Genomic DNA, 72,089 nt, shown 5'->3' with positions numbered 1-72,089 from the left:
TGAGACATATTTGTGCGCTGCATTTGTTAGAATAATGTCAATCAAAGTGTCACCATCCGGTCTGGCAGGGTTTAATCTAGTGGGGCTATATATGATCTGTGTTAAATTTAGGGAATCACATTGCTGTTTAAAACTGGCAGATTTATCAGTCAACCAATCCCAATTCAGATCAGCAAGAAGGACAATCTCGGAGCTAGCACATTTAGAAATTAAGTCTACTATGTTTCCCATAGCTTCACTAGTTGCCGAGGGAGGCCTATAACAGCAGATAATGGTCAAAGGGGAATTTGCCACCATTATCTGGACGGCTAAAAATTCAAACTGTCTAGCTATGGTTACAGAATGAAGAACGGACCCTTGAAATTTATCAGAAATGTACAGAGCAACTCCCCCACATCTGCCTTTACGATCAGTTCTATAGAGGTTATAACCAGGCACACAGACAATGTTGTCAGTAGAGATGTTTAACCAGGTTTCTGAAACAGCTACCACATCAGGTTTAGCTATCTCAAACCAGCAGCGAAAAGTGGGCAATTTAGGCACCAGGCTTCTGGCATTGAAATGGAGGAAGCCTAGGCCATGCCTACAGCTAAAATCATGGGGGGTGGACAGAATTGGTAGGGCCTCAAAAAGGGGGACCGGTCCAGGGTTAATGTGTACATTACCTGAGATATACAGCATAAGCAAAATCAGCAGCCTTGTTGTTGTTCTCTTGAACACTGAAATAATACCAGGGGCTCTGGAGGAAGACATGCAAGAGTAAACATTACAACAGGGATCGCGCCAAAAACCAATATTCGCAATGTCCATAGCAAGTGGAAAAACACGGTTCAAAGAGTCTAGTTTACGTGGTCCTTGAGGCCAAAGTACATTTTCCAAAAATCCAGACGTAACGCGTGTTTTACCAGCAGTGTATATGTTCGAATGTGGCAACGACGTGGTGTTACTCTGATAGAGTGAGTCAAGTGACATGAGACCCATGCCTAGCGAGACAACCAGCACAGCCAACATGTTGCCAGGCAACATGGTAAACATTTCACTGCGGGGCATAGGCCTACACAATGCGATGAAAACACAACAGCCAGAGAATGCTATGCACAACAGACAATGAAGCATGTAACATACACAGTGCAATGAAAACAAAACAAGCACAGAATGTTATGAGTAGTGTTTTGTGCGACAAACCGTACGCCGTACTGGAGAGGAGGAAACTGTAATCCAACAGCAGCAGCCAAGTTGACAGACATGCGTATGAAAACAGCCAGGTAACCTCCAGGGCTGGTTGTGAAGAATCGACGAGCCTTTGGGGATCCAGGCGCCGATACGAGGGCAACTGAACTGCTAGCTAGCAGCCCCAGCTGTTTATCAACAGCCAGGTACAACAAACCGAGCGGAAGCAACTGTATGAGCTAAAAGCAGCCCCGGCTGTACGTATACAACCAGGTAGCCTCCAGGCTAGCCCCGTCGGATGGAAAGATTGAGCAACAGGAACAGAAACAACAAACCGAGCCAAAACAACTGTACTGATAGCTATGAGCTAACAGCAGCCCCAGCTGTATGTGTACAGCCAGGTAGCCTCCAGGCTAGCTCCGTCGGTTGTGATGATACGAACAGCCTCAGGGGATGGCGGTCCCGGCCAAAAACGGGCCAACCGCACCGGGACAGAAGAACCAATCTATCCGGGGGACATCCCAATAGTGTGCTGATGAGGCGTAGAACGGTCAATGTACTATACGCGGACTGATCACCACCAATAGCTGCAACTGTGTACAGGACGTTGATGGTAGCCTCCGGAGCTAACTACATCCAATGGACCGAGAGCCGGTCGCAAATAAAACAATTGTCCTCTGATGTCAGGTCAGAAACAAACTGTGAGATCCAATATCATAAAACTAACCAGCTATAGTTTGAATGGTACAAGCTACGGATTACATTAAAACGATTAAAACGTTAAAACAAACATAACATGCAGAGCGTGAAAACATGCGTGCCGCCATCTTGGATCCTGACGTCATGAGTGCATGTGGTTTTAAGTTGGTGAGAACATACAAATCAATTTCTTTGCGTTATATGAGGCGCAGTTTACGGAGCTAGTTCAGGCCAGGCTACTCAAGGGATTGGGCTAACCGATCAGGTGACTAAGTCACATGCACTCTTCTCCTGGTCGGTGAGTTATAAGTAATGCTCTGCCTACCTGTTCAGTCTGGTTGCGCTCTTCTGCTGCTCTGACGTGCGACGCTGCTGCTGCTGCTGCTGCTGCTCTGCTGCCGAGATCCTGCCGGATCTGCTGCCCTTGCTTGCTACGTATGCTGCTGACCATGAATAGTCTCATATTGTTCCTTGGATGATGGCTACTGGCGTGCTGCCATTGTCCATGCTGCGCTAATCATAGCTACTCAGCTGTGTGCTACTGGTTCTAAACGTGGTATTACTTTCTTTACTTAAGAAAAAATCGCTTGCTAAACGCTCAGCTCAAAAGCAGTAGCGTTCGTCATTGATCGATCTCAGTATGGTCAACTAGAGTGTAGAAATAGAGTAACGACACGCTTGATCCCGCCGCAAACGGGCTCCTTGGGTATAGTTCCAAACATTGGGACTGCCTGCCTCATTGAGATAGACGGAGCACTTCCGCATTCCATTCTTACAATGGGAGTCGACGCTAGTGTCAGAACTCTCTTTATGGCACTGGGTTAACGGTAGTTCACCAACAGTGTTGCTTAAGTTTCTGTTTCCTTATCGTAGCAACGATGGGCTTGGGGTTTCGTTATGGTCCCCAGTTTAGCGTGTATTTGTTCCAAAGTAGTTCACTTTATCTCAAGATTGGGTTTCTAGACCTAGTTGCTTGCTTCTCTCTCAAAAGATGACATCACCGATCTATCGTTCACAGAGGAACGGATGCGCGCGATATGGCTGGTAAGTGCTACTGCCATGGTAGATAGAGAGAGAGGGCATGGCGTCACTTTGTGAGTCGCTTTGCTCGTTCTGGCTCTAATGTTCAGATTAATATCTTTATGTAGGCTACTGGTTAAAACACGGATATGCTCAGTTGGCTGCATCTTGCTTAATTTATAGTTATTGTATTCATGGATAGTTCAGTGGCTTTAGACGGTACTCTTATTCTGAAGAGCTCGTCCACCGGATGTTGTTGAGGCTTATAGTTGATGACCGAACACTTCTCTACCCATGCGAAGGAGAGAGGGGAAGCTAACTTGTGAGTAGTGTTCAAGAAGTAGTTGCACTGCAGTTTAAATGTTAATGCTGCTAGAATTCATTGAAATTAGTTATCTCTCGTGTAGCTGTCTGGCATCTATTTGCAGAGTAGGAAAACTCACTGTTCATGTTGATGCTAAAGTTGCAGCACTAAATTGCTGCCATCATCTCAATGTTCATGTTAGTGCTGAAGTTGCTGTACTAAATTGTACTAGATTGCTGCCATCAACACGATGGTCTCCATTATGCTAAAGCTCCTCACTGCATGCTTCTACTGTTCAGATTATGCTAGTTGTTCTTCAACTGCTACTAACTGACTGCTGATCATGATTAGGCTAAAACTGCTGACATTGTTTCTGCAGTCAATGCATGCTACTCATACTAGTGCCATCATGATGATCATGCTAATTATGTTGACTGCATTCCTAGGCTACTGCATTAATGCTACTCATTCTGCAATTGCTGGCAAAATGTCTGCTAATCATGATTATGCTAATGATGTGGACTACATTGCTACCACTGCTATAATCGACTAATGCTGCTAGTACTAAAATTGCTGCAAACGTGCCGATCATGAACATGCTAAGTTACTACTAGTGCTATGGCCACTACCTCATTAATACTGCATTCATCTACCTCACACTTAGCAATTGAAGCAATATCACGCAAAGTCATTTATCAGCATTCATTGATATTCTGCTTTGTGCTTCTTTTTCCATGTCCGGCTTAATGCATGGTGATGGGATGCCTAATGCCGATGGGGCTGAGTGCTGTTCACCTTGGATACCGGGGAAGTCAGGTTTGCAGGCCTCGTGTCTTCAACAGTGACAGTGTCAGTGTCAAATCATGTAGCAGTTCAATTGCTCTAATATGTGGTGGAGGTAAAGTAGGCCGTTTCATATTACGATGAAATAATCAAATGAACTTGCAGTGCAGATTAGACGTTATTGGTTGCATTCTACCGTTGTTTATGCTTGTATTGCTAAATTACACTTGCTAAGGATCAGGATGAGCTAAAGGGATTCTCATTTTGCTGCATACACTTGGATAAGAGATGGTAGAGACGTTGTAGCTCAGGCTAACACAGTACGTTTGCTTCTTGTAGAAGCTTTAGATTGTCGTAGCACAGCTGTTTGCTTATGTGGAAGCTTTAGATTGTTTGTAGCACAGGCTAGCTCAGCATATTTGCTTCTATGTGGAAGATTAGATTGTTGTAGAACAGGCTAGCACAGCATGTTTTGCCTATGTGGAGGCGAATTGTTTAGCACAAGCTATCACAGCATGTGTTGCTTCTTAAGTGGATAGCTCTGGATTGTTTGTAGCATAGGCTAGCACAGCATGTTTTGCTTCCCACGTGGGAGCTCGGATTGTTCGTAGCACAAGCTAATTCAGTTGTTTTGCTTCTTATGTGGAAGCTTGGATGGTCGGTAGCACAAGCTAAACACAGCATGTTTTGTATGGTACAAGCTACGGATTACATTAAAACGATTAAAACGTTAAAACAAACATAACATGCAGAGCGTGAAAACATGCGTGCCGCCATCTTGGATCCTGACGTCATGAGTGCATGTGGTTTTAAGTTGGTGAGAACATACAAATCAATTTCTTTGCGTTATATGAGGCGCAGTTTACGGAGCTAGTTCAGGCCAGGCTACTCAAGGGATTGGGCTAACCGATCAGGTGACTAAGTCACATGCACTCTTCTCCTGGTCGGTGAGTTATAAGTAATGCTCTGCCTACCTGTTCAGTCTGGTTGCGCTCTTCTGCTGCTCTGACGTGCGACGCTGCTGCTGCTGCTGCTCTGCTGCCGAGATCCTGCCGGATCTGCTGCCCTTGCTTGCTACGTATGCTGCTGACCATGAATAGTCTCATATTGTTCCTTGGATGATGGCTACTGGCGTGCTGCCATTGTCCATGCTGCGCTAATCATAGCTACTCAGCTGTGTGCTACTGGTTCTAAACGTGGTATTACTTTCTTTACTTAAGTAAAAAAAAAAAAAAAAAAAATCGCTTGCTAAACGCTCAGCTCAAAAGCAGTAGCGTTCGTCATTGATCGATCTCAGTATGGTCAACTAGAGTGTAGAAATAGAGTAACGACACGCTTGATCCCGCCGCAAACGGGCTCCTTGGGTATAGTTCCAAACATTGGGACTGCCTGCCTCATTGAGATAGACGGAGCACTTCCGCATTCCATTCTTACAATGGGAGTCGACGCTAGTGTCAGAACTCTCTTTATGGCACTGGGTTAACGGTAGTTCACCAACAGTGTTGCTTAAGTTTCTGTTTCCTTATCGTAGCAACGATGGGCTTGGGGTTTCGTTATGGTCCCCAGTTTAGCGTGTATTTGTTCCAAAGTAGTTCACTTTATCTCAAGATTGGGTTTCTAGACCTAGTTGCTTGCTTCTCTCTCAAAAGATGACATCACCGATCTATCGTTCACAGAGGAACGGATGCGCGCGATATGGCTGGTAAGTGCTACTGCCATGGTAGATAGAGAGAGAGGGCATGGCGTCACTTTGTGAGTCGCTTTGCTCGTTCTGGCTCTAATGTTCAGATTAATATCTTTATGTAGGCTACTGGTTAAAACACGGATATGCTCAGTTGGCTGCATCTTGCTTAATTTATAGTTATTGTATTCATGGATAGTTCAGTGGCTTTAGACGGTACTCTTATTCTGAAGAGCTCGTCCACCGGATGTTGTTGAGGCTTATAGTTGATGACCGAACACTTCTCTACCCATGCGAAGGAGAGAGGGGAAGCTAACTTGTGAGTAGTGTTCAAGAAGTAGTTGCACTGCAGTTTAAATGTTAATGCTGCTAGAATTCATTGAAATTAGTTATCTCTCGTGTAGCTGTCTGGCATCTATTTGCAGAGTAGGAAAACTCACTGTTCATGTTGATGCTAAAGTTGCAGCACTAAATTGCTGCCATCATCTCAATGTTCATGTTAGTGCTGAAGTTGCTGTACTAAATTGTACTAGATTGCTGCCATCAACACGATGGTCTCCATTATGCTAAAGCTCCTCACTGCATGCTTCTACTGTTCAGATTATGCTAGTTGTTCTTCAACTGCTACTAACTGACTGCTGATCATGATTAGGCTAAAACTGCTGACATTGTTTCTGCAGTCAATGCATGCTACTCATACTAGTGCCATCATGATGATCATGCTAATTATGTTGACTGCATTCCTAGGCTACTGCATTAATGCTACTCATTCTGCAATTGCTGGCAAAATGTCTGCTAATCATGATTATGCTAATGATGTGGACTACATTGCTACCACTGCTATAATCGACTAATGCTGCTAGTACTAAAATTGCTGCAAACGTGCCGATCATGAACATGCTAAGTTACTACTAGTGCTATGGCCACTACCTCATTAATACTGCATTCATCTACCTCACACTTAGCAATTGAAGCAATATCACGCAAAGTCATTTATCAGCATTCATTGATATTCTGCTTTGTGCTTCTTTTTCCATGTCCGGCTTAATGCATGGTGATGGGATGCCTAATGCCGATGGGGCTGAGTGCTGTTCACCTTGGATACCGGGGAAGTCAGGTTTGCAGGCCTCGTGTCTTCAACAGTGACAGTGTCAGTGTCAAATCATGTAGCAGTTCAATTGCTCTAATATGTGGTGGAGGTAAAGTAGGCCGTTTCATATTACGATGAAATAATCAAATGAACTTGCAGTGCAGATTAGACGTTATTGGTTGCATTCTACCGTTGTTTATGCTTGTATTGCTAAATTACACTTGCTAAGGATCAGGATGAGCTAAAGGGATTCTCATTTTGCTGCATACACTTGGATAAGAGATGGTAGAGACGTTGTAGCTCAGGCTAACACAGTACGTTTGCTTCTTGTAGAAGCTTTAGATTGTCGTAGCACAGCTGTTTGCTTATGTGGAAGCTTTAGATTGTTTGTAGCACAGGCTAGCTCAGCATATTTGCTTCTATGTGGAAGATTAGATTGTTGTAGAACAGGCTAGCACAGCATGTTTTGCCTATGTGGAGGCGAATTGTTTAGCACAAGCTATCACAGCATGTGTTGCTTCTTAAGTGGATAGCTCTGGATTGTTTGTAGCATAGGCTAGCACAGCATGTTTTGCTTCCCACGTGGGAGCTCGGATTGTTCGTAGCACAAGCTAATTCAGTTGTTTTGCTTCTTATGTGGAAGCTTGGATGGTCGGTAGCACAAGCTAAACACAGCATGTTTTACTTCCCATGCGTAAAGCTATCAAATTGATTGTAGCACAAGCTAACTCAGCATGGCTTGCTTATGGGGATAGCTCTGGATTGTGGTAGCACAAGCTATCATGGCATGCTTGCTTCCATGTGGAAGGTATATGGTACAGTATATAGAAAAGTTGGTTGCCAAGTGATGTTGTCATGTTATGAGCAACAAGCTTACAGAAGTAAAGTTATTGCAACAGGATAGATGGTGGGGCTTTAGTAGAGTCAAGATATCAGTCATTTGTCAATGTTGGCTGGTGCGCACAATCCGCGAAATATCTCGCAGGACGGATAAAGAGGGACTCCGATCCTGGCTGCTCCTGTTATCAATAGTTACACTATGTTGATGGGCTCTTTGCTTTTCTCATGCTTATCAAAAGCTGGGTGACTGGAAGTCTTTGTCCCCGTATAAAAGGCGCTGCTTTATCTGCCAGATTGGGATGCTCACGGCATATTTGGCATCACGGTGTGTTCATCACTGGTGACGAGTGTTGCAGCGCAACCAGCAGCTTGCGGTGTGCAACTGACTGTGTCAGGATTGAGGCCACACTCGCGCATTGGCGTGCAGCATGCGTCCCCACACATCCACAGTGAAGCATGCACTTTTCACTGTGGATGTGTGAGTGGCTTCAGGAAGTAAATTCCTGTCCCAGCGGTCTATAACGGCGTCATCTCGTCCAGGGTGGCTTACCATGGTAATTGCAAGAATAATTCTGCTTCTGGTTCTAGATTCCAGGTTGAACTACCTACGCTCTTGGCGGCTCTGTGAGCTCTCAAGGCAGCGGAGAGAGCTGCTCGAGATGTGGGCTTCTCAGTGTTCTCAGCACTATGCTGCATCATCTACTGTGCGGGCCAGCACAAGGCTCTCAAGGCAGCGTGAGAGAGCTGCTTGAGATGTGGGCTTCTCAATGTTTTCTCGGCACCTATGCTGCATCATCTACTGAGCTGCCTAGCCTCGCTGCTAAAACTCTGCTAAATCAATTCTGCCAACCCTCTGGCGTCTGGCTATGTTGGGCCGATTCAGACTTGCAACAGATGGCATTTCGTGCTAAATCTATTAGGCTATGGATGGAGAGGGATATCGGCGTTAGTTAATATTATTCACATGTCTAATAATCTGCGTCAAGCTCTGCAAGCTATAATTTAAGCTTGTATACCATATTCTTTCAGCATCAACTGCTATGATGCTAATGGCTAACATGCTGCCACATGGCGCTTAACCCATTTAGACCAAGGCCGATTTATAAAATCGCCTTCTAAATCCTGACTAAGTTCTGGAAACTTCAAATGGTTATTAAAAAATATAAAATGCATGTTGCTATACGGTAAATGGCAACATGAACCCAAAATGGGTTAAATTGGTCATAGGATGGCCGGGCTAATCCAGAATTGCAATAACATTGTGTTTGTCTCTCCATCTGTAGGCCTAAACTTGAACTGGTTCACTGCAAAGCTGCGAGAGATCTACTCAAGCTGCGGGCTTTCTCCATCCTCCGTATTGGTGTAGCTACACCTGCAGCGCTGCTTGTCTTCTGCTTCTCTAAATCTATAGGGCGATGGTCCTCAGGAGCTTACGTAGATATTGGTTAATAAGGATGACATTCTGCAGGCAAAAAGCTCATGAGTCTGAGTGCTCTCGCTGTTCTATCGCTAATTCAACAAATGCTGCTTGAGCATTATTGACGCTTTAATTACAACTCGGGTGGATTGCTGGGGATTTAGTTTAGTGGTGATGTCATGGTGCTAAAAAAATTTGGTTTATTCTATAGCGCTAAAAAATGTTGGGCTTTCCTTGGTAGCGCTAAAAAATGTTGGGCTTTCTATGGCAGCGTTAAAAAATGTTGGGTTTCTATGGCAGCGTTAAAAAATGTTGGGTTTCTATGGCAGCGTTAAAAAATGTTGGGTTTCTATGGCAGCGTTAAAAAAATGTTGGGTTTCTATGGCAGCGTTAAAAAAGATTTTGGTTTTCTATGGCAGCGTTAAAAAATTTTGGGTTTTCTATGGCAGCGTTAAAAAATGTTGGGTTTTCTATGGCAGTGTTAAAAAATGTTGGGTTTTTCTATGGCTATGCAGTCAGGCTAATCATATCAAGCTCAGTCTATTAGTAATTGCTGCTCCAGTTATCGTTGGGTACTGATTCAGATTTTTAGTAAAGATAGCACGTCTTTACACACATAGTCAGTACACTTTATTTATTATGGATGATAAACAATAGTTATCATTCATCATAGGATGACTCATTTATATATATATGTATATATATATAGCAGATTTCTTTAAAAAAGAAATAAATATAGAATGTCCTCTTCAAATCCGATTTGGTGCGGCACAGCTGTGGACACCATATTAGGATATCGTCTAGGACTCCTGAATTCAGGGATCAGCAGGTACCTGGATTCATCAGGCTTGTTGAACACATGGTGCATGCTGCATTGCAAGTTAAACTTAAAAAATGAAATGTGAGGAACACTATCATGTTAGTAAGAAACAAGTCATGGAGCTCCACCATTCTCACAGATGGTTGGTCCGGCGTCAGGCCCTGTGCTCTCAAGCCGTTTTGGGGGTTCTTGCTGTTTTGGGGGTTTAATTCATTCCCTGTAAATGCTAATTGGCATGTAACATTCATTAAAATGTTATCCTTACAGGGAATGAATGGATTCAGAGGCCTGACGCCAAACTATGCTTCCTCTTGTTTCTATACCATGCTCAAGCTTGCTAAATATATATTGCTAATAAATATATATTCTAATCCAATCTAAGAGTTGTCTGACTGAAATGAGGCGCAGTTTACGGAGCTAGTTCAGGCCAGGCTACTCAAGGGATTGGGCTAACCGATCAGGTGACTAAGTCACATGCACTCTTCTCCTGGTCGGTGAGTTATAAGTAATGCTCTGCCTACCTGTTCAGTCTGGTTGCGCTCTTCTGCTGCTCTGACGTGCGACGCTGCTGCTGCTGCTGCTGCTGCTGCTCTGCTGCCGAGATCCTGCCGGATCTGCTGCCCTTGCTTGCTACGTATGCTGCTGACCATGAATAGTCTCATCCCACCGCCTCCCCGGCATCCACCTGTAGGCTCTGTTTCTAGATCCCCTTGGGGGTTTAATTCATTCCCTGTAAATGCTAATTGGCATGTAACATTCATTAAAATGTTATCCTTACAGGGAATGAATGGATTCAGAGGCCTGACGCCAAACTATGCTTCCTCTTGTTTCTATACCATGCTCAAGCTTGCTAAATATATATTGCTAATAAATATATATTCTAATCCAATCTAAGAGTTGTCTGACTGAACTATCATTTTATCTGTATCCCCCTGGTGATGCTCTCTGATAATTATTTGGGGGGGTTGAGGGTCTTCATCGAGATATCGGAACAGGAAACCGTTCCGATCCTTAAAGTTGTACAGTGCAGATTCACAAATAACGATTTTTAGCAACCTCTGCTGGTCACTACCGTCACTGCATACAATTTCCGTAGTCCTCGATTACCCAGAATTCCATTTGTTTTCACCGGAAGCCGGAAGCGTTTCAAAAAGCGTTCTTTTAATTGTTTTATACTATCTGCGGATCGTTTCTCTTAGCCAGTGGAGCATTAGTTACCATGAGCTGTGCTTTCTTTTTCTGTTCTTTTTCGATCTTCCAATCCTACATTCTCTTAAAATCAGCGTGAGGTTCCTTTTTGTTATTAGCGCAGTAGTTCCTGGCCAAACAGGAAACCGTTGCGGTAGTTCCTGGCCAAACAGGAAACCAGTGCATTTCCGCCTCCGTTTTCCGGCCACATGACGTCATTTTCCCGGGAAAGTCCCCCCCGACACCGTTCAATAGAAAATATATAAATAAAAGGCTTCCGGGGGTGAAATTCATGGAGTGGGTGTTGTGAAACTTTTGCCACTCACAAAAGATATACAATTTAACTTTAGTTTTGTTGAAAAGGTTACCTAGTATTACTTTAAGAACAGTGCCTTGCGAAATGAGAAATGCAGTAATGCGAGGACAGCACTTGGTAATTAAATCTCTGCATTCTATGGTGTCGAGCCTTAGCTCTTCGATCGTCGCTTTAAGAGCGATCTCCCATCTGTCGGGCTCCGATCGAATATCAGGGAGTGAGTTTACAATATTTTTAATGTGATGATCGTCTAGCTGCTTTTTGGCCATGACATTTTTTTTTTTTTTTCATTAAAGAAAGACCCTGGGAAGTCTGATTCTGAATCTAATAAAATCAATGATTTTAATTATGAAAATAAAATTTGATTTGGAATGGTTAAAGTTAACAGTTTAAAATTATGACAATTTATAGCTATAATTCCATAACTATAAATGGCCACAATATAGTTTAATTATGGCAATTTACAGTTATACTGATACAACTGCAAATGGTCACAATGCCTCGTTTTGTGCAAGATTAATAAAGCATACTGTACCCCAAGTTGACCGGTGTCAAGATCCAGAATTTCCGCGAAGAGTTATAAAAAAAAAATCCCTAGTATATTGCGTTATCACGAAAAATATCACATATTTATCCGGCTCGTGTTGGACCAATTGATAACTTAGGAATTTAAGCAAAATCTGCACTAATAAGCCCAAGTTATCAGTCGGATTCCTGGACCTTGACAAGGTATAATTTGTAAAAGGTGACCGTTATAAAAAGGTATATTTCAAAAGAAGACACAACACGACTTTCCAAAGAAGGGGTTCTTATTACAATTAACTTAGAACTGACAATTATTAAGTTTGCACAAAACAGTTTAGACGTGAGGCGGTTACAAACAGAAGATCAAAACGGTCTTTAGTCTGCAATGAAGATGTCACAACTGCCTGTAGTGAGGCAGATCTCATTATATTAAAGGGGTTTGTTTAGAGTCTGACAACCAAGGGGAGTTGACATGTTATCACTTCACGGAGCCAGGATGACCTCGTCTGTCGTATAACTTCGAGAACCATCCACCGTGGTCTCAGGCAAAAGTCAGTATGGAGCTCCCGGAAATCCGCTATCTTCAAGCCCCACCGCCGGGGGCCCAGGCGAGGAATTCAGTTATCAACTAGAAAAAGTGCTCCTCGGAGCACAGGTCTCCGCCAGGTCAGGTAGATTATTGTGGCCTCCTGGTGGCGCTATAATAGGCCAATGTCAAAAGGGTGCCATTTCTTATTAGGCCTTGCACGACAATCGGACACTGCCTTCATGATTTGAGGCATTTCGTTCCAAAAATGTGGTTTGCTAAAATAGACCTGCTGGTGGCGCTATAACAGGCCAATGTGAAAAGGGTGGCATTTCTTCCTGGGCCAAGTGGGAATCTCTGTGGAAAATTTCACGGAAATCGGATGCTGCGTTCATGATTTGAGGCATTTTGTTCAAAATGAACCAATCCTGCAAACTTTGGAAGCCAATCTTAACCAATCAGGATGGAATATGGTAAATCGGACAGATCCGTGATGATCACATGACTATAGAGATACTGTCTACCGATTTGCGTGTTTTTTGGAGAAAATCTGTAGGAGTAATATCCAATAATGTGTTTTGCAAAAGTCGGCCTCATGGTGGCGCTATAAAAAGCAGATGTGAAAAATGCAGGGCAGATGTTTTTCCTTGGCCTCTGGGGATTGTGCGTGCAAAGTTTCGCGCAGATCGGTGCAGTTATAGGGAAAAACATGAATCGGCCTATTATAGCGCCACCATGAGGCTGTTAGGAAAGTTTTCAAGTGGCATTTCTTCCTGGGCCAAGTGGGAATCTACGTGGAAAATGTCACGGAAATCGCATGCTTCGTTCATGATTTGAGGCATTGTGTTCAAAATGATCCAATCCTGCAAACTTTGGGAGCCAATCTTAGCCAATCAGGATGGAATCTGGTAAATCGGACAGATCCGTGATGATCACATGACTATAGAGATACTGTGTACTGATTTGCGTGTTTTTTGGAGAAAATCTGTAGGAGTCATATCCAAAAATGTGTTTTGCAAAAGTCGGCCTCATGGTGGCGCTATGACAGCCTGATCTGAAAAATGTGGGGCAGAGGTTCTGCTGGGACAACCAGGGAGTGTGTGTGTGCAGTTTCACAGCGACCGGGCCAACGGTGGCGGAGATTAGCTGGTCGCAGACAAGGACGGACACACGGACACACGGACGGACCGACGGACGGGGGGTAAAACATACTCTCTCGCCATGCCTTTCGGCCTGGCGGAGACAATGATGTTAGTCAAAACCCAGGTGCTTGGCCCGACGAATCCACAACATTTCTCTATCGTGTACTGACTGCAGTAAGGTTCATGGCCTTCTATGTATGTACATGACTGTTAAACACAATACAATATATGTATATGTCCTATACATAAAAAAATCATTAACAAGCAGACAAGAAAATATTTCTATCAGTTGTGTTGATGCTACTCGTACAGTGCATTGTGTTGACAGTGCCTGGTGGTATAAAACCCAGATCCTTGTCACTCAAACTGAGGTGCTCTCTGAGGTCGTAAAATCATAATGCTGCTGTTCCATTTGACATTTCTATCCTGAAGTTTAGGTGTTTCTATAACCTTAAGGTCTGCAAGCAGCAGTGCAAGGTAGTTTCAGAGAGTCACAAGATTATTTATTTATTCATTCATTGTGAAAATGATACATTTGTTGATATTGTAAAGAAAATACACTTTTGAATACTGTAGTAAAACTTTGACTGAGCAACATTCAACTTTCCAGCAAAAAAAAAGTTATCAACTTAAACCCTATTTATTTCCAAAATATGGACCCACAATGAATGAATGTATAGATGCAGTCAAGAAAACACATGTCTATACTATATTTGTCACATGTCACATGCAGATGGACGGATTGAACTCAGCTGTGATATACAATCTAATTAATCTGTAAAAAGTGGTGGAGAAAATTATGCATAAAATAACTTAATTTCAGGTTCAATCCAAATGCTACGGGGTGGCAATTGCCATCTCCCTGGGACTCCAAATGACACCAAGGGAGTATCCTACTGTGTCTATACTTGGACCTAAATACTTTATTTGTTTATTTAGACAGGACAGAGCATATTAATGAACGTCACATGAACGTAAATACACCGGATTTAGCAAAGATGCTAATTTTCATCCGCAGTCCTCACACAAAACAGAAAAACAGAAAAACAATAACATCAGAAAACAGACAAACGGTGAAATACAATTACATTACATCACATAGCCTAAAAAAACCTAAAATATGATCACAAATGGTTGCAGCTTTGGTTTTCAAGCAACCATCTTTTCACATTGAATTTAAAAGATGGAAATGTAGCACAATCCCTTATATGTAGAGGAAGGCCATTCCATGCTACACAACCCTGTACTGAGAGGACATTTTGACCGAAGGTTGTTTGCCGGTGCGGCACTTCACAATCTCCTCGAGTGGTTGCTCTGGTACTGATTCCTCTTTCAGGCTTCCTTTTAATGAATTCCCTTAGGGGGGGCGGGCACAGACCATGTAAGGTCTTGTATATGACCCCAACCACAACAGTGAAAGTTAGATTATTATTATCCTGTCAGGTGAGTTTTGTTAGTATAAATCAAACTTAACATATTATTGTGGTTGTTTTCATATCCACAAGGTAGAAGATAAAAGCAAAATGTACACAAATAATGGTTATGTTTAAAATTAACATTGTATTTAGCAGACTCATGAGGATGATGGATGGGTGATTTTCTGTATCTTTCAGTTCTAATTTGTGGGGTTTCTGGTGGGGGGCAGCCAGGTTCTGATGGGGGCTCCAGAAGCCCCAGGGAAAAATCCCAATTGATTGACATCTTTATTGGCAAAATGCATATGCATATGTCGTCACTGTCGGGTGGAAACTCTGGACCTTCTCATTCTCTTCAGGAAATATATTTTGGTGTTGACTTTCTTTACCATGGCAGCAATGTGATTATTTAATTTCCACTGAGTCAAACAATGGTAGCTGTTGGCCACACAGAAAAAAACGGGGGAAGGTGGATTTCTCCTGAATGTTACATTGATAGTTTTGCACTGGATGGATTTCATGCCATTTGACTGCTGAAGACCCAACATTCGAGGTTGTCAAAGCCAGCCTGGTGAGATGTTACTTTGTCAGCGTAACACACATGGATGAGATTAAAATATGGCAGCAGTTGAAGTGACATTTTATACACTTTGCCTGTGACCAGAGACAAAGCTTGAAAGAGAAGTTCCATTGCAACAGTCTGTCCCACTTTGTCAAAATGCTTTTGAAAAGTCAGAAGTGATAAGGATACTGATAGTAGCTGAAGTATCAGAGGTTTTATATAGGATGTCCATGATATACGGGAGAGATGTCCATGATATGCCCAAACTGGGCTTTGTTCGTTTCCTGGTGTCAATCTCCATTTGTTATACACACCTCCCATGGATGTATTTGAGGGAGGGAATTTTGAGCTGGTAGAAAGGGGGTAGTGAGCGACATATACACTTTGGTCATCTAGGTTACAATTTGTGATGCCCTTACAAAAATCAAACAAAAAAACACACATTAATGGCTGGTTTCGCAATTCCAGATCTTGCTGTACCAGTTGGAGATTTGGGCTTGTTTGGCCTTGTTTGTTGATGGCTCTTCCAATTAGAACCTGGCTAGATTGCTTCTCTTTCCATACTGGTACGCCTCCTGTCTCTGAGTAATAAGGTGTTTTATGTCAGGTTTCAGCTCTTATTGACTTTGCTTGTTGTGGTCTGTGTCCATAATTATGCAGTGATGTAGTTTATTTGCATGTTAACACCTCCTTTCTTCCTCTTGGCCGTGACCTGCAGCATACAAGTTCATCAGATCGTCCTTGACTGCTGGATCAAGAGGCAGAGTTTTAGTCTGCAGACACTGGAGGAGGCTGGAAATGTAACTGGACATATTTGCTGGGCTGGCCCTTGTTCAAGGGACTGGTTGATAGTTCCAGGCTTAGTCCATGTGCTTGTTTTAAAGCATCCTTTAAGAAATATACTATCACATGTCTAACATTTTGGAGATCAAGTTCATGAGGCTGCCCTTAGAAGCGTCAACTACAGGGTATCTTTTCCTTCCTTAACAGTCTGAAATATGTTAATCATAGCCCTCTTTTGAAAGAGATTGTACTGTACTCACTGTCAAGTAATAGTATTTGAAAGAACTGATGTGATTGAAGGTGCTGTTACTGTTTTTGTTTTGTTTTGTTAAAACAAAAACAACACATATCCATAAAACGTTAAAGCTGTTAAATCCGATAGGAATCATCGCTATATAGAGTGCTTACTCAGTAACAAGGGTGTCCCTGTCCCTGTTTAGTAAACAGAAAATACATTTTCAGGTGGTTTACAGATTTCATCTAATCAGGAGAGAGAACAACCACAAAGACAAGTTATCAGTATGAGTTCTCTCTCCTGATTGGATGAAATTGGTATCCTCACCTGAAAATGTACTAAAGAGCTGGGGAGAAGGAGAGACCCCTGTTATTGAACAAACACTCTATAGAGCTAATTAACACTTACTTTAACAAACAAATGTAGGCTCTACATACTCGGATTTCTGATAACCATTATGATCTCAGCAGTTGGCAGTTATTGTCCCGCAGAATTCATGCTTGAACTGTGCGCTCCTTTCTTGTTTTCCTCCTCACATTTCTTCTTTATGGCCTCCAGTTTCTCAACACGGTGTTTCTTTCCTGTTTCCTCCATCTTCTTAATCAGGAAGTCAAGATGCTTAAGAGTGGACAGACTCTTGGACTTAAGGGCAATTTTCTCCAGTTGCATGATATGCTGGTAGGCTTGGTTCACCAATCTGGACTTTTCAGCGTTTTCTTTTTCCAACTCTGTTGAAAGTCCTGTCTTTATGTCTGTGTTCTCCGCAAATGTCTCACTTGCTTTTGTGTAAATCGCTTTTAAGTCTTCATAAGTCTTTGTGACCTTCCTGGTTGATGATTGATATATTTTAGCTTCTTTGACATGCTTTGTGTAGTGGCACTTGCCAGTGCACACAGTGCAGTGGTTACTTGTCATAGCACTACACCATGAAAGATCCCTGACCCACCAGCAGTCTGGATAGTGACAAGTCTCCTCACACACACTGCAGCAGGTTGCCTCTTCTGACTTCTCTGTGGGAACCTTTTCTTTGAAAGGTTCATCAACTTCATAGGTGAATTGTCTGCCTAGATCCATAGCTTCCTTATTTAATTTCAGGGCTGCTTCAGTCTGGAGCAGTAGATTCTGTTTTTTTTCTATCAACATTATCTTTTCTTGTAAGCAGTTGATGGAGGCCTCCAGCTGTTTGCGGTCTTTCAGAACACCCTCTGTCATCTTCAAGTTTCGTACCCTCATGTTATCCAGATACGCCATAAACTTCTTCATGTTTTTCATTCCAATATTCCATTGCATTTCGCTGCTCTCATACTCCTCAAGATCATAAAAGGCCACAGATTGACAATTATCGAAGAGGAAATAAACAGGTTGGCCCATCTCATTTTTGGCACATGGGATCTGTGCCGTAGTGACGGCTTTAAGGACATTTTGAGGGACTCTTCCAGTTGCAGCATGTGTTATGAAAAACACTATATTATTTGCTATGTCATTGCCAAATAAGGACAGAACTGAATCAAAGACGTAGGCCTGTCCTGCAGTAATTCGAGTCTGTGATGCCATCACCACAAGGGCCACGGCAGTGATTTCATGAATTCCATTTTCCGATCTGAACAACTCAAGGAGATTCTCCGCAATCAGCAAGTCCTTCTCTAACCCTCGAGTGTCTCCATATCCAGGAGTGTCAATGATGGTGAGAGACGGGCCATCCTGCACAAAAACCTCATATACAGTGACCTTTGAAGTTTGAGATTCTGTCTGATCTTTTCCTCCCTCCTCCTCTGTGATCTCATACCACAACTTATCCTTGAACTCTACACCTAGGGTGTAGTTGACCATAGTGTTGATGAGCGTTGTCTTCCCTGTTCCAGTTTCTCCCACTAACAGTATAGTATTGTTCTTCTGAGTGTTCCTCTCCCCAAAAGTCCATCTTTCAATCATAGGATTTTTCTCATCTAGAATGTTCCTGACCGTGGGTAGTTGATAATGTACTGGTCCTGCATGTTTCAAGTCTTTTAAGACTGATGATACGCTGCTTTTTCTGTAAAATAAAAATGGTGATGAAAACACAATACACAAAAAAGGTTCCATATGTTGCACTAAAAGTGTCTCATAATCGTATACGGGAAACTAGTTTGGTGCTACAGTAGCACCTTTGTCAATTGATATTACTGTATGTAGAACCATTATACTGTAGGTTACTTAAACTAAGCTGAAGAACCAATAAAGAGCTCTAAGAAACATGCAGATGTTTAACAGGTTCTTTGTATAGCAACAGTGCTAGGCTATAACCAACACAAAGAACTGTTGAAGAAACATTTTCTGTGTACTTGCTTATCAGATATAATTTCCTTCTCATTGGATATAAATAAATATACAATGATTTATGTAATGTAAACCTAAATAATTTCTAGCATGACTTCATAATGTATTTTTCCACAGCCTTTTGTTTTTTATCACGTATTCATTAGAATTGTGTTCCAAAAAAAGGAATCCCATTACACATACGGCTGTCGGCCGGTGCATATAAGCAGCGTAGGATTTTTTTTCTGTCTGTGGGAGAGTAGCGTTGTCAGTTCTCAGTTGTTTCATCAAACAAACTAAATGATATCATAGACTGATGATAAAACGTCATGAAATCTAAATAATTTTAGGGATGTTTTTGACTTAGCATGACATACTTCATTGGGTGAATCACTTGATCTCCTATTGCAGTTTTCCCAACGCTTCTTCCAGATACCGGAGAATAATAACATTTTCTCCAAACACAGACTGTATCAAATATAGATACATATCATAAACGAAACATATTTATTTTTATGTTTGGAACACAGTTCTTATATCATGTGATTTAAAACATGTCTATGGGATTTTCTTGGGGAAAAAAATCTTCATGACCCAGGGGGCTTCGGTTTGACGTCAGGACTTCTGTACTCTATTTTACTATGTTCTGTGTTAATAGCAATAACAAGGCATTTCAATTAACAAAAAAATTGTGTGATTCGGTTGTGTTTAATTGCAATATTTGCCACTGAGACATAGGCACCGGAATGGACAGCATAGATAGGATGACCTCCCAGTATTTAGTGATCGACAGTGGTGGCTTTAGATGTCGATGTCGAAGCAAACAAATTAGTTTCAGGGCAGTGTGTCTGGGGAATTAAATAACAGACCTGGGACTTGACACCCTATTAACCACATCTTTCCAAATGTGGAAAAAGGTATTGACATTTTGGGTTTAAAATAATAGAAACATTCACTCTCAGTATGGGGGGCACTACAAGTTAACCAGCAATCTCGCCCATGTTGACCAAGGGAAATTGGGAGGTTTTCCTTTTATATTTTATACGCACAAATGTACATTTACAACTTATAGTTGGAAACTAACAACACATTAAAGTGCTTAGTTAATTAAACTCTGAAGGAAGAGTGTACAACATGAACATAAATGGACTTGACGGTGAATGTCATGACATCACCGTCTAGCCACAGCCACCACTAATGTCCCCCCAATCCCCCTCCCTTGCTGTCACCTCTGTACTGAGATGTAGTGGAGCAAAAGTATAAAAAATCTGAAAGGAAACACTCAAGTGAGGTAAAAAAATATACCATTTCAAACATGTTTGGGGTCATTTTAACGTCTACTCTGGCTTTTGTGAGCACCCCAGACAGTTTTTAAGTTGCTTGATTCAGTATTAAGATATTTGATATTAATGTTATTAGACGCGTCCCCTTCCTATATAAACCTATTTAACTGTAACTATGTAACTACAAACCATGATAGATTCATCAAAAACATCCTTGGTTCTGGTGACTTATATTGTCCTTCTAATACGTGAGGGGGCCGTATTTTTTCAATTGCTTTTTAATTAATTTATTTATTTGTATCGTATTAACATTTTTTTCAGTCACCAGAACTAAGGACGGGTGTTTTCAATAAATCTATCATGGTTAAAATGGAATAAAGGGAGGTTCCACCGGGGATTGAGACTAAATCAGGCTGGTCCGGTGCATCTCAGGAGCAGACACATACTATATCTTAGAGCCGTTTTCATTAACTAGAGGTGAACACATACGTCACATCACAAATCCGACTGATATGCCCACATAGAGATCTCTGTATCTGTCAGTCCTTGTCCCTTCTATGCCCATATATGGAGATCTCTGTATCTGTCAGTCCTCATCCCTTTTATGCCCATATGGAGATCCCTGGTGTCAGATATTTCTGTATCTGTTATCCGTGTCCCTTTTATGCCAATATATGGAGATTGCTGATGTCATCAGTGTATGCCCATATATGGGCATGCCCTTTTGTGCCCATATATGGAGCTGACAAAAATTACTATCAACTATCTAAACAAATCAAGAAACTTCAAAAATGTCTGGGGTGAAACACAAAAGTCAGAGTAGATGTTAAAATGACCCCAAACATGTTTGAAAGTGAAATGTTAGGACTTGAATAAATGTAGTTACTTTCCACCACTGTTTATTTTTTCCACTAACGAGTATGGCAGTATGGACAATAGAACACAGCTAGAGAGGGATTCCAACTTTTTAACACTCACACATAAGGCATGATGAAGCCTGATGTTCCCTTGTCACAGTCAGTGGATGCTGGTGGAACTGGATGATGTTCTGATGGTGAAGCATAAAAAACAAAACAGTTGAGTCAATGAGGGATAAAACGCATGATTTAAGTGAACGGGAAGTTCTCAGAGAAAAGGTTGTGCAGCTGTCGGAGGAAAAGGGTTTATAATTTTTACTTTGAATATGTTTTCATTTCCTTCCTGTGTTAAATGCAACTTAGAGTTAGCATTGTTACAGTGACCTGTTCAGTACCTGTTCAAATAAAAGCTTTATTAAATGGACAAATTGTGTGTCCACATGACCTGTTAGATCAGAACCAATGCGGCGTTTGCTCCCACCACCACCCCAGCACCACCAGTGGGCTCTGCTATTGGTCTGTTCCCCATGGGGGGTTGTTATCATATATCTATCTCACTGCTCTTAATGGTTAATGATGGTTGTCTAAATTGTGCTGAGCAGGGAGAAAAATATAGCAGAGCCTGAACGCCAAGATAAAATATTACATCCGCACTTGTATTCTCATTCTATATATTTGTTCAATATATATTCGGTATATAATATTGGTTCAATCTATTCGTGAGTTATCTGACTGAACTGATGCCTTTTCAAAGTTTGCATTCAAATGATGGCTATAGCGCCCCCCCTTTGGCCAATTGGAGTAAGATTGGTTTCAGCGCTATTTGGAATGACCATACTGCAGAGTTTCATAAAAATGTGACTCTGCATTTATGTAGTTAGGGGCAGAAGAATCATTTTCATAAAACTCTAATGTTCATTGGCTCATAAAAGCTTACATTTTTCACTTAAACAAATTTCAGTAAGATGTTTTGTGGAGATTGCGCAAGAATCCCATGAGGAGATAGATTTGGACAGTTTGGACAGTTTTTCATATAATTCAAAATGGTTGGAGATCTAAAGGTCAGAGGTCATAGGTCAAGTTTTTCAATGAAAGTGTATTTTTTATTTTGACTAAAGACGAGAGGCGCAGCCTGCGCTACCACGGGAGTGCGGACAGCGGCTTAAAAGTAACACAGCATTGAAGGGAACTCCTTCTAACGCTCTGGTCCAGAGCTAGCCCGCCCCAAACATCTTCCTAATAAGTACTTTTGAGAGCGTAAAATGAAACAGGTCCATTTTGCAGTGGTGGAAGAAGTACTCAGATATTTCACTTAAGTAAAAGTAGCAATACCACAATATAAAAATACTCTGTTACAAGTAAAAGGCCTGAGTTCAAAATGTTACTTGAGTAAAAGTACAAAAGTATTGGCTTCAAAATATACTTAAAGTACCAAAAGTAAAAGTACTAAAATCATTGAAAATAGCAGATCTACAAGCTCACAACGATTTGCATCAGCTTTTTTCAAAAAGGTTATGTATAAAATAGGGCTAAAGTGGTTGAAAATGTAGATATCCACCTTCTGTCATTTAGCTTTCCATTCCCACAACAATATACAGAAAAAAATTGCATATTTTGGACATAGTGTGAATGGTGATTAATCATGATTAATGACTTTTTAAGCTGTGATTAATCTGATTACAAATTTGAATTGTTTGACAGCACTAATTAATAATAATAAAATAATAATAATTATATATATATATATATATTTATATATATATATATACTGCAAAATGATTACTTTTACTTTTGGTACTTTAAGTTTTGATGCCGAAACCTTTACTTTTACTCAAGTCAATTTTGAATACCCAACTTGTGCTTTTAACAGACTATTTCTACAATACGGTATTGATACTTCTACTTAAACATGTGAGTACTTCTTCCATCACTGCAATTCAATTACATTCAGTTCAGTTCAGTTCAGTTCAGTTCAGTTCAGTTCAGTTCAGTTCAGTTCAGTTCAGTTCAATTCAACTCAATTCAATGTGATCGTGTCTACAGTCTACCTTACCTTTCACAAGTCCTGATGAATCCTCCTCTGTAGAAATGCCAATGTATTTGAATGGAATGCAATTTAAATGTAATTGTTGAATGTCTACAGTTGCAGTCAGTCACACAGTGTCAGCTGGGAGCAGCTATCAATACAAGAAGATGTGTGCTGTGTCCTGCTTATATACAGAGACCATGCAGATGGGAGGAGACTCAGGTAGAGAAATGTGCCTGATAGTACTGGCCAGGCTCAACAAATCCAATCAAAGCCACATGAACGTGTGTGTGTGTGTGTGTGTGTGTGTGTGTGTGTGTGTGTGTGTGTGTGTGTGTGTGTGTGTGTGTGTGTGTGTGTGTGTGTGCGTGTGCGTGCGCGTGCGTGTGTGTGTGTGTGTGTGTGTGTGCGTGTGTGTGTGTGTGCGTGTGTGTGTGTGTGTGTGTGTGGGTTCAAAGAGTAGGATTGTGTTGGACACATGATCAGTGCTGACATTGTTTAAACATGTTGATATAATATTGATCTAACTTAAATCTACATTTATAATCTCAGCTGCTGACCTGGTGCTTCGTCTTGTGGCTCAAAGGTTCACTCAATATTTCATTTCAACAAAAAGAGACATTTGGTGTGTTTCCCCAAAACTTGAATTAATCACTGAAGCCCTAATTCATTTCAACGATAGTGAAAATAGCTCACAAGCTTGTAGATCTGCTATTTTCCAATATCCAGAGTATAAAAAAGTTTATTAAAGTGGTTAATTTGTTCTTCATTTTACTGGGGACCCCTGAAGGACCCCAGGCCTCACACACACACACACACACACACACACACACACACACACACACACACACACACACACACACACACACACACACACACACACACACACACACACACACACACACACACACACACACACACAAAGATCAATGCATTGATACCATATACAGTAGGCCGGTGGTTCTCTGCTTCTCAAAGTGTGGTCCAGGGACCCACCGGGGTCCCTAAGGGGCTTCCAGGGGGTCCTCCAGTAAAATGAGTCAATACAGCATCACAATCAGTTTACTCACTTTAACTCGGTTTTATACTTCAGATACAACATGGTACAACATATCTTCAGATGGGGGTCCAGGGACACATACATATTAATTTAGGGTCATTGACATGAAAAGCACATCATTTAAATTGAATGTGTGTGTGTGTGTGTGTGTGTGTGTGTGTGTGTGTGTGTGTGTGTGTGTGTGTGTGTGTGTGTGTGTGTGTGTGTGTGTGTGTGTGTGTGTGTGTGTGTGTGTGTGTGTGTGTGTGTGCAAGGGTGGACAAAGTACTCAAATGTTTTACTTAAGTAAAAGTATCAATACTGCAATGTATAGAAATATGCTCTGTTAAAGGTAAAAGTCCGGAATTCTAAATATACTTGAGTAAAAGTATGAAAGTATTTTTATCAAAATGTACTTAAAGTACCAAAAGTAAAAGTAGGCCTACTCATTACACAAAAAATCCTTTGAAAGTAGCAGATCTACAAGCTCACAATGCAGCGCATCGCGACGCATTGGGAGCTTATATATCTGCTATTTTCAAATGGCCAATATAGAGCTGAAGTGGTTATGTATGTTTTGTAGTAATAATCAAAATCTACAAAGTAACTAGAAACTAAAATTTTCAAAGAATTGTAGTGGAGTAAAAGTACAATATTTGCCTCTGAGATGTATTGGAGTAGAAGTACAAATATTGGAAATTAGAAATACTTGAGTAAGGTACAAATACCTCAAAAGTACAGTACTTGAGTACATGTACTTAGTTACTTTCCACCACTGTGTGTGTGTGTGTGTGTGTGTGTGTGTGTGTGTGTGTGTGTGTGTGTGTGTGTGTGTGTGTGTGTGTGTGTGTGTGTGTGTGTGTGTGTGTGTGTGTGTGTGTATGTGTGTGCGTGGGGGGGGTTCAAAGTGTAGCACTGTATTGGACACATCATCAGTGCTGATAGTGTGTAAACATGTTGATATGATATTGATTTAATTAAATAAATCTATATTTGTATTCATGAGCTGATAACATGTCTCTGCTTTGTCCTGTGGGTCTGAGGTCAACACTATTACATCATTACTATAAATGGTAAATGGTGCATTTATATAGTGCTTTTATCCAAAGAGCTTTACATAGATTGTGCATTACATTCACCCATTCACACACACATTCACACAACGATGGCGGAGGAAACCATGCAAGGCACCAACCTGCTCATCGGTAGCAATTATGGGTTCAGCGTCTTGCTCAAGAACACTTCGACACTAACTCTGGGGGAGCCCCCCAGCCCGGGATCGAACTGGGAACCTTGCGGTTTTCCAGTTCACTCTACCCGGCCACTGCCGCCCCTTATTATACATTGTATATATTATATTTAAACCATTACATCATTATTGGCTCTCAGTATTCTCAGTATTTACATTGTGCTCCTTAATAATATCTATTACATAATGGCTGACAAAGTGCTACTTTAAAGATATATTTCACTTCAAAACACTTCTGAGGTCATTTTAACGTCAACTTGTGTTTGAACAGTTTTTTGATTCAATATTTAGATATTTGACATTCATTTTATCAGACACTCTCACTTCCCACTGAAGTTAGCCATTGTAACTTCAAACTCCATTTTGATCATGTTAGATTCATTCAAAACAAACGACGGTGGTTCTGGTGACTGATATTTTTATTGATTGATTACTTTTTTCATTTATTTTTTAAATTATATTTTTTAACCCATTAAAACTAGGAACGCATCTGTGTAACCACTTTAACCATTATTTTATACTTTTGCTATTCAAAAATAGCAGATATACAAGCTCAAAGCGGGGCGCAGAGTACCGCGCTATGAGCTCAAATCTTTGCTTCATGGGGGGTCCCTGGAACAACACATTTTCAGATGGGGGTCCGCGGCCAAATACATATCATTTTGGGGGTCCTTGACATGAAAAATGTTGAAAACCACTGATTATAGCATCAACTTTTTCCAAAGAACTGTTAGGATTTAGAAGACATTTTGTAGAATCCCCAGAAGCAAAGATCTGAGTTACAAATGTTCGCTAAAAAAAAAAAAAAAAAAAATATATATATATATATATATATATATATATATATATATATATATATATATATATATATATATATTTTTTTTTTTTCTTTTATATATATATATATATATATATATATAAATACACATATATATATATATATATACATCAGTCCCAGGAACCAAGTATGCATGTTTTCAATGAATCTATCATGGAAAACAAAAGCCTGAGTAGTAGTTAAAATGATCCCAAACTTGTTTGAAAGTGAAAAGTCTTTAGAATATTGAATTTTAACAGACACATGTGTTTGTAACTATGTATGATATTAATAAACTGTATCATAAGACTCCTCTGAAGTTTTTTTTTCTTTTTTACTGCCAAAGGAGATTTGTGTTCAATAATAGTTAACACAATTCAAAAGTATTCCACATTTTTCTAAAACAAATTCAAGATCCATCAAAATGTTTCGACACACACACATTTTAATTCTTTATTTGAATCCACAAATTACAATTAATTTACAGGAAGACAAATATAACGGGGTTGAAATTTCATGGTCCCTAAGGATACACATGACACACAGACAAACTGCCTATAACAGCTGAAACAGAGCAATATTTCGCAAGTTGTTTGGCTTTGCTTTTTGTCATGCCAGCGATTGCTAGGCCACTCGTGGTCAGCTTATATACATGGCCCAGGCTTCCAAATATGAGTACAGAGAATCTGCATCTGTACCCAAGGTTTGTTATGATTCCCAGTAGCGGTTGGTACTTGGTTGGTACTTAGAATGCTTATCTTGGAAATTCTGGTTCATGTATAGGTCAAAGACACAGCCCACCTCCAGAATCAGAGCCTCCTTGTGACAGGTGTCAACAAAAACGACATCAGGGGTATTTGGGATGTTAGCAAAGACATCACAAGCTAAACCAAACCAATCTGGTAGCACTCTTGAGTGTTTGTACATTGCTGCACTGGATGGCATACATTTGTTGACTGCATCGGACACTATGTCGACAATGCGGTCGTGGCGTTTTTATATGCACTACATCCATTGGTGATGTGTGCAATGGATTCAAAATCATGATGGTTTATACAGAGTGGACTATGGATGTCGGGATACCAGATTGACAGATTGTACTTGGTTGGTAATACTTGCATTCTTGCTTTGATGGTGAATTTTAACACATCCTCCCCAATTACAGCATTTTTGTACATCGTATGTGAAACAGAATGATCAGCGGAATCAACACAGGCCAACTTTCCCTGCAGTCGAAGTCCACGCCAGTGTTGTTTGGCCTCAGTCTGTTTCATATTAAGCAGAACCCTTCTAGCTGTGTCTTCCTGTAAACAAAGGTGGAAATGTGTCAAATTTGCACACGCAACATGAATGATCTCCCTCTTGATCGTTCAGATTGTAAACTTCAAGGTTTAAAGGAGTTTCCACTATATGACTCCAAGTGGTCTGGTGTCCTGTAGTCTATCATGACCAGACACACACACACACACACACACACACACACACACACACACACACACACACACACACACACACACACACACACACACACACACACACACACACACACACACACACACACACACACACACACACACCACACACCACACACCATTTATCTAACAGAAACACACAAACACACAACAGGAGGGGCCAAAAGTTGGGTATTTCCACAACAACAGTGCTGGGAATAAGAGACTTCACTTGAAGCCTTGGTTTGGGATCATTCCCGTCTACGGCATGATGATTAACTGTAATAATAAACAAAAACTGAGGTATGTCCTCTTCTTTGTTACTGCCGGCATCATCATCATCATCATCATGAGATTGATTCACAGGGACACACAGACTCATACTGACCCCGCGTCTGGACCGAACCCTGTGTCCCTGCCGTACCGCTGCCCAGAGCATCACCCCTCTGAATAACACCAAGCACCTGCTGGTCTCAGCCTACATGGATCGCAGGGTGAAAGGCTGGGATTTACGCATCATTGGCATATTCAGGAGAGATTCAATCGTACCCCTTCACTGTGTTTTCTGTTGTTGCAATGGGAACTATTCCATGCACGACAGCACTCCGGCTAGCTTTGTACCCGTCAACAGTTTCGGTTTTCCCTTTGAGACTATGGATGTCATGTGTCGGATCCCCGCAGGGTGCAAAGCCACCCACGTCACCCTGTCCATTCATCCAGACAGCATGGAAGCACTGCAGCAGATCTTTCTCCCTATAGGTAACTGACTATTTTTTTCGCACCTTAGCTAATGTCCGTATATCACGTACAGAATACATCTGCTGCTATGCTCACGCACCTTTATATCTTATCTCAGGTACTATGTGTAAATATGTAGAGAATTTGTTTGTTTTCTTTGATTGATCTCTCTTTGATCCGGGGCGACCGTGTTTTAGAGCGAGCAGTCTTTGCTGAGGTTACCAAACGCACACACAGTAAGATGTTGTAAAAGTTTCTTTCCAGGCCTTGAGGCCATATAGTTACATATTGTTGAACGTGTTGTTACTATTATTATTTGGCATCGGGATGGAGAGCTCAGTCTGACATTATTCTAATTCGTCAAACGTCAGCCTCGTTAGTTAAGCTGCTGTAGCCTACAGATTAAACAAGTGTTCTGTGTTTAATAAACACATATTTACAAAATAAAGTCTAATTTCTATCATCATTAGGGCTTTGATGCTAATTCTCAACATGATGGATGCAGTTGCAGAAGTTGTAGTGCTTAAAGGAAAGCTCAGTTTGGCTTTTTTGCGCAGCAAAACACAAGAAAAAGATTAAAATAAATTAGAGATGCACCGATGGAAAAATCCTTGGCCGATACCGATTACCGTTTTTTTATAAGTCTGTTACCGATACCGGTTTTACCGATACCAATTTTCTATTTAAGAACTAGACAACTAACTAGATTTCTTTCAGGACGAGTTCAAGTACTTAATTTTGTGTACTCGCCAATACAGAGTACCAATAAGATTAAACCAGGAAAATAACACTTATTATGCCATATCACAATAGTACAATATCCAAAATCACTATTATGGGCTATTATGGGCTAATCAAGGCTATAATATTGATGCCCTGATTATGCAACGAAAGGCCTAAAGTGATTACAAAAATAAGAAGAATTTTAAAAAGAATACTACTGTAGCCTATATATTTTTATTTTATTTGTACCATTACTGTCATGGCTGTCACTGTTATAGAGCTGCATGATTATGGCAAAACTTATGGGTCCATATTGAGATCAGTTATTACAATTATTATTTTTTACAAAGAAAATCTTATCTTAATGGATTTTTTTTTCTTGTTTTGACTAAAAGCAAAAATAAATAAATAAGGTTTTCCCATTCAGACACATAGCAGGACATGTCACTCTAGTCTAGTCTCTTGCCTTTCAATGATATCAAAGGCAAAATATTACCTTATGTCACTGTTTTGGCTCCTTTTAAACATCTGGGACTTAAAACGTTACACTACTCTCTCTGTTGCTCAGTGGACTTTGTTAAACTTTCGGACGAGAATTAACAAGCTTTAATAGGCTACAGCTGGAAAGATGACAAGACGTCTGTAGGCACATGAATTATGGATGATGGATGATATCATGATCACAACGTCTTTTTGAGTTGTTGTTGGAAGCTGCTTACAGCTTTAAGGACTTTTCAGATGGCACCTTGTAATTTATTTGGAACAAGAGGCAACCCTGCAGGTTGAGCAGCTACTGTCTGATATGGGAGAAGTGCGTAGAGCCACGTACGCACACACACACGTCCGTGCCAAAGTTGTACTGTCTATTCAGCAACATACTGTATGCAAAGAAAGACAGGGGGGGGATTTTTCTTTGGAACTGGCTGTTTTTTTCTATAGCCTGTGTAGGGGAACGCAGTGAGCTGGGATTGAACCCGAGGCTCCCACTCGCCAGTCCGACGTGTTACCAGTCATGCCAATAGGGCTGAGCCCGATTGGCACGTCTGTTGCACGCCGGTTCTGGCTAATTTGACTGTGGGGGCTACACCTGCAACAGCGTTTGCAATGCTGTTGTTTGTGTTTGATGGACCGACAGTCACGGCATTGACTAGGCTATAACTGCACGCAGCATTATGGAATATAATATATTCCATAATATATAGATATTCGATGTAATGTTTCCTTATATTTCAAATGTAGGCTAATCAGCACCATATTATGTAGGCTGTCACTATAGGCTACTTGCTAATGTTTACTGAGTCTACTCGCACGACTTGACCATCATGCTGTTGCTGCGCAGTGCCCATGCAGTATCAATTTGACCGGCATAAAATCGCAATTTAGGACAGTGACCGGGCCGGTCACCGATGCGGCAGGTTTGATATAAAACCTGCTATTTTGATCGGCGGCCGATTGATGGGTGCATCTCTAAAATAAATCATTTTTTTCTTTGAGAAATGTCACCGATACGATAAGATCCAATGTGACCAAATAAGGCCATATCGGTCGGACACTAGAAATAACAAAGAAATGTTTTCTGACAATGAAGCTGTATTCTGATTATAGGTAACCAAGAGAGCAGCGGGACAGAGGAGATAAAGCCCCAGTTTAACTTCACAGTCTGCATCTCCACCCTGCATGGAGACTACAACAATGTGCTTCAATACACACAGGCAATAGAGATGTACAGGCTGCTCGGCGTGGGCAGGGTGGTGATCTACAAGACAAGCTGTGGTCCAGATCTCGACCGCTTGCTACACAGTTACAGCCAGGAGGGTTTGGTAGAGATGGTTCCCTGGCCTATAGAAAAGCATCTCAAACCATCGCGGCAGGGATGGCAGTATAAAGTGGGTGGAGGGAATCTGCATTACTTTGGCCAGCTGACCACACTCAATGACTGCATATACAGATACATGGACCGCTCGTGCTATGTCTTGTTGCATGACATAGATGAGATTATAGTACCGTACCAGCAAAACAGCCTAATGGCCCTGATGGTCCAGCTCCAACAGCAGGAACCAAAGGCAGGGGTGTTCCTTTTTCAGACTCATTTATATCCAAGTTTCCACTTTGAGCCCAGTGGAAAGTTCCACCTGCCCCAGTGGGAAGGGGTGCCAGGAACAAATATTCTGGAGCACATCTATCGTGAAGATCCAGTAAGTTATGACAAGATGATGGTTCAGCCAAGGATGGTGGAGCAGACATCAGTGCACGGAGTGCTCAAGAACTTCGGGAAAACATTCTTGGTCCCTCCAGATGTGAGTCGGGTCATTCACGTCCGCAATCAAACGCATACCGGCCAAAAGAACAAAGAGCAGCTGCACCGTGACTCGAGGCTGTGGGATTTTCATGAAAAGCTGATCCCCAGTGTGTATAAGGCCCTAGCAAGAATAGGGATGCTGAAGACAAAAGTATTGAGATGATGGAGCATGAATGCAGCTGCACAGACTAACACGTACAGCAAACAATCTTAAATGAGCTTGTCTGCACTTATGTGATTTTATACCTGATGCCAATTGATGTGATTTTAGCCCTTGTTAATGATAATGAACTTTTCATGCATTAAGAGCTTGATCAGACTGCAGCTCAAATTACAGTAAAGAAAAGGCTATTTTTGCAATAGTGATTAAGTGGTTAATGGTGGGTAATCTAATTTAAACAAAGGTGGAAATGTGTCAAATTTGCACACGCAACATGAGTGATCTCCCTCTTGATTGTTCAGATTGTAAACTGTATATAGTGGAACATTTTCCACTATATGACTCCAAGTGGTCTGGTGTCCTGTAGTCTATCATGACATGCACGCACGCACGCACGCACGCACGCACGCACGCACGCACGCACGCACGCACACACACACACACACACACACACACACACACACACACACACACACACACACACACACACACACACACACACAGACATTTCACCTTTGCAGGACAAACAGACGATAGCTTCCTGTCGCAGCTTTCGTGAGGCACCACCACTACTCTGTAGCATTTTGTAGATTGTGGAGGAGATGTCTGGCCTACAGTCTATCAGTCTATCAGAATACATTTACACTCTATTAATAATGAAACATTTACAGCAGCTGTCCACTAGGTGTCCTCCTACACACGTGTGGTCCAAACAATGGTCCAGAATAGGCAGTGGTGTAAAGTAACTGTACATGTACTCAAGTGCTGTACTTAATTACAATGTTGAGGTTTTTTTTTTTACTTTACTGGAGTATTTCCAATTTTCAGTACTTTTACTTCTACTCCACTACTTCTCAGAGGCAAATATATACTTTTACTCCACTGCAATTATTTGAAAACTTTAGTTAGTTACTTTGTAGATTTTTTATTATTATTACAAAACCACTTCAGCCCTTTATACATTTGAAAATAGCCGATCTACAAGTTCACAATGCGTTGCGATGCGACGCATTGTGAGCTTGTAGATCTGCTATTTTCAAAAGATTTCTATTCATTATACATTAGAAAACTTTATGAAATGGGACATTCTGCATAATGAGTACTTTCTACATGTGGTACTTTAAGCACATTTTGGTACCAATACTTTTGTACTTTTAATCAAATACATTTTGAATTCCAGACAATTTCTTAGTATCTCTACATTGCAGTATTGATACTTTTCCTTATCAATACCTTTAAAAAAAAACGTAAGTACTTTTTCCACCACTGAGAATTGGTTCTATATGGTATTTCCTTGGAGTGCATAAATTCGTACCTGTATTGGCAATAACAGGAGACATGGGACGGGAGCCATGTGAGATAAGGTGGACAAGTAGCATGGTAGCCTTATGGAATAGATTAATAAAAATGCCAGAGAATAGAGTTGTTAGGTAAATATTTAACTATGATGCATGTATCTATAAAAGGTGCATGGGCAAGTGCAGTAGATCAGAGGTGGAAAATAACTAAGTACATTTACTTAAGTACTCTACTTAAGTACAATTTTGAGGTATCACAACAAGCTTGTAGATCTGCTATTTTCAAATATTTTAGTACTTTTACTTTTGATACTTTAAGTACATTTTTTACTCAAGTAAATTTTTAATTCTGGACTTTTACTTGTAACAGAGTATTTCTATATTGCAGTATTGGTACTTTTACTGAAGTAAAGAAATTGAGTACTTTTTCCCACCACTGCAATAGATTAAGATCGAGGTTACTTGATAGTTTTCAACATAACAGCATTGTAAACATCACTGTGGTTAAAGACACACTTTATCGTTTATATCAGAACAAATGGTCACAGGACATATTGCAGAAACCAAAACTGAGAATATTTATTATGATAAAAAGCTGTTAAGTATTTATGAAGCAACGGCAATCATGTTAGCGGCCACACATCAGGAGATGATACTGTGGCATGTACTGTATACTGCACACACACACACACACACACACACACACACACACACACACACACACACACACACACACACACACACACACACACACACACACACACACACACACACACACACACACACACACACACACACACACACACACACACACACACGCGCGCGCACACACACACACACACACACACACACACACACAGCTGGACATTGTGAAAGATAAATTGGGATAAAGAAATGTGTTCAGCAAGATGGAGATGAATGTTTTCCTGGCTCCCACTCATTCTGTACCATCCATGAGATCTATACAGAGACAAATAGCTAATCAAGACACAGGAATCGTGGAAATGGTGGCATGTCGAGTCGACCCAGGAGCAACGAGACTGTTTGGATGCTCCTATAGAAACACTGGAGCCAGCAAAGTTGCTGTCACCTCATTATTCTTCAGATTACATTTTTGTATTATTAAACCATAAAATAAATGAACCAACTTTGAGGGTCCCTGTTTATTCCGGGCCTGTGGAATCTCCTTAACATGTACACCCACATCCCATGTCAGGGCCTCTGGCTCTTCTCTTCACATTAAAGCTTCACTTTGTAACTTTCTTTTTTATGAATAAAATGTAATTTTATCCAATCTGTATCTGGTAGAGTATGTTAATACAATATAACTTATATAATTGAGGTGGTTGTATTTTGTCTCCCTGCTTTACAGGATCTGACTCAAATTTAGAATTTTGACCTGATGGTCAAAATTCAATTTATCCCCCGAGCAAGCGGGGAGGCTCTATTAGCTCAATGGTAAAAAAAATGTCAGCACTTGCGCAGGAAACAGGGTTCAAATCCGGGGTAGAAGAGAAAAGTTACATAGTGCAGCTTTAAGCCGTGCAGTTGTCCTGGCACAGCATGAAAGGCCAGGAATAAAAATAAAAGGTTCTCCCGGCTCATCATTTGATCGTCTTCATTTGACGTCAGTTTTTAATTTACTTTATTTGAATGAAATTAAGTATTTAGAATGTCTAGTAAGTAGGTATATACCTGAACATACACATACATTATTTAGCCTAGCAGGCAAGATTAAAAACAGATGTGTGTTATTTTACTAATATGTATACATTTTATAAAATCAATTAGTGCACATATTTATTGTTTCCATATTGTGCTTTTTTATTTGTTCTTTACAAGCTCTATTTTTAAAACGACTGAGTGCTTACATTTTTGGGGGTCCCACTGTAAGATGATGCTTAGGGACCCAAAATGTTCAGAAACATTTGACCTTCATATCAATGCAACCACTAACAACTAACGACAGGTAGAAGAATGGGGCTTGACTCTTAGTATAAAGTATAAAGTATTGTCGGTGAGGTCTAGCAATTCCTCTTCTTTTTATTTGAAGGAGCCTCTCTGACCATAACTTCTGATGCATACCGTATTCTTGGAAATAAAAAGGAGGCATGAGATGTCTTCATAATCATTATTTATTTAATCAGTTGAAAATGTATTACTGATTAGGACAAATATATATGTTTTCAATTGCAAAAAAGAAAAGAAAATTACTGACATGTTAAAATGTTAACATTTAAAATGTTCTTCGCTGAATAATGAATACATGTTATATACCCTAAAAAGTTTTTATACAATAGTGAGAGTTAGATTATTATAACTGATAAATCCTATCAGGTGAGTTTGATTATTATAACTGATGAATCCTGTCAGGTGAGTTTTATTAGTATAAGTCAAACTTAACATATTATTGTCTCCGCCAGGCCAAAAGGCATGGCGAAGGCATGGCGAGAGAGTATGTTTTACCCCCTGTCCGTCCGTGTGTCCGTGTGTCCGTGTGTCCGTGTGTCCGTGTGTCCGTCCGTCCATCTGTCTGTGAACAGCTAATCTCAGGCACCGTTGGCCCGGTCGCTGCGAAACTGTGCACACACACTCCCTGGATGCCAATTCAGAACCTCTGCCCCAAATTGTTCACATGGGCCTGTTATAGCGCCACCTGGAGGCCGATTTGTGCAAAACCCATTTTTTTATATTACTCCTACAGATTTTATCCAAACATCACGCAAATCAGTACACAGTATCTCTATATTCATGTGATCAACACGGATCTGTCTGATTTTCCACATTCCATCCTGATTGGCTAAGGTTGGCTTCCAAAGATTGCAGGATTGGTCCATTTTGAACTAAATGCCTCAAATCATGAACGCAGCTTGCGATTTCCGTGAAATTTCACACGCACATTCCCACTATGCCGAGGAACAAATGCCACTTGAACGAAAAACATCTGCCCTGCATTTTTCACATTAGCCTTTTATAGCGCCACCAGGAGGCTGACTTACATGTAAAACACATATTTTGAGATTAAGCGTTCATATTTTATCCAAATTTCACGCAAATCGGTACACATGATCTCTATAGTCATGTGATCAAGATGGTTCTGTCCGATTTTTTATATTCCATCCTGATTGGCAAATTCTGAACATTGCTGGCCCACAATAACCTACCTGACCTGGCGGAGACCTGTGCTCCGAGGAGCACTTTTTCTAGTTGTGGTTGTTTTCATATCCACAAGGTAGAAGATAAAAGCAAAATGTACACAAATAATGGTTATGTTTAAAATTAACATTATATCACATGAGTAGCCTATACACAAATAATTGTTATGTTTAAAATTAACATTGTATTTAGCAGACTCATGAGGATGATGGATGGGTGATTTTCTGTATCTTTCAGTTCTCATTTTTAAGTTAACTCTCCACCAGACCGACTTTGAGCCAACTTGGCGTCGGGAAGCGTTCGATATAGTCGTCCAGTCGGTTAGGGGTCCGTCGGGTGGTCCGTCGGGACCTTTTCGGCCGACCCAGAGCCGACCGAACATGTTCAGTTCTTTGGCCGACTGGGGCCCGACTGGGAGTAGCCATGTTGCAGAGAAGAAGTAACAACAACACGCAGCGAGAGCTCTCGGTGTTGCCAGATTATGTGAGAGAAACAAGCGACCATGTCTATGAAAACCTACATTCACTGTTTCTCGTTGTCGCTCCCAGAGAGAGAGATTGATTGATTGATTTGACCTACTTTTGCGCTGTGGTGATGTAATCTATTGGGAGCAGGTGTGTAAGATTCCAATAGTATAAACATTTTAATTGGCTTTCATATACTCTTAATATATTTTTTTCAAATTAGATTTGGCCTATAGATCGAAATGTGCTCAGTTTTGGCTCTTTTCTGGGTGTTAATTTCAATAAATGAATTAATGTATTTATTTTTGATTATTCGAATAAACGTTTTCAAAAATGTTGTGTACATGTCAGCAGTGGTGGAAAAAGTACTCAAATGTTTTACTTGAGTAAAAGTATCAATGCAATAGATGTACTCTGAGTCTGTTACAAGTAAAAGTCTGGAATTCAACATTTACTTGAGTAAAAGTACTAAAGTATTGGTATAAAAATGTACTTAAAGTACCAAAAGTAAAAGTACTAAAATGTTTGAAAATAGCAGATCTACAAGCTCAGAACGCGTGCATCGCAACACGTTGTGAGCTTGTAGATCTGCTATTTTCAAATAGCTTATAGGTATAAAATAGGGCTAAAGTGGTTAATGTATGTTTTATAATGATTTATATCTGCAAAGTAACTAGTAACTAAACATTTCAAATAATTGTCGTGGAGTAAAAGTACAGACAATTGGAAATACTCCAGTAAAGTAAAAGTACCTCAAAATTGTACTTAAGTACAGTACTTGAGTAAATGTACTAGTTACTTTACACCACTGCACGTCAGTGAAGAAAAAAGAAAAAACGCTGGGAACATCCATTTACAAGTGACTTTGCAGGGAAACAAGCCCAAAGTCGCTTATAATAAGCAGACCTGGCTGCCCTAGACCCTAGGCTGAAAGTAATCTCTCAAGAACAGCAGAGGGCGCTGTTTTTCCTTTTTATTTGGCGATTGGTTCCCACATTGGGCTGGAAGTTATAAAGCATTACCATTTCAATGGGCAAGTCGGCTGACAGACTAAATGCCAACTTTTGCCAACCAAATACCAGTCTGTTGCAGTCTGAAGTAGTCTGAAATAGTTTGAACGAGTCTGTATGATGGAGAGTCACCTTTAGGGTGTCTGGTGGGGGGCAGCCAGGTTCTGGTGGGGGCTCAGGAAGCCCCAGGGAAAAGTTCCAATTGATTGACATCTTTATGGCAAAATGCATTATGCATAAACATGTCGTCACTGTCGGGTGGAAACTCTTTTAACTTTTTATCTCTTCAGGAAATATATTTTGGTGTTGGCTTTCTTTACCATGGCAGCAATGTGATGATTTAATTTCCACTGAGTCACACAATGGTAGCTGTTGGCCACACAGAAATAAAAGAGAGTTGGTGGATTTCTCCTGAATGTTGATAGTTTTGCACTTAGATGGATTTCATGCCAGTTGACTGCTGAAGACCCAACATTCGAGGTTGTCAAAGCCAGCCTGGAGAGATGTTACTTTGTCAGCGTGACACATGGATGAGATTAAAATATGGCAGCAGTTCAAGTGACATTCTATACACTTTGCCTGTGGCCAGAGAGAAAGCTACACCACCATTGTATTAGGGCAGGCCTGACACCAGGTTGAAAGAGACGTTCCATTGCAACAGTCTGTCCCACTTTGTCAAAATGCTTTTGAAAAGTCAAGGATACTGATAGTACCTGGAGCATCAGAGGTTTTATATAGGATGTCCATGATATAAGAGAGGGTGAGTAGCTGAACTTCCACCTCTGCTAGCAAACTGGGCAAAGTCCTTGAACAGTCTGTGTGATATCCCATCAGGGCAAGGGGCTTTGTTGGTTTCCTGGTGGCAATCTCCATTGTTATACACACTTCCCATGGATGTATTTGAGGGAGGGAATTTTGAGCTGGTAGAAAGGGGGGTAGTGAGCGGCTGTACATGAGAAAAACATGTGGTTGATTAAGTCAGCAACGTCTCTTCGGTCATCTGGGTCGCAGTTTGTGATGCCCTTAAAAAAAAAAAAAAATCACACCCAGTGTGAAGTGGGCGGTGTGGTCATCACAGTGGTCATCACAGACCCATGACTAGCTTAAAAAAAAACATAATATGTTTTTTTTTAAGTGTGTTTACATGTGTCATGTGTCTCGCTAGCCAATCACAGTGCTGAATAGAGTCAGCTAATGGAGTCAGCTAATCACAGTGCAGCTAGTGGTCATCACAGTGATGGAAGCTCACTTAAAGAAAAGTATAGATTTGCATTGAATGTGTAGGGGTTAGGGGCAGACAATTGGACTCGAGTCATAGTGACTCGACTCGAGTCTGACTCAAGTCGCATATATGACGACTTGCGACTCGACTCGGACTTTGAATGTAAAGACTTGCGACTCGACTCGGACTTGGAAGGTAAAAGACCAACGAGACTTGAGACTCGACTCCGACTTGCTAGCCAATGACTCCTGACTCGACTCGACTCGAGACAAGATGACTCGTGACTTGTTTTGTTTTTTTCCCTGTGAATGATCTGTGTGTGTACTGTGCAAACGCCACCGCCACCCCCAGCGGAGTCATTTTGATTCTGCGACGGCTGCCGTCCAGTTATCATCAGTGCCAGTGTTGCCAGATTTTCTGTGAGGAAAAACAAGCAACCAGGTCTAGGAAAACCAGCCCAAAACCAGCGAGTCAAGCGACTATGGGCCACATGAGCACTCTAACATATACATCAGCTATTTGAAAATAGCAGATCTACAAGCTCACAACGCGTCGCATCGCGACGCGTTGTGAGCAGCTTAGATCGGCTATTTTCAAATAAAATCTTTCGGCAAAATTATAATAAGCAGATCTGGCAACCCTGATCAGTGCGTGCGTGCAGAACAGCTGGGGCACTGAGCCACAGCAGTAGGAAAAACAACAATGGCAACAGCAACAGAAGTCCCAAAAGTTATTCAATTTGCCAAGCCAGGAGGAGAGGTGGTGCTGCTCACTGTGCTCAGTACTCACTTTAAAGCTAATAATAAATCAACAACAACAGTAGCACCAGCCAGCAAGATATACGTACTTAAACATGAAAGTCACTCACCACTGTCGAATCAGGATCACACCGATCATGATGTAGGCTACTGTTGGTGAAGTGACTCGTGACTGTATAGCCTACTTTATCCATGGTAACAGCAATAAAGTCTCTGCGTAATCCATCACTTTCTGACGTCGCCACTTTTCCATTCGTCCGCAGGTTTAATAACTTTAACTTCACTAAATCACTCCCACCAAACTTGAATTCCTTCCTTCTTTTTTTCCACCATAAGTTTCTCTCTGCTATATATATAAACTTAAAGAAATGCCTTTATTCCACTGTGTTGTAGCCTCTTTTTCTTTTTCTTTTTTTTTACCAAGGACCCCTTTGCAAAAACAAAATAAAAACACGTGTAGGTCCTACAGGGTTGCCAGATCTGCTTATTATCATTTCCCCGCAAGATTTTATTTGAAAATAGCAGATCTACAAGCTCACAACGCGTCGCATTGTACAAGCTCACAACGTGTCGCAATGCGACGCGTTGTGAGCTTGTAGATCTACTAGTATTTTCAAATAGCTGATGTATATGTTAAAGTGCTCATGTGGCCCATAGTCGCTTCTTTTGGGCTGATTTTGGGCTGGTTTTCCTAGACCTGGTTGCTTGTTTCTCTCACAGAATCTGGCAACACTGCATGTGTACTGTAGTAGATGGCTATACTGTGCCTGATGGAAAATGACGAAATATTAAAATACTACAAAACAAACACAGACACTTCAAGATTATAGGCCTAATAGGCCTATAGATAAATGCCATTAATGTATTTCCTTTCCAGCATCATTTCACCCACAGTTTATCCAATATTCATTAATAATGAATAGTTATAGCAAAAGTAATGTCCTTGAAGTTTGTTGTTTGTTACCTTTGACTTTGTTTAATGTTTACATGAGCACTTTGTTCACTTGCTCTAACTTTGTTTACAAAACAATACACTTGAAAACTACTCAGAAAGGCAGTGCCAGTTTGAGCCTGCCAGCCTGGTGCAAAATGTAAAAAAATAAACAATTTTGTTTCAAACATCCCATTTCTTTAGTGTAATTTAGCCTTTCCCTAGTTCTAACTAAATGATCAGACATGTAATGTTGTAATGGATAAATGAACAGCTTTATGCTGGTTTAATTCTTGACTTTAAGATACGGTTTCTCTCTTCAAGATATAAACCGGAGTGCTTTGTGGGTGGGCTGGGGAACAATAGTAGTGAGGGACTTGACACAACTTGTGACTCGGCTTGACTTGCCCACAACAGAAAGACTTGGGATTCGACTTGGACTTGGGACCAAATGACTTGGGACTCGACTTGGACTCGGACCGGAGGGTTGGATTGACTTGGGACTCGACTTGGACTTGGGACCAAATGACTTGGGACTCGACTTGGACTTGGGACCAAACGACTTGGGACTCGACTTGGACTTGGGACCAAATGACTTGAGACTCGACTTGGACTCGGACCGGAGCGACTTGAACAATTGTCTGATTCATTCAAACCTGATTCTGGGAAATATTGTCAGACTTATTGCAGACACTGTAGATTGCAGGTGTCACAAACTTAAAATGTATTACTTTCTGTACATAATGCATATTAACACCTGTAAGCTATGATGGACCTATAACCACCCGGCAATATATCAGCTCATATTGATGAGCATTCACTGATTGTCCAGTCCAGCAATATCAACTCACATGCGCAATTGTCGTTCCTATTGTAGCAGATCAAATGTATGCACAAACATATTTATACAGGCTCTGCTGTCCGCACAGACCACGCACACATACGTTTTAGTTTCATGTGTGATTACATTTGGTCATGCATGCACAAATCGGTAGGCTATATCCACATTTCTGAGCAATCTCAAGTATGAGTCAAACTCCCCTTCATCGCCCCCAATAAAAGTCCGCCTCTGGGCTTCAAGGTTTTGTGGCTGGGGGACTGACACAGCCCTGGGTAGGTTGCCCAGCCTGGCGAAGGAGACCTGTGTCCTTTTTAACTTTCAATTTTTTATTTTGAATGGCCTCGCAAATGGGGAAAGGGTGCTCTGCCTGTTTGGGAAAGGCACACATTGTTTAGTTTGTTTAACTGATTACTAAAGTGTATATCATTACCAGAGGTGTGTGTGTGTGTGTGTGTGTGTGTGTGTGTGTGTGTGTGTGTGTGTGTGTGTGTGTGTGTGTGTGTGTGTGTGTGTCTGTGTGTGTGTGTGTGTGTGGGGGGGTTACGGAAATAATATCTTTAGTCTGTCATGTAAAAATGATTTCACCATGGTGCACAACCTCTGGTAGTCCCTTAAATAGCTGATCAACAAGCTCACAACAAGTGGCATCCGCAACGCACTGTAAGCTTGTAGATCAGCTATTTTCAGCGTGCTACACCTTTGTACAGCGACGTATCGGGCTTAAGACATATAAGGCACTGTGTGGTCTTGTCCCTGTTTCATCCCTTTGTTGTGCTGGAACGACTGGAACAGACTGGTTTGGTCAATGGTTGAGCAATCATTTGCCTTGTAAAAGTCCACAGGTCCCTCGGTCCACATTAGCATTTCAAAGTTTCAGCTGGCAGAAATGCATGTGCTAATAACGCAAAGATGTCTCCTTTTCATATGGGTGTGCACTCTGACCTTAGAGTTTGCTCAAGGTAAGACCGTTCTTATACATAGATCAGATTACAATACATTTGTATTGTGTGCCATGCTATGAGCTTGTAGATCTGCTATTTTTGAATCTTGAAGATGTGCAAATCTTTGAATATATATATGTATACATTTTTAACTCAAGTCTTTGCTTCTGGAGGGGTCCCTGGAACAAAATATTTTGAGATGGGGGGGGGGGGGGTCTGCGGACAAAATAGGCCTATATTCAAAGATTTGCACACATTTTCATGATTTTTCCGCAAGAATAATTGCAGATCTACAAGCTTGTAGTGTCGCACTCGTGCCGTGCCATGAGCTTGCATATCTGCTATCTTTGAATATATATAATAATGGTTATAGCTAAAAATGACACAATATAAGTTCCCGGATTGAATGGGTTAAATTCTGTAACATTTTTGTTTGTTGGAGATATGTCAAATTTGCACACAGTATGATTGATCTTTCTCTTTATCGTTCAGACGTTTCACCTTTGCAGTCACATAATTAAGTCCCACTAAATCAAAGCAGTCGAAGCCTATGTACAGTAGTCTGTTGCTTAGCAGAAATGGAAATTCCCCCCAAAAAATTAAAGATATTTTAAAATGTATTTTCGTGAATGGAAATGACGAACAGACAATAGCTTCCTGTTGCAGCTTCCGTGAGGCACCGTTACTCTGTATAGCATTTTGTAGATTGTGGAGTTGATGTCTATCAGTCTGTCAGAATAAATATATACACTCTATTGATAATGAAACATTTACAGCAGCTATCCACTAGGTGTCCTCCTACACACAGAACAATGATGGTGCCAACTGGTACTCAAACTGATATTTCAGAGTGATGCAGTAGACCACTGGATCTTAAACATTTTCATTTTCGTCAGATTCCCATCTGAAAATACTTTTGCCAGGACAAAACAATCTTGAAAATTTAGGAATTTTGTAAGGGGCAACAAAATTCCTCAAAATAGCAGATTCTGCTATTTTCAAATAGCCAATGTAGTATTTAAAGTGGATACACTAAATGTTGATGCTCTATTAATACATTTTAATGGACACCCCCTGAAACCTCCTCAAGGACCTCTGTGGGTCCCCGGACCACACTTTGAGAACCACTGCCTATAAGAACCATTTTTGGTCCCACTACAACCTTTCAGACACTTTAGAACTATAGAGTCATTAATTTCAATGGTTCTATAAAGAACCCTTAAAGGTGCCTAGAGAACCATCAATAAATTGTTCTTTGAGGAACTATTTTTCTGGAACCTTTTAATGCCTTTAGACCTGAGTTTTCTGAAAAAACAAACACATATTTATTCAAAAATTACAAAAAATTATTATGTTGTTGTAGCAACAACAACCCCAAGAGGGGTTCCCGGATTGAAATGTATAGTTACGTATAGGGGTTCCCGGTCTAAATGGGTTAAAGAACCATATAATAAACCATTTGTTTTCTGTGTCTATAGTATCATATTAGCTTTGTGGGATTCTTCAAATTACTGTGTCATTGTCTCCGCCAGGCCGAAAGGCATGGCGAGAGTATGTTTTCGCCCCTGTCCGTCCGTCCGTGTGTCCGTGTGTCCGTCCGTCCGTCCGTCATTCTGTCATTTTGTGTACAGCTAATCTCTGCCACCGTTGGCTTGATCGCAGCGAAACTGTGCACACACAGTCCCTTTTCACATTGGCCTAATATAGTGCCACCAGGAGGCCACAATAACATACCTGACCTGGCGGAGACCTGTGCTCCGAGGAGCACTTTTTCTAGTTATATTATGTTATGATGTTATTATGTGTGTGTGTGTGTGTGTGTGTGTGTGTGTGTGTGTGTGTGTGTGTGTGTGTGTGTGTGTGTGTGTGTGTGTGTGTGTGTGTGTGTGTGTGTGTGTGTGTGTGTGGGTGTGTTTGTGTGTGTGTGTGTGTGTGTGTGTGTGGTTGGTTTTTCCCCAGCAAAATGTCCATACCCGGAGAATATTCCATTTGGAGAATTGACACTTGTATATGGAGATGGTGTTAAATACGGGTCACAAGTTGAGTACGCGTGTCGACCAGGGTACGATGTTTTCTGTTTCTCTCCATCTCTTTATGGACATTAAATGTTGTCTGTTGTCCACTGCATTGAACAGCATGACTTTGGACACTGAGTGATAGCACTTTAAAAATTAAACTTGTACTATTTTTTGGGCGGGAAATGTTTTCATTTGTAGTTTCCAAATGGTCAGAGGGACCAACAAACGCCACTGCTTGATATATGGGTGGTGGAGTGGAGATCTACCAGTCTGTGAGGGTAAGGACACACACATGCACGCACGCGCACACACGCGCACACAATTTACAATTTAGGCATTTAGCAGACACTCTTTATCCAGAGTGACAATAAGCAAGGTAAACGCATACATCATCAAATGCAGAGAGACAGTGTAGTGCTTCAGTTAACTAATATCACAGGTACACAACACATGCTAACACACACACACACACACACACACACACACACACACACACACACACACACACACACACACACACACATATCTTTATTTATATATATATATATATATATATATATATATATATATATATATATATATATATATATATTTATATATATATTATATGTATAAAAAAACATTTTAAAATAGTGCAAATGGCCGATTTACAAGGTTGTAAATCTGCTATCTTCACAACTTTTGTGTGACACTCCTGTATGATGAAGTAGGGCATTAATTTAAAACATATAATGTTGAAATATGGACATACAGGGTTTCTGCCCGACACCAACTATATGATGTTTGTTTTTTTCAGTCTTGCAGTCTCCAACTCTTAAGGTGATGATCTCCTCTAATGAGGACGTGGTGAAAGAACACAAGGCTACGTTCTCCTGCTTTGCCAGTCTCTTTTCACCACCAGTCCATGAGATCACGTGGCAGAGAAATGGTCAGGAGATCCTCAGCGGCTCTGACGTCAAGACCTCATCTTTTGAGGCTGAAAGGAACGCCAACGGGACTTTGTACAACGCAATAAGCCACCTCCAGGTGAAGGACACCGACTGGACGGATGGACATCCAACGATAACATGTGTCTTCCAGGGCTTTGGCGGAAATGTGAGCAAGTCTGTAACACACGATGCGAACGAACAGCGTGGAACACATGATGCGAACGAACAGCGTGAGTACAATATATGTTGCGACTATACATATCGTACCAATATTGCAGTTTATTCATAACTCTGCTATTAATTAACTTATTAATTCATGCGACAAAAACAAAAAAATCTCCATGAATTTAAGGCCTGAATAGGTATTTGTTTGGGGTGAACTACTCCTTTAAGATCCTTTTTATTGAAAACTAACTTTTCAAGTTTTAAAGAAAGCAACAATCGTAGAGTTTCGCAAATTAGTTTGGGGGCCCCACTTGCGATATCCTCACGGCCCACCAGTGGGCGCCGGCCCACAGGTTGAGAACCACTGATTTAACAAATCAAACCCTGCAGTTTGACTAAATACTCCATACATCCTCTTTCAAGGAAGGAACTGTGACAACCCAGATGAAAACTTGATGAAAATGGAGATCCTGCCCCCGTCGATAGAGGAGCTGTTTTACAACAAGAAGACCCTGCTGGTGTGTGAAGTTCTTGAACTAGTGGCCACTGTGGACGCTGTCACGTGGCAGGATGAGGCTGGAAACACACTGCCTAATGCCGAAAACAAAGCCTCCCTAAGAGGAGGTAAAAGATTGTTCAGGGTGGCTGTTGAAGTCTTCTATGAGGAGTGGAACAAGGGGATATATTACTACTGTGTGGCTGAGCATAAAAGCCTGCTTTTCGCAAAGGAGATGACCTTCGAAAGGTCAAATGGTAAGCAAATACTATTGTACTTTGTACAATCTAATGTAAGAGACTAGTATGAGGGGCCGTTTAGGCCAAAAATAATGAAACACTTTCACACACGCTAACGAGACAGTCTTATACTTACTACTGAAATGCTTTTACATTCAATTTTGAGACACTTTCACACACACTGATGAGACACTCTTACATATACTACTGAAATGCTATACGTTCAATAATGAAAACTTGCACACTCACTACTGAAACACTCTCACATACATACATACTTTGTAAATCGATGCACGTTCATATATGAAACTTTATACATACTCATCTGAACACTTACGCATACATATGAGAAACACATACACATACATATATACTTCTGTGCCATATACACATGCATACGAAATGCTTGCACGCATACAAGTTAAACATTTATTCATTTCTATCTGAAACACTCACACATACACATATGAAAAGGCTGCATGTATATCGCTGAACACTTGTACATTTACAACTGAATTTCTTGTATATTATTACAAACTAAAATGAAAACTTTAGATGCATGTGCAAGCCTTTCACATGTATTCATACGAGTCATTTCAGTAGTATGTATACATAAATTCAATAATATATATACACATAATTTCAGTGATATGTATAAGTGGGTTCAGTATAATGTATAAAAGAGTTTCACATGTATTCATACAAGTGATCTAAGTAGTATGTATAAATGATTTCAATAGTGTATATATACACAATTTTTAAAGCATGTACAGATCATTTCACATGTATTCATACAAGCAATATCAGTGATGTATATAAGTAATTTTGATAGTATATATAAATCATTACAATAGCATGTATAGATCATTTAACTATAATGTATACAATAATTTCACATGTGTGCATACAAGAAATCTCAGTAGCATACGGAAGTGGTTTCAGTAACACCGGAAGGCACAGGCAGGTGCGCGCGCACACCAGGAAGAAACTTCCAGACAACAGAGAAAAATGTAAAAATAATTCGCGGTAAAATATTTTTTTACCGCGAATATTTTACAAATCCACGGGACACCACCATTTTGCATGGCCACGTCCTACTTTATCCTACTTTATAAACAATAAAATCCACTTAGAAATCGTCTTAGAAAGCTTACAAATATCAATAATAATCCAAGGGAGCCGCCATTTTGCGCATGCTCAGACCGAATTCTTTAGGTAACGCGTTTGCGTGTGACACCGTCCGCGCAGTTGAAACGTGATCTGCTATTTTCGGCTGCTAGGGTTCAAGTGGTTAATGTAAAAAAAAAAAATCATATCACACAATGATTTGGCGGACCCCCTGTAGTAACTCTGAGGACCCCCTGTTGAAGCCCCCTGCTCTACTCTATTTAATCTAAATTAATGGATAAGTTATAGAACTGCCCCTGTATTGTCATTACAGCCATTTCCTTTAAATCAGTGGTTCTCAACCAGTGGTCCTTGAGGGGGTCCCCAGCAAAAGGTTTTAATACATTTTCACCCCTTTATCCATATTGTATTATGTTGGCTATTCAAAAATAGCAGATATACAATCAATAAAAATAAAAGATTAATGTTAGTGGCACCAAAAAGATTCTGAGGGCAACACAAAACCCCCCGTTGACATAAAACCGTCCCGGGGGGCACCGAACGGGTCCGCACTGACCCCAAATAGCTGATGTATAGGCTCAGGGACGCCGGCTTTTGTGCGTGGCCATGGGGGCTGAACTTGACCACCACTCGCCCCCCGCCCCCCCTCCACCCACTGCATCGCGGGCATGTACGCGATTTTTTTTGCATAATTAATTCATTAAATGACCATAAAACAACATTGACAACACTCTACCCATCCTTCAGTGTGTCCCATCCTCAAATGTTTTACTTAAATAAAAGTACTTATTTTAGTAGTAGCCTATAGTTACTTCTACTCCACTACATATAGACAAATATTGTACTTTTACTCCACTACAATTATTTGCTAACTTTATTTACTATAGTTACTTTGTAGATTTTGATTATTATTACAAAACCACTTATACAGTATATATACTTTGGCAATTTGAAAATAGCAGATTTGCGATGCGTTGTGAGCTTGTAGATCTGCTATTTTCAAAGAATTTGTATACATTTTACACGTTTGAAAACTTGTGAAATGGGACCTTCTGCATAATGAGTACTTTTACTTTTGGTACTTTAAATACATTTTGATACCAATACTTTTCTACTTTTACTCAAGTACATTTTGAATACCCTACTTTTACTTGTAATAGAGTATTTTTACACCGCAGAATTGATACTTTTGTTTAAGTAAAACATTTGAGTACTTTTTCCACCACTGGTATTCAGTGCATGCAGTGAGTGACTGTTAGTGCACACAGGACGAGGGAGTAGAGGGACACAGCATAGTGACCCTTCATTTCAAGGCTATATGGGTTGAAGTGGTTAAACTGCTGGGGCAGGGGACCCCCAGAACACTTCCAAGGACCCCCCTGGTAGTGATGCGCGGCAGCGCGGGACGGGTGGGTCTCTGTCTGTCTGTCTCTGTCTGTCTGTCTGTCTGTCTGTCTCTAAATGAAGAAAAAAAAAACCTGCACGCATCACCCCCCAGGGGAGTCCCCGGACCCCACTGTGACTGAGCACCGATGCGCGCATCTTCAACAGGAGTTGGATGGGATGGCCTAGCGTGTTTAATAAAATTAATACATAGATACATTTTGATTAGCCTACGGAGAAATTAAGTTTTGATCGGGGAGCTACGCACTTGGTTCTCTTTGTGTCAGTCTGTGCGACGTATGGTTCGCGGCCCCGGCCGGAGCGGCTTGGAGCGGCAGGCGGTTCTTGAGTAAATGTACTTAGTTACTTTACACTGTCGATTGGTCTATATCCAGCCCAAGTCTGTATCATCATACATTTCGACCATTTGAAAATAGCAGATCTACAAGCTCACAGATCTGTAGATCTGCTATTTTCAAAAGATGTGTATATGTCATACAGAAAACTTGTGAAATGGGACATTCTGCATAATGAGTAGCCTACTTTCTACTTTTGGTAGGCCTATTTTATTTTTTGTAGGCTACTTTTACTCAAGTACATTTTTTATTCCGGACTTTATACGTAACTGTTACTTTGTAACAGAGTATTTCTACATTGTAGTATTGATACTTAAAGTAAAAATGTGAGTACTTTTTTTTTCTCCACTGACTGTATCCATGTCCAGTCCAACCACGAGGTTAGTGCCAGGGACCACCATATAATATTTATGGTGTTTTTCACAATTTGTCAAATATTTTTTTAAATAGCAGATCTACAAGCTCACAATGCATTGCATTGTGAGCTTGTAGATTGGATATTTTCAAATAGCTGATATAGGCTATATATGGTTATACTGCTGGGGGACCCCCAGAACACTCCCGAGTCCCAAGGACCCTGGTAGTGATGCGAGGGGGGGTGTCTGTCTCTCTCTCTCTCTCTCTCGCTCTCGCTCTCTCTCTCTCGCTCTCTCGGGCCGTTGATTTATATATTGTTTTGTTGAACTTGTGCTCCGTGGCGGGGCGGGTTATGAAAAAAACCTGACCCGCGCATCACCCTCCATGGGGGTCCCCACTCCCCGGACCCCATTTTGAGCACCAGTGCTCTCATCCAATGGGATGGCCTATACTAGATTGTTTAATAAAATGAATAGGCCTACATAAATGCATTTTGATTGGTCAGAGGTGTGGGGCGGCCATAGCTGAGTGGTTAGTGAGCCCGCCTAGGGAACCAGAGGCCCTGGTTGCCCCAGGTTCGATTCCAGGCTATCCCAGCATATGTGCCGATGATATGAAATTTGTCCCTGAGCAAGACTCTTAACCCCAATTGCTCACAGGTTCTCATTGGAAACAAGACCGCAAGGACTTTCATGAACGACCTGTTAAAAGGAATTATCCTTAGTCACCAGCATTTCCACAAAATATGACTGCTGTCCGAATAAATAAAAGACGCATTTTCGCTCCGCGAAATTTCGTCTTTGATGGTTTTAAAAAACAGGCGAAATTTTTTTTATTTATTTGCATGAAGAATTCGCCCCGGTGTGTAAGGACCTTACACTGCTGCATAGGTGATATATTAATATTCGATATCGAATTAATTAAAGTGGGTCTCCCCTCCATGCTGCCTTTGTCTTCTCCTTCTTATCTTCTCTGGAAGTTTCTTCCTGGTGTGCGTGCGCACCTGCCTGTGTCTTCCGGTGTTACTGAAACCACTTCCGTATGCTACTGAGATTTCTTGTATGCACACATGTGAAATCATTGTATACATTATAGTTAAATGATCTATACATGCTATTGTAATGATTTATATATACTATCAAAATTACTTATATACATCACTGATATTACTTGTATGAATACATGTGAAATGATCTGTACATGCTTTAAAAATTGTGTATATATACACTATTGAAATCATTTATACATACTACTTAGATCACTTGTATGAATACATGTGAAACTCTTTTATACATTATACTGAACTCACTTATACATATCACTGAAATTATGTGTATGTATATTATTGAATTTATGTATACATACTACTGAAATGACTCGTATGAATACATGTGAAAGGCTTGCACATGCATCTAAAGTTTTCATTTTAGTTTGTAATAATATACAAGAAATTCAGTTGTAAATGTACAAGTGTTCAGCGATATACATGCAGCCTTTTCATATGTGTATGTGTGAGTGTTTCAGATATAAATGTATAAATGTTTAACTTGTATGCGTGCAAGCATTTCGTATGCATGTGTATATGGCACAGAAGTATATATGTATGTGTATGTGTTTCTCATATGTATGCGTAAGTGTTCAGATGAGTATGTATAAAGTTTCATATATGAACGTGCATCGATTTACAAAGTATGTATGTATGTGAGAGTGTTTCAGTAGTGAGTGTGCAAGAGTTTTCATTATTGAACGTATAGCATTTCAGTAGTATATGTAAGAGTGTCTCATCAGTGTGTGTGAAAGTGTCTCAAAATTGAATGTAAAAGCATTTCAGTAGTAAGTATAAGACTGTCTCGTTAGCGTGTGTGAAAGTGTTTCATTATTTTTGGCCTAAACGGCCCCTCATAGACTAGATTACTTAATGAGCACTCAAGTGCAGATGTATTTGTATATTCATATAGGATTATTATGTAAACTAAGTGGGACTTTCTGGCACAGTACTAAAGTGATTTGAATCATACTTAAAGGACACAAGCTACTTAGTAATAGGTGTCCTGAAAGATAAAATGAATAAAATGAATAAAATGAATAAAATGAATAAAATGAATAAAATGAATAAAATAAATGAAATAAATGAAATAAATAAAATAAATAAATAAATAAATCAGACAGACAGACAGACATTTCCAATAAAAATATTTGACACAGTATATACCATAATATATTACTAGAGTAGTAAAATGTTGTGGTTGACCTTGTCGAATGCAGCTGATATCCAATCATATCAGCTGTAATATCAATTTGTGTAAATGTTATGAATTGAAACATAATTCATATTTTATTATTATCTATCCTGTGTATTACTATTTTTATATTACTTACTCTACCTCTATCATCTCTCTTCTCAGAAACTACAAAATGGTGGAGAAAAGCAATAATTTCATCCACCTCTTTACACCTGTGATGTGACAATAAAGCTGTTTCAAAGGGGCTAATATTGTTCTCCCACGCTTGCAGGAGGACTATTTAAGCGTCCGTCGGTGTTCCTGCTGCCTCCAGTCGAGCAGACCAGTCAGAATATGGTGACCCTGGTTTGCTACGTGAGAGACTTCTACCCCAGGGAGGTGGCGGTGTCTTGGCTCATTAATGATGAGCCCGTGGAAACGGACTCCACCGATTATGCGTTCAATACCACTAATCTGATGGAAAATAAAGGAGTCTTCTCTGTTTATGGCCAGCTAACGTTCAGCGATGCCCTTTGGAGAAAGACTGAGGCTATGTACAGCTGCGTTGTTTACCATGAGTCCATGATAAACACAACGCGGATAATCGTTAGGTCCATGGTGGAGAGAACGGCTGACAAACCCTAGAATGTCCTCTTGAGCTGTTTATAGCACTGGCGGCCATTTTGTGGTTCCACAGATAGAAAGCCCATTCAGTAGTTTCCCATAGAGATTTCCAAAAATATTTATATAAATTACTGGTGACTCATAACCACAAAACATTTTGATTCTGTGTCAAAAAAGGTATTTGAATATTTCATTATAATATATACAACGCCTCGCGTTGTGAGCTTGTAGTTCAGCTATTTTCACAACATTTATCTGTGGAACCGAAAATGTCATGCCTACTCCTATATTCCAAGTGCTTATCAGGGTGGTGGGTCCCCAGTTCAAATATGATTATGTTGGGGGGTCCCCAGCTCAAATATGATTAATTTGGGGGGTCATGGCATGGAAAGGTTAGAACCACTGCCCTTATAGCATTGCTAAGCCATTTGTGCCACAATTAAAGCTGTAAATGTGCTACTAACCCGTCCCTAACCCATACGTACATGTCATGTTTACATGAATGTTTGTATTAGACTCACCTTCTTCTACATTATAATCTTTACATTTAATCAGCCATTAAGTTGTTGCCATGCATTTTTGCTACATTTGAAATTGTAATACTTGCTAGAACTGATGTACACTACAGCTCGGCTAACCAAGAACCAAAGGCTCCTCCAAAATAAGAACCACAGATGTACATTATCACAGCAAAGTGTGAAAGTGGAAAGTTTATATTTATTCATACCTATTTGTCCCCTGAAAGATGAAAACATGGACAGAGGCCCGAGGAGCTGCAGTTGGGGGATGAGTGCCCTCTGCTGGTCAAGGGTTAGCCTATGGTTCACAATGCAGGGTGTCTTTCTCACCACACAGTTTGAGGAAAGGATTCTACAGCATCTAGTCTGTGAATGTATTTTGTCCTGGCTTATGACAAGCAATGTCCTTTATCACAACAAAGTCAATCAATGTTTATCAGTACAGCATGTCTGTGTTCTTCTCTGAAGTCAGAGAGAGCTTTGGTTTTAGTTCAGTTTAGTTTAGTTTATTTGAAACACAAGAACACACAGGTTAGAACATTTTGAGGATGAGACACAATTAAGTCCTTATTTCCACACACACAAAACAATTTATTGTTAGGCTGAGAGTCTCACAGCGCCATCTTGGACTCTGATGCATCACTTATGTCGTGTGTGTCTCCATATCCTGGGACAATGCTCTGCATGCAAACACAGGGTTCAAACCAATTAAAACACTGAACACTCCAAAACTATTAGAAAACGTGTCATAAATGACAATTTGCCAAACGTATAGTAAAAGTTGTCTCGTATTATGTGCAAGTGGTGAGAGTAGGATATGTCCCAGTGCTACTTACGCAGTCTTTCTCATTCATTTCCTGAAGGAAGAGGATGTACCCATGTATCATGGACTTTGATAATTTGACTTTCTTTGATTTGCATACTTTCTTCTCCTTTGAAAAAAACAACAACAAACAAGACAGAGATGAAGACAGAGTTGGTTGAGTCCATTGGCTAGAGTTTGCACATATGTGGCTGTTTGAGATTCAATACATCCAAAGGGTTAGTTAGATCATACATGGGCAACTGGTGGCCCGGGGGCCACATGCGGGCCTCCCCCCACCTTCACTTAATGCGGCCCACAGGTTAATATCGGAATACTGATATATTATTGATTTCAGCTGTTACAATTCCAAACACGCAAACATGACTCGCTTTAATTACTACAGTCTATATTAGTAGCTTATTGACTAGTATTCCATTTCTATTTTCTTTTTTATGGCCAATGTATTTATATTTAAGTTCACATAAGTATAACTAAATGGATTTGAAAATAAAATAAAAATGAACTTTTCAGGATTCTAATTCAAAAATAGCAACAAAGAAAAATCAGAAATCAAAAGCAGCAAAAATAGCAGATCTGTACAAGCTCAAAACACGTCACAGTGCGCCGCGTTTTGAGCTTGTAGATTGGCTATTTTTGCTACTTTTGTGTGACATAGAATGGCGAAGTACGGCATTAATTTACGAAAAAAGTAAAAAATACGGAGATAAGAGGTGTCTGCCCGACAGTATAGGAAATGTGGCCCTCTGGAGTGAGTGTGGAAATATAGTGGCCCTCTCCATCATCAAAGTTGCCCACGCCTGAGTTAGATGAATGTCAGAACATCATTCTTAATTGAGAAGAAGAACATGCATCACTAACCAGCTGATGATGTTCAGAGAGAGTTTTGACCGCCTTGGTCAAGTGCTGGAGAAAATCTCTGCCCAGTTGCGTCTTTTGCAGTGCATTTACAAAATGCTTCAGGTCTTTGGCAAACGTACCGCTGCAGTTACACTATGGAACAAATGACAGGGCCTGGTACTGCAGTTATGTCAAGTAGAACCAATACAATGAACAGAATAAGCAGAACATAAGATACTTGCATGGGCCATTCTGTGTGAAGGATAACTCTGATTACTTACTGCTTCCTCTCTCATTTTGTTAGTTGGCACATTCAAATGCAGTGCCTATAGAAATAGAGATAATAAAAAGGATTTTATTATTAATCTATTCAAAGGTTATGACAGCATTATAATGATCACACTCACATTTATACGCATACAAAAAAAAATCCGTATCACTGATTATTCAGCACAAGACCACTGTACAACTTTACAGAGTCAAATCCTGAGTATAATTTTAATTCTGAGTGTAACAATAGACCAGCCATAGGACCCCCAAATTGACTTTCATTAATCCACAGACTCCCGTTTGATTATGTCCTAGAATCCAAATAAATGTTGTCCTGGAAAATATGTTTTGATTTAGGCTAAATGTTACATAAGCAATAGATGCATAGTGGTGAATATTTATACACTTAGAACATAATATATATTTTTTAATATTCATTACCTAAGTGAATTGACTGATAGTGAAATTAAACTGCTCCTCATATGGCTGTAGATCTCTGGGGGGAGATTGAAAACATCTGTGCTAGAGTGATCATCATTAGTTCATAATGCTATAGGCCTACTTACTTGTCCCAAGTTTAATATCTGTTTTTTGATTTTCTCCAGCTGATGGATGATCTCCTTTATGGCGTTCATTGCCTCGTCATCAGCCTTGTTGAAATCCATTGCCTTGGCATCAGCCTTGCAGATATGCAAGAGGACAACTATAATCACCATGTACTTCATATTCAACCTGTTTCTCTCTCTGTCTCGTCTTGCGTGTGTGAAGAGATAGTGATACAGTCTTAACAGCCTATTTTATGTCCCAAAGAAGAGGAAGTTGTTATGTCATCACATACGCCAATGGGGAAATACTAAGAAAGAATGTATTTGGAATCTTGATATGAAATAAGTCACAGCAGGATTGCACAGTCGTTAGTTAGCCCCATGTGTGGGCCCCATTTGTGCCATTGTTCCTTAACCACAAAATTGCCCAATTTTGATCCCCACCACGTGTCCTGTCAAAGTGCCCTTGATAAACTCGCTGAACCCTTTCAATCATTCACATTTTGAAAGATCAATACATATTTAATTAAAAAATAATCAGTGTTTGAGGTATAAGATTATATTTGACAGCATGATCTACATGATGAAGTTCACTATCTGCCGATCTGGGATCATTCTCAGCAGCTTCAGTTGCAGTCCGCTGTCCCAGACGGTGTTAACCCAGGGCAGGTACACACTGTAGGACTTTTAAAGTGGTCGGGGGTCGTCTGATCGTTAAGCATTTCACACTACAGGAGTTTATTTCTTGAAATCGGCTGTCATACTGTATATCGTTGTGGTTTTCACCCTATAGATTGATCCCCGACCAGGGATTACACCCTGTAGGATAGTTCACTAGGATGCTGTCCAGAGTCAGACCCAATACATACATGTATTTGTTTTTATTCCAATTCATTTTAATCAACGTCTCCCGTGATATATCTCCCTCTCCCTCTCCCTCCCTCTCTCTCGTCAGAAGCAGTAAGTGTTGCCATGTCCGCTTATTATAAGCGACTTTGGGATTGTTTTTCTGTTGCTTGAAAGTGTAGTTGCTTATTTGGTCTTGTTTCCTAATGTTGTTTGAGCCAGTTGTTCTCAAACATTTTCATGGCAAGGACCCCCAAATTAATATTTGTCCCCCCTTCTGAAGATATGTTGTGCCATAGACCCCCATACAAGATCTGTGTGGATTTGGAAAATATTCCACAATTTTTCTTTGAAAATAGCTGCGATGCGTTGTGAGCTTGTAGATCGGCTATTTTAAAATATCCAATGTATTTGTAAATAGGTTTAAAGTGCTCAAGTGGCCTTTTCTTGGGCTTGTTTTCATAGACCTGGTTGCTTATTTCTCTCGCAACATCTGGCAACGCTGTTCAGACACAGCGTGTGTCACGCGCATGCTGCACTCAAAGACACACACACACACACACACACACACACACACACACACACACACACACACAGAGCTCGCTCTCGCTCTCTGTCTCTGTCTCTCTCTCTCTGTACAATTCCTCTAAAATAAACAGCCCACCAGGCTCGATCACTTCCTCATTTTGTTTTATAATGTTAACTTAATAAAGGACTGGACGGTAATATTGCGGTAGGGACTGTTTGTTGTGGTCAGATCCAGCGACGCTCCCCTAGCCACGGTTGCTGTAATGTGCTCTCATTGGCTGTAGCGTGGATCTCCTCGCAGACCGTTTCATACTGTATGATACTGTCCGATCTCCTGTCTGCGACAGAGGCTGGGCCGAATAACTAACCAGATAGATATTTGAAAACGGTCGCAAAGCCATCCCAGAGCGGATAATCGCGGCCAGATCGTGTCGCTGAGCCTTTCCCACACAGCGAGCATTATCTCGCCGATCAAAGGCCGATCTGCATCAGATCGGGAGGATTTGTCGGCGAGCGCCAAAAAAGGTCGCAGACAGCATTATCGGACCAAATATCCTGCAGTGTGTACCTGCCTTTAACCCATTTAGACCAGGAAAGTATCTGTGCCATCTTAGATTTCTTTGGCTATTCAAAAATAGCAGATCTACAAGCTCATAGCGCGGCACCGAGTGCCGCGCTATGAGCTTGTAGATCTGCTATTTTTGAAAAATCTTGAAAATGTGTGCAAATATTTTTAACATATATTTTTTAAAGCGAACATTTGTCAGATATTTTGTTCCAGCGACCTCCAAAAGCAAAGATTTGAGTAAAAAAATATCAAAAAAATACATGTTCAAGATTAAAAATAAATAAACAGAGTGCCGCCCTATGAGCTTGTATATCTGCTATTTTTTGAATAGCCCAAAGTATAAAATAATGGTTATAGCTAAAAATCTAAAATGACACAGTAGCCTATGCGTTCCCGGTCTTAATGGGTTAAAGCGGCTCTCAGGTCCAGTAACACTATACTACCCCAGATTTATCTTTTTCCTGGAAGCTGTCTTCTGTGTTTTGCATATTAGCAGTGTTATTTGGTCCACCGCTTGATCCAGTTTCATGTACGGTACACATGGTTGAGATTTCAGAGTAGTTCAGAGTTCCTGGAATGATTTGTTGTTTTCCAGAAAGTGTCTGGTGTTTTGTTGCATAGAGACAAAATACATACTTAAAATGCTAATGACAGCACTTTATCCAATTTCATGTACGGTACACACTGTATGTAGCTGTGATTTCAGTTCCTTCTTTCTTTAACTCGGCTGGTAAAGTATTGTGAAATGATTTGTGTTTTGTCAGAAAGAGTCTTTCTAAGTTCGCTTTCTTCACCATTGCTGCATAGTTTTAGCTGATGTGACAAATACATTTCCCATTCAACAAGAAGAAAACATAATTCATTGTCTTTTTGTCTCATGGTATCTATTCCTAAACTGTCATTCTACTGTTGTCCCCTGCTTTAGAACAACTGGTTGTTGATGGCACATGGCAGGTCACTACAGTAAAACGCCATTAACACCAAGCATGATAACTATATCACGTTTTAAAAAATCGTTCTAACTTGAAGTGGATGTCAGAGTAACCATCTATCCGTCTGTCTGTTTTTTATAAATGTCATCAACAAATACAATTAGGTATATTCACAGAGGAGAAAAAGAACGGTGGCAGTGTATGACCCCTCATTTCAATGGGATTTAATATCCATCTTCACTTGCTTTTTCAAGACAGTTTTGAAAGAAGCCAGTGTTTCACATCCTTTAATGGATGATATCAGGGCATTCCACATTATGGTGGCAGAGTAGTAGAATGAATATTTTCCCATGTTTGTGCTACATTTTGGGGGTTCCTGGTCGATAGGTGCTACCTCTGGTGTTGTGACTGTTGGTGTCACTCTCTTTGGAGAAGCAGTTAAAGGAGAATTTTGGACTAAAGTTTTCTTACCTTTTCTATGACGTTATGATATCTTAGGATGAATGGTACAGTAGAAAAATGTCATAACTCCACCCCTGAGCCGCCACAGCTTAAAAGGTGTCTAAAAGGTTAGATCAAATATTTTAATTGCTTTATTTTTTATTTTATTTTTTTAGATCTGACGTTCATAGTGACAGAACACTGTCCCAAAAAAAAAAAAAACAGAAGTCTCGCTAGACGAGATTGAAATCTCGAGATTGAAATCTCGAGATTGAAATCTCGTCTAGCGAGACTTGTTTTTTTTTTTTTTTTTTTTTTTGGTTGCATAGTCTTCTGTCACTATGAACGTCAGATCTCTCCAAAAAAGAAATAAAAAAAAGCTATGAAAATATGTGATCTGACCTAAGGCCTATCCGCGCACCTTTTAAGCTGTGGCTAGGGGTGGAGTTATGAACATTTTCTACTGTACCATTCATCCTAAGATATCATAACGTCATAGAAAAGGTAAGAAAACTTTAGTCCAAAATTCTCCTTTAAGACAGGTAGGAGGGCACTGGCCCTTCTGAGTATCTTAAATACCAATCCCACTGATCCCTGTCTTCTACCCTGAGCCATCCCAAACTAGCAAAGTGTGTTGGAATTAGGTGGGTCATGGGTTTTAGGCCGACAAGTAGTCGTATCACTTTGTATTGGGAGGTCTGAAGCTTAGTTTGTTTGTGTCCAGCTAGAGTTTTACTGCACTCTTGTTGACAAAAGAGGAAATCCTTCCCAAAAATCTTTGTTTGACTTTCTCGATCACTTTTGATACACTTTTTCACCTGTCAGTTTGTTATCAATAATACAGCCCAAATAGGTAACCTCTTCTTTACTTGAGATTACATCATTACATTACATTATTACTTTGCTTTTGATGTATGTATATTCATTTATATAAATAATTGTTTTGTGTTTTTTGGGGGGAGGGTCAGCTTCTCTGACTGGCCAACCCTTTGTGTCACGTGTCTGCCGCTGCACCTATATAAGTGGTAGTGTGTACAGTGGATCTTTGCAGGTCCGTCTGTCTCCCATCAACATAACGTTTGCAGTTTTTCTGAAAATATCAGGGAACCCCATGCATTCCCAACTTTCATCGTTGTCGTCATGGTGGGCGGTATACTCAGGTGGTCTTCTAGATGTATAATTATAGTGTTACAAATAATCAGAAAAACATACAGTAGATAGACAACAGTGCTTTTGAATATGTGTTTATTGACAGGATGAATGTGGATTATGTAAGATAGATCAGAATGTATTGGTACCAGGTACCAGTGTTACATAGGATAGACCAGAACACCACTCCACATGTTGTGGTTGTTGTTTATGTTCTCATCATCAGTGAGCTTGAAGTTGCCACCTCGTAAACGCATGTAAACACTGTCCCCCTGCTCCATCTCTACCATCACTCCATTAGATATGTATTCAACCTGTGCATGATTCACGTATCCAGTGTTATCAATGAGTTTCTGCTCATTTTTAAACAACTGGATGGTCACAGACTGCGGCGACCCCCAGACAGATGCAGTGAATGTGAAGTGATAGACTCCTTTCAACGGTGCTCTGAAGACACCTACGGGAGAACACACACAAAAAAAAAAAAGCTAAATAGTTGCAGTAAAAAATGTTATGCGAACAATACATTAATAGCAGTACGCAACTCCTTTCACAGATTAATGTAAGAAAAAAAAAGAAAAAAATCTGAAAACCTTTGAACATGTGTGAAAGTCTGATTGTTAAATTGTGTAATTAGTTAATTAATTATGTAAAGTTCACTCATCGCCACCTACCTGTCGTTGCATCGTACGCGTTGCCGAGGTTAGTGAAGACCTTCTTGTAGACCACAGTGGTATCAGAACCAAACGGTCCAACGGTTCCACCCAAACCAGCAGAGAAGGCCACCTTTGGTTTGTCTGTCAACACAGCATTATCAAACAAATCATCAGTGGTGGAAAAAGTTCTCAAATGTTTTACTTAAGCAAAAGTATCAATGCTGCAATGTAGAAGTGCTCTGTTACAAGTAAAAGTCGGGAATTCAAAATCCCCTTGAGTAAAAGTACAAAAGTATTGGTATCAAAATGTACTTAAAGTGCCAAAAGTAAAAGTACAAACTTTTAAAAATAGCAGATCTACAAGCTCACAACGCGTCGCATCGCATGAGCTTGTAGATCGGCTATTTTCAAATAGCCTAGGTATAAAATAGGGCTAAATTGGTTAATGTATGTTTTACAATGTATTAATTTATATCTGCAAAGATCTGCCAAAATGTATATAGGGTTAATGTATGTTTTATAATAAAAATCTAAATCTACAAAGTAACTAGTAACTAAAGTTTTCAAATCATTGTAGTGGAATAAAAGTACAATATTTGCCTCTGAGATGTAGTGGAGTAGAAGTAAAAGTATTGGAAACTGGACATACTCAAGTAAAGTACAAATACCTCAACATTGTACTTAAGTACTGTACTTGAGTACATGTACTTAGTTACTTTCCACCACTGCAAATCATTTATAATATTATTAAAAACAAACATACAGCACTATATACTTCATCATACGATACGACAAATAGCAAAACTAGACGATCTACAAGCTCACAAGGCGTCACATGTTGAGCTTGTATCAACTATTTTTGCTACTATTGTGTGACAATGTAGTATGGAGTTGAGCATTCATACTGTATGAAAAAACTAAACAAAAAAACATAAAAAATGTAATAAATATGGATATATCAGGTTTCTGCCTGCAACAGTATTTTGACTTACTCCGCAGTTCCTGCACTTGGTCCTCACTTGCACTGAGCCTCCTTTCTACGCCGGACAGCCGAGCAATGTGGGCTGAAATCAATACAATATTAGCATTAAATCAATCTGCTGTTACCAGTTGTGGGAAAAGTAGTAAATGTATTACTTAGGTAAAAGTATCAATACTGCAATGTAGAAGTGCTCTGTTACAAGTAAAAGTCCGGAATTCAAAATTTAATTGAGTAAAAGTACAAAAGTATTCGTATCAAAATGTACCTAAAGTACCAAAACTAAAAGTAGCCTACTAAAATGTTTGAAAATAGCAAATCTACTGTACAAGCTCACAACGTGTCGCGATGCGACGCGTTGTGACCTTGCGTTGTGATCCGCTATTTTCAAGTAGCCTAGGTATAAAATAGGGCTAAAGTGGTTAATGTATGTTTTAAAATATGTGTAATATATTTATATCTAAGTTCTCAAATAATTGTAGTGGAGTAAAAGTACAATATTTGCCACTGAGATGTAGTGGAGTAGTGAAGTAAAAGTATAGACAATTGGAAATACTCCAGTAAAGTAAAAGTACCTCAAAATTAATTAAGTACAGTAAAAGAGTAAATGTACTTAGTTACTTTACACCACTGAATATTAGCATTAAATCAATCTGCTGCTACATTTCAGTGCATGGGTGAGCGTTACCATGTGGATTATATGAATCAAACATAACAGTATCAAAACAAACAGTAACTATTCTCCGAGCTCAAATGATCGAAATCAATTAAAACTAAAGTACATGAATTTGTTTTCCAACACCACAGTATCTGCATTGACTGGACATTCTGTTCTAATTACCTGTACTTTCTGTCTTCAAGTCCTCCATGAAGCTCTTGCTGGCAGTCAATTTGGCATACAGTTCTGTACAGATATCACAGACAAACGTATATGTTAAAATATGAAACATTTTAACCACATTTCATCCTGTACTTTTACAGTACAGTTTATCTAACTTTTACATATAATTGATAGTGATTAACATTTTGATAGTGATTATGAATCACTATCAAGATTGCTAGTTGCAGATGTTTTCGTTTTCTATTTGGATCTGGGGAATGTCCTTTTAAACATAATAATGTTTAGTCTTTTAGTATAATGGTCCTCAACCTTGTCCGGATCACGGCCCACTTGTGTCGAGTGGTCAGATGGGTGGCCACGTGCATTTTCAGTTTATTTTAATGAGCAATCAATCAAGTGCGTGGGCTTAGATCAATGGAAATAACGTAGTTAGCCTTGATACAAGACTGTCATATATTGTATGACAGTCTTGGATGATTTTCAAAATAGTGTTTACACTTTCTCCCTGTTTGGTCCGTACATCTACATAGACGTTCACAGTCAAATATAAAGTGTTGACCTTATGGCCACGGATGTTGCAATTATGTACGGCCCCTCAGAAGTACCCGTGTCTTCCGTATTATTCAATAAAGAGCATTTTAATCCGATCGGTGGCCATTTTCTCCATATGCTTTCAACTGCGCGACCCTATTGGTTGGGAGGAGTATTGCAATCTGATACATTATAACTCTATGAGAAAATGGCCACCAATCAGACTAAAACACTTTTTATTGAACAATATAGAACATATGGGTACAGTATTGTAACATCCGTGGCCACGAGGTAAGCACTTTATATTTGAAATCTGAACGTTTATGTAGATGTAGGCCTACGGACCAAAAAGGGAGAAAGTCCAAACACCATTTTTGACCATCATCCATCAGCTGTAACATATACTTTAATCACCTACTTATCAGACTGAAAACTAAATTTTCAAGGTTTTAAAAAGAACATACGATGATTTTTTTTTTACATTTTACCGTAAGTTTCATTCATTTAAAATGTAGTTCGCTGGGCTCATTTAAAACAGCCCTAAAAACTCATCTTTCTGGAGGCCAAAAGAGGAGGTAGTACCAGTTTCCCGGTAGACAGACGACCCCCCTCCCCTTTTTTGTATAAATATATTTTTTTCATGCTTTATTTTTTGTACATAGTGGTATTTTTTCTCTGTATTTTTATGTTGACATTTGAACTGTTTGGTTGCTACTATATATGTCTATGAAATTAATACCAAGGACTCCAACGGAAACAAGTCCGCAAGGACTTTTTTTGGTCGGACCTTTTAGACAAAGGTATTATGAATGTAACTGTGTTGTTTTACATTCTTTTTGCCTAATTCAATCAATCAATTCAATCAATCAATCAATCAATCAATGTTAATGTTATAGTATCAGGTTGAGAATCGTTGTTTTAGAAGGTGTTTGGTAAAGGTTTAATACCTGCATTCTGTCTCTTCAGTTCCTCTACTTGGCCCTCGGTAGCAGTCAGCTTGGTTTCTACTGTGGACAGCTGGGCATGGTGAGCTGAAAGCAGCACAGCACTAATATTGAATCAATCATACATTCATGCTGTTTCATTTGAGTGGGTATAAACCTCCCCATATGGATTGCATGGAACAAATATACGGTACATTTAATTATCAACAGGGTTCTATTCGCCAATGTTTATACTCCATTAAAGACATAATGAAATTACATTTTCACACTTTCAGAGCAGATCAGTGGTCATAATTAGGACATTCTTAACAAAAGATGCAAAAAAAAAGACCCCAAAAATCCATGTTTGTGTATTTTTATGTCAAAAGTCCCCAAAATGTTAATTACGTCCTGTCAAATGCAAACGTACTATAAGAATATATAAGAGTCATGCTTTCATTTGGTGTGATTCCCATAGCTCAGGTTTTTTCACTCGCACCTGATTAAAAAAAAATTCGACACTTTTCGACACTTTTCGACACATGGGATTCTTTTGTAGAATTTGATTATTATTATAAAACACACAATAACCACTTCAGCCCTATATACATTTCGGCCATTAGAAAATAGTCGATCTACAAGCTCACAATGTGCCGTGATGTGACACATTGTGAGCTTGTAGATCTGCTATTTTCTAAATATTTGTATACATTTTAAAACTTGTGAAATGGGACATTCTGCAAAATGAGTACTTTCTACTTTTGGTACTTTACGTACATTTTGATACCAACACTTTTTTTTACTTTTACTCAAGTAAATTTTTAATTTCTACATTGCAGTATTGATACTTTTACTTAAGTAAAAAATGTGAGTACTTTTTCCACCACTGCCCAACAGCACCACACTACAAAGCTGTATGCTTTTTTGCGATGTTGATTATGGTGGGTCAGATGTATGTTATTTCCTGATCAATAAAGGTATAAATCAATCAATCAATACCTGCATTCTGTTTGTTGAGTTCCCTCCAGATCTCTGCTATGGATTGGGTACCTGGTTCAACATCTCCCTGAGCGCCAAACTCGGACAGACAGAACAGTAACACAAGCAACAACCCTCTGCAACAACCCCTCATTCTGAAACTGTCTCTGTTGATGTTCTAATGTCCAGAATGAGAATGTGTCTCAATTTATTTAGTTTCCCTGGTATGTTGTCTTGTTTTTATTGGATGGAAGTGTGTATGGATATTCTTAGGACTAACATTGGTTAGTTAGCTCAGGGGGAGGGACAGAGCTTTTAGAGAGGGGGTATAGGAGGAGTTAGTATTGTGCTGCTAAGCACTTTCAATAGGAGTTAAACTATGATTATTTTGGGGGGTCACGGCACTGAAAAGTTTGGGAACCCTTGCATTAGACTGTTCCAATAAGGTTTAATGAGGGCACATTTTCTATAATTCATTTCATTCTGGACCTGAGTTATTCTGCTTGACGTTCCAGATGTTCGTAAAGTTTATTAACCCATTATCATTCCGATTCCAAAAATGTATTCTAAATCTTAACCGTTTTCTGAAAAAGGTATGTTGCTATATCAGTGGTGCTCAAAACCTTTTCATGTCAAGGACCCCCAAAAAGGATACGGATTTGTCTGAGGATCATCTAAAACTTTTGAGTAAGATTTGATGTGAGTAAAAAAACTAACTTATAAACATACACACGACGTCTGCTATGGAAGGGTCAGATATACATAGCTGAAACGTTACGTATACATTCTTTTAACATTTCTAAACCCCAGAGGTGTAAATTCTGAGTCACTGAGTCACGTGTGTGTCATTTACTGGAAGTCCATTGACCGTGGACTTAGCCTGGCATGGTCAGACTAATATCACCGCCAAGGGCAATTTTATTTTGCAATGGCAGATTCGTCTGGAACCAGGCTACTGTGGACTGAGAGAGAGAGAGAGAGAGAGAGAGAGAGAGAGAGAGAGAGAGGGAGAGGGAGAGAGAGAGAGAGAGAGAGAGAGAGAGAGAGAGAGAGAGAGAGAGAGAGAGAGAGAGAGAGAGAGAGAGAGACATAAGGAGTTATTGTGCTCCTAAGGACTTTTTGTTGTTTTGTGAATGCTCAGGTAAAAAAAAAGTAATTAGATACACACATACATCTTTTTCTTCTTCTTGTATACACTCGTTTGGAGAGGGTAAGGATTTTGACTATGGTGGTGGTGGTGTGACACTGACACCATAATCTGAGTTCCCAGAAGTTTTCGCCTGCTCTGGCGAGGAACTTCTGGGCCAGAGCCCTGGTATTTGTGGGCGGGATGTACTTACGCTCAGAATCTGAGCGGACACTCCTCTTACCGGTCTGACTCGTCTAAAAAGTCCGACGAGAGGCAAACAGCAGTACACAACAATGGCGGCCGCAATTTCTCAAGGGGAAATTGCTTCCCGTCGATCCTATTTAGATGTAGCACCCACTGCATGTGGATCCCGCCCCCTTTTCTTCATTGGCTGTTGATTTGAATCACAACGCAGTGGCCGCGCCCCTGCTGTCCAAGCTCCGACGCAATGCCTCCCAGACTACTGACACCATGCTATGGAATTGCACAGACAAAAGAAAGTAATATAATTAAGTTGACTTAAAAAGACCCTACAGTACAAATACATACTTATACTTATTCCATTATGAATTCTACATACATTAGAAATAAATTAAGAATTAATTTCAGGAACATGTTATCATCTGCATGGAAATCGTAGCTTATGGAATTCAACTTTTTCAAAAAAGCAGATCCCTGGCTTATTACACAGCTTGGTTGAATGCTTGATTCTGATTTGTCAATCACTGAATTCATCATTGGTCTGTTGTTTTTAAACAAGACCAGGAGACCTGGTTCTGCCAGACCCAAAATGAAGTCCTAGTATGTAACACACAAGTTCATGATGTCATGAATAGTTCGTGACGAAAGGGGACGTCACAAACTTTTTTTTGGCTGGGGCCGGAGGACAAATGGCCCCTGCCCATGTATGGACGAAACAGGTACAAAGCCTCATGTAAGCCCGACCCCTTGGGTCTGGCAATAATGAGTCCTGAACTCAGGAAACAGGCCGCTGTCTAACCAAAAACTCAGAAGAGCACCTGGCTCATATCAATCTGCGGTGCCTGATTTCTGCCGTATCCAACATTGCAGCCATGTAAACAAACACACAATCATTTAAAGGCATTTGAGGCAAGAAATAGCCTAGACCAGGTGTCAACAGGGGGTCCGGGACCCCTAGGGGGTTCTCAGAGATACTGCAAGGGGGCCCGCCAAATTGTTGTGTGATAGGGACTTTTTTTTTTTTTTTTTTTAATCTATTAACCACTTGAACCATCTCCATTCTGGGGGAACATTCACAGAGAATACACGAGAACTACAAGCTCACAACGTGTCTGTGATGCGTTGTGAGACAGTACCACACACACACACACACACACACACACACACACACACACACACACACACACACACACACACACACACACACACACACACACACACTAACACAGACACACACAACCCACAGAAACATATCTCATGGCATTTTTCCCCAGTTTCTCATAAATATGAACCACATTGTGGAAGTTGTATACTGAAACTGGTTTAGCAGTGACCACAGTCTTTCTGTATCTTCATGATCTCTGTAAAGTTACACAACCAGTGTGTCTACAAAAACAAGGACAGATTGATTGAGCAACCTTTTTGGGTGCGTGGGTTTGTGTGTGTGTGTGTGTGTGTGTGTGTGTGTGTGTGTGTGTGTGTGTGTGTGTGTGTGTGTGTGTGTGTGTGTGTGTGTGTGAGAGAGAGAGAGAGAGAGAGAGAGAGAGAGAGAGAGAGAGAGAGAGAGAGAGAGAGAGAGAGAGAGAGAGAGAGAGAGAGAGAGAGAGAGAGAGAGAGAGAGAGAGCCATTACATCTATCAGCTCAATGTATGGTTGTTCTGAGTTTGCAAAGTGAGTGCATGCATCATTGAATACATAGAGAGTGATTCAATATTCAATATAGGCCTACATAAAAAATAAGCAGTGGAGAAAATCTACAATTATCTTTGTCTTTTAAAAAAAAGTAAATTTATTTTTGAAAATAGCTGATATACAAGCTCACAACACATCACAATGTGACATAATTTTACTCAAGTACATTTTGATTACCAGACTTCTACTTGTAACAGAGTAGTTATATAACTATGATACTTTTAATTAAAGTAAAAAGTTTGAGTACTTTTTCCACCACTGGGTTTGATGCTACTTGGTATCCTAGTTTATGAAGTGCTGGATTGCTCTTTGCACTTTGCACGCACACGCACACATGCACTTGACAGCTGCCTCACTGTTGCCTAGCCGGCAGCCTGCAGTGATTAGATCAGACCAACCGAGTACAGCTGGGTGAGGGGTTTTGGGAAGGAATATAAGGACCTCTCCTTCCAGAACTTTGCTCTCTCTCTTTCCACCCTTGAAACAGGTTCTGCTTGTGGTTGCCACCTGGCCTGTTTGTGGCCTATAACCCTTTTTTTGGTTCAAGTTCCCTTACACCTTTTTATACAACACTCACACAGCACACTCCATTCATCCATACTATACACTCCAGACGTGACTGATCACTGACTTGCTCACACCAGCTCATGTTTTGATGTAGCCTATTGCTTTATTTTTTTTATTTAGTCAAATCAAGACGTTTTGACTTGTGTGTGGACTCCCTTTGTTTTGCCATGTGCATGACTCAGTATAGCCTACAGTAGTCGGCATTAACAGTCAACTGCCAGAAGAGAAGAGCCACAGAGTCCAGACCAGACTAGACCCTGGATAACTGCCCTCAAACTGTCAGCCTGAACTGTGGACCTATGACCAGCAGAGGGCTCTCCTCTCCCAAATTCAGCTCCTTAAAATAAAATAACAATATTGGTCCCCACTCTTTGGGGTGTTTTTTTGTCACTGTATGTTTGCACAAATGCATTTTACCCATCCTATAAGGAGCAGTGAGCAACCATTCTATGGCGCTCAGGGAGCAATTAGGAATTCTGAGTCCATCTACACATTGCTGGCCTGGAATCATACCTGTGACAACCAGGGTCTCTGGCTGCCCAGGTGGGCTCACTAACCACTCAGCTATGGCCGCCCCGCTCCTTCACAAGACCTCTGTCAATGTTTAGACTGTCTGTCTGGCTTTTCAAGAAGAAACAGGGGTTTATTTGTCACTCACTCATACAGGTACAAGCAGCAAAATTATTTGGTGTGGAATGTTCTGCAAGACTGTGTTCACACCATACAATATACAGCAAGATAATAAGAATATGAATAAGAATAATACTGGGCTGTAAATAAATACAATCAAATAAAATGAAAATAAACCAAAACAAATAAATAAAACATATGGTGAAAAATAAGAGGAAAATATAGCTGCAAGCAGCGATAAGCGGTTTCGAGGGATAAGGCAGAGACAGGAAGAGGCAGGCAGACAGGCGGACAGTGAGTCCCTCCCTCTCTCTCTCTCCCCCTCTCCCCCTCTCTCCCTCTCTCCCTCTCTCCCTCTCCCCCTCTCTCCCTCTCTCTCTCTCCCCCTCTCTCCCTCTCCCCCTCTGTCTCTCTCTCCATCTCCCCCTCAGTCTCTCTCTCCCTCTCTCCCTCTCTCCCTCTCCCCTCTCTCCCTCTTAAAATGCTTAAAATGTATAAAATGCATAAAATGCATAAAATACTTAAAATGCATAACATGCTTACAATGCATACAATGCATAAAATGCATACAATGCTTAAAATGCATAAAATGCATAAAATGCATAAAATGCTTAAAATGCTTAAAATGCATAAAATGATTATAATGCATAAAATGCAAGAAATGCATAAAATGCATACAATGCTTAAAATGCATAAAATGCATCAAATGCATCAAATGCATCAAATGCTTAAAATGCTTAAAATGCTTAAAATGCTTAAAATGCAAAAAATAGATAAAATGCATAAAATGCAAAAAATGCATAAAATACTTAAAATGCTTACAATGCATACAATGCATAAAATGCTTACAATGCATAAAATGCATAAAATACTTAAAATGCATGCAATGCATACAATGCATACAATGCTTAAAATGCATAAAATGCTTACAATGCATAAAAGGCATAAAATGCTTAAAATGCATAAAATGTATAAAATGCAAAAAATGCATAAAATGCATAAAATGCATAAAATGCATAAAATGCATAAAATGTATAAAATGCATAAAATGCTTAAAATGCATGAAATGCATCAAATGCATCAAATGCAAAAAATGCTTAAAATGTATAAAATGCATAAAATGCTTAAAATGCTTAAAATGCATAAAATGCTTAAAATGCATAAAATGCTTAAAATGCATGAAATAGATAAAATGCATAACATGCTTAAAATGCTTAAAATACATAAAATGTATAAAATGCAAAAAATGCATAAAATGCATAAAATGTATAAAATGCATAAAATGCATAAAATGCTTAAAATATATATTATGCAAAAAATGCATAAAATTTATAAAATGCATAAAATTTATAAAATGCATAAAAAGCATAAAATGTATAAAATGCATAAAATGTATAAAATGCATAAAATGCATAAAATGCTTAAAATGCAAAAAATGCATAAAATACTTAAAATTCATAAAATGATTACAATGCATAAAATGCTTACAATGCATAAAATGCTTACAATGCATAAAATGCATGAAACGCATAAAATGCATACAATGCTTAAAATGCATAAAATGCTTAAAATGCATCAAATGCAAAAAATGCAAAAAATGTATAAAATGCATAAAATGCTTTAAATGCATAAAATGCTTAATATGCATAAAATGCATAAAATGCTTAAAATGCATAAAATAGATAAAATGCATGCTTAAAATGCATAAAATGCTTAAAATGCAAAAAATGCATAAAATACTTAAATGCATAAAATGATTACAATGCATAAAATGCTTAAAATGCATCAAATGCAAAAAATGCAAAAAATGTATAAAATGCATAAAATGCTTTAAATGCATAAAATGCTTAATATGCATAAAATGCATAAAATGCTTAAAATGCATAAAATAGATAAAATGCATGCTTAAAATGCATAAAATGCTTAAAATGCAAAAAATGCATAAAATACTTAAATGCATAAAATGCATGCTTAAAATGCTTAAAATGCTTAAAATGCATAAAATGCTTAAAATGCAAAAAATGCATAAAATACTTAAATGCATAAAATGATTACAATGCATAAAATGCATAAAATGATTACAATGCATAAAATGATTACAATGCATAAAATGCATAAAATGCTTAAAATGCATAAAATGCATAAAATGCTTAAAATGCATCAAATGCAAAAAAATCTTAAAATGTATAAAATGCATAAAATGCATAAAATGCATAAAATGCTATAAATGCATAAAATGCATAAAAAAGATAAAATGCATGCTTAAAATGCATAAAATGCTTAAAATGCATAAAATAGATAAAATGCATAAAATGCTTAAAATGCTTAAAATGCATAAAATGCTTAAAATGCATAAAATAGATAAAATGCATAAAATGCTTAAAATGCTTAAAATGCTTAAAATGCAAAAAATGCATAAAATACTTAAAATGCATAAAATGATTACAATGCATAAAATGCTTACAATGCATAAAATGCTTAAAATGCATAAAATGCTTAAAATGCATAAAATAGATAAAATCAAAGTCAAATCAAGACGTTTTGACTTGTGTGTGGACTCCCTTTGTTTTGCCATGTGCATGACTCAGTATAGCCTACAGTAGTCGGCATTAACAGTCAACTGCCAGAAGAGAAGAGCCACAGAGTCCAGACCAGACTAGACCCTGGATAACTGCCCTCAAACTGTCAGCCTGAACTGTGGACCTATGACCAGCAGAGGGCTCTCCTCTCCCAAATTCAGCTCCTTAAAATAAAATAACAATATTGGTCCCCACTCTTTGGGGTGTTTTTTTGTCACTGTATGTTTGCACAAATGCATTTTACCCATCCTATAAGGAGCAGTGAGCAACCATTCTATGGCGCTCAGGGAGCAATTAGGAATTCTGAGTCCATCTACACATTGCTGGCCTGGAATCATACCTGTGACAACCAGGGTCTCTGGCTGCCCAGGTGGGCTCACTAACCACTCAGCTATGGCCGCCCCGCTCCTTCACAAGACCTCTGTCAATGTTTAGACTGTCTGTCTGGCTTTTCAAGAAGAAACAGGGGTTTATTTGTCACTCACTCATACAGGTACAAGCAGCAAAATTATTTGGTGTGGAATGTTCTGCAAGACTGTGTTCACACCATACAATATACAGCAAGATAATAAGAATATGAATAAGAATAATACTGGGCTGTAAATAAATACAATCAAATAAAATGAAAATAAACCAAAACAAATAAATAAAACATATGGTGAAAAATAAGAGGAAAATATAGCTGCAAGCAGCGATAAGCGGTTTCGAGGGATAAGGCAGAGACAGGAAGAGGCAGGCAGACAGGCGGACAGTGAGTCCCTCCCTCTCTCTCTCTCCCCCTCTCCCCCTCTCTCCCTCTCTCCCTCTCTCCCTCTCCCCCTCTCTCCCTCTCTCTCTCTCCCCCTCTCTCCCTCTCCCCCTCTGTCTCTCTCTCCATCTCCCCCTCAGTCTCTCTCTCCCTCTCTCCCTCTCCCCTCTCTCCCTCTTAAAAT

At 39.8% G+C, this 72,089-nt stretch overlaps 4 protein-coding genes and 1 gene segment (V, D, J or C); 2 read left to right on the top strand and 3 right to left on the bottom strand.

Moving 5' to 3' along the window:
* Positions 1 to 16,993: 16,993 nt before the first annotated feature.
* LOC308091655 (uncharacterized protein) lies at positions 16,994 to 18,496 on the bottom strand (the record flags this gene model as incomplete). Its single annotated transcript, XM_080437316.1, has 1 exon — positions 16,994 to 18,496. Exon 1 carries the CDS (start codon positions 18,446 to 18,448, stop codon positions 16,994 to 16,996), a length of 1,455 nt encoding a protein of 484 aa, XP_080293442.1. The 5' UTR covers positions 18,449 to 18,496.
* A 9,337-nt stretch (positions 18,497 to 27,833) lies between these two features.
* LOC308091859 (glycosyltransferase family 92 protein F13G3.3-like) lies at positions 27,834 to 31,564 on the top strand. Its single transcript, XM_080437600.1, has 2 exons — positions 27,834 to 28,292; positions 30,600 to 31,564. The coding sequence occupies exons 1-2, from the start codon at positions 28,016 to 28,018 to the stop codon at positions 31,454 to 31,456; spliced, it is 1,134 nt and encodes a 377-aa protein (XP_080293726.1). The 5' UTR covers positions 27,834 to 28,015; the 3' UTR covers positions 31,457 to 31,564.
* Positions 31,565 to 44,893: 13,329 nt separating this feature from the next.
* Positions 44,894 to 52,085, top strand: LOC308091982 (immunoglobulin heavy constant mu-like). The segment is given in 3 exons: positions 44,894 to 45,224; positions 45,610 to 45,939; positions 51,660 to 52,085.
* Positions 52,086 to 52,931: 846 nt separating this feature from the next.
* Positions 52,932 to 55,195, bottom strand: LOC308091427 (uncharacterized protein). The gene is made up of 5 exons (XM_080437043.1): positions 55,009 to 55,195; positions 54,454 to 54,498; positions 54,194 to 54,325; positions 53,346 to 53,441; positions 52,932 to 53,189 (listed from the first exon to the last, which is right to left on the bottom strand). Exons 1-5 carry the CDS (start codon positions 55,165 to 55,167, stop codon positions 53,121 to 53,123), a joined length of 501 nt encoding a protein of 166 aa, XP_080293169.1. The 5' UTR covers positions 55,168 to 55,195; the 3' UTR covers positions 52,932 to 53,120.
* Positions 55,196 to 61,006: 5,811 nt separating this feature from the next.
* On the bottom strand, positions 61,007 to 64,671 carry LOC308091654 (uncharacterized protein; the record flags this gene model as incomplete). Its single annotated transcript, XM_080437315.1, has 5 exons — positions 64,381 to 64,671; positions 63,406 to 63,489; positions 61,928 to 61,990; positions 61,100 to 61,171; positions 61,007 to 61,011 (listed from the first exon to the last, which is right to left on the bottom strand). Exons 1-5 carry the CDS (start codon positions 64,511 to 64,513, stop codon positions 61,007 to 61,009), a joined length of 357 nt encoding a protein of 118 aa, XP_080293441.1. The 5' UTR covers positions 64,514 to 64,671.
* Positions 64,672 to 72,089: the final 7,418 nt, after the last annotated feature.

Source organism: Gymnoscopelus braueri (genome assembly GCF_963280865.1).
Source record: "Gymnoscopelus braueri genome assembly, chromosome: 9".
NCBI lineage: Eukaryota > Metazoa > Chordata > Actinopteri > Myctophiformes > Myctophidae > Gymnoscopelus > Gymnoscopelus braueri.
Note: the sequence above shows the minus strand (reverse complement) of the source record. Positions and strands in the feature narration are given on the sequence as shown.

What these genes read in the sequence shown, in the direction of transcription:
- LOC308091859 (XM_080437600.1), top strand. Translation starts at nt 28,016, where the DNA reads ATGGATCGCAGGGTGAAAGGCTGGGATTTACGCATCATTGGCATATTC. An exon ending in GCAGATCTTTCTCCCTATAG is followed by an intron (nt 28,293 to 30,599) that starts GTAACTGACTAT and finishes TTCTGATTATAG; the next exon opens with GTAACCAAGAGAGCAGCGGG.
- LOC308091427 (XM_080437043.1), bottom strand. Translation starts at nt 55,167, where the DNA reads ATGAAGTACATGGTGATTATAGTTGTCCTCTTGCATATCTGCAAGGCT. An exon ending in AGATATTAAACTTGGGACAA is followed by an intron (nt 54,499 to 55,008) that starts GTAAGTAGGCCT and finishes CTATTTCTATAG; the next exon opens with GCACTGCATTTGAATGTGCC. An exon ending in TCTCTGAACATCATCAGCTG is followed by an intron (nt 53,442 to 54,193) that starts GTTAGTGATGCA and finishes TTTTTTTCAAAG; the next exon opens with GAGAAGAAAGTATGCAAATC.